This window comes from Miscanthus floridulus, chromosome 1, assembly GCF_019320115.1.
Source record: "Miscanthus floridulus cultivar M001 chromosome 1, ASM1932011v1, whole genome shotgun sequence".
Taxonomy (NCBI): Eukaryota; Viridiplantae; Streptophyta; class Magnoliopsida; order Poales; family Poaceae; genus Miscanthus; species Miscanthus floridulus.
Window position 1 is genome coordinate 50,636,682 of NC_089580.1, and position 71,874 is coordinate 50,708,555.

The following is a 71,874-nucleotide window of genomic DNA, read 5'->3' on the forward strand; positions in this document are numbered from 1 at the left end:
TTTCAGGGAGGTCTTGAATGCTATTGGTGAGCTTAGGGGAGAGATGATAAGGCCACCATCAACTAAGACAACACTTAAAATCAGAACAAGTCCAAGGTGGTATCCTTATTTTAAGGTAATTAAATGAATCTAAGGTTTAACTCTACCTAACTGCAGTCCTGACCAAACTTTAATCACCAGTCTTGCTATAATGTATGATTGTATTGGTGCAATAGATGGTACTCATGTTCATGCTAGAGTACTAGCAAAGATATCTACAGCATTCAGGGATAGAAAGCACTATCCTACTCAAAATGTGCTTGCTGCAGTGGACTTTGATATGAGGTTCACCTATGTGCTAGCTGGATGGGAGGGATCTGCACATGATGCCCTCATTTTAGCCGATGCTCTAGAGAGGGATGATGGGTTAAGGGTTTCACCAGGTACTTGTAACACAATTTTTTAGGCAAACAACAAATGGGATTTCAAATAAACACTATAACTGATTCTTGGCTGTCTAATTAATTATTTAGGTAAATTCTACCTATTGGACACTGGCTATGTATGTCGCCCTGGATTTCTGCCCCCTTACCGAGCCACTAGATACCACTTAAAAGAATATGGTGGACAAAATTATCCTACCAATAAGAAAGAGTTGTTCAACTTGAGGCATTCAAGCCTAAGGGTCATAGTTGAGAGGGCATTTGGGGCTTTGAAGAATCGATTCTGTATTCTAGACAACAAGCCCTACCACCCATTCAAGACACAAGTCAAATTAGTTCTTGCATGTTGCATTCTTCATAGTTGGATAATTGACCATGGTCAAGATGAGGTTTTTTCTGATGAAGCAATATGGGAACCTAATTCTAGTAGTACTGGACCTGGTCATGGTAATGAGACTAATAATGTAGCTTGGGTTAATAGGAGGGATGAAATTGCAAATCAAATGTGGAACAATAGGGCCACCTCTCATGTTTAGAGCTTGCTGTTTTTTGTGTGCAATGATAGACTGTTGTTTTGTTAGCTGAGCCTATGCACTTGTGCAATGATGATGTAATAATTTGTTGTATGAACAACTTGACTGAGGCTATGGACATGTACAATGATGATTTCTGTTTGTATTCGTTATAACTTCACTGAGGCTAAGTACATTTGCAATGATAATTTAATACTCTAATCTGTTTAACCTAACTGAGGCTATGGCATGTGCAATGATAATTCAATCCTTTATTCCTCTATGTTCTTGCTGTTGATTTTGGTTCAGGTTTTTTGTTAGTGCAATGATGACAAACATGCATGAATTAAATTCTATTTTTCTGATCATATGGCATTGGGTATGTGCTGTGATAACCATGCATGCATTGCATTCTGTAACCTAACTTGATCATACACTGAGGTAATGTATGACTGACATAATTAGGGGATAGCTGAGAAGGTTGCTAGGATTGATCTGGAGGGTGATGAGGTTGTCTAGGTCGGTGGAGATGGTCAGCAGGTGCAGGCTGGTGCTGAGCAGTGCCCTAGGGGTGCTATGCGCTGGACTAGTGCAATGTCTTTCTTTGTCTTGCGTCATATGTGCCAGCTGATTGAAAGTGGTGTTAGAACAGATAAGGGCTTAAAGGAGGTGCACCTGAACCAAGTTGCCAAGTATTTGCAGGAGTTTACTGGCAATGAGGTGACTGATACTCAAGTGTATAACCACCTGAGAAAGTGAAGGCAGAGATAGAAGAGGGTGTCCAAGCTGAGGGAACTCAGTGGTGCGGGATGCCTCGATCTTTCTTACCTTCTTATTATGTTAAATAGCTCTTTCTTTCTTCTTATCCTTTAGTTATATTGCTAACTGATCATACACATTAAAAATAGGCACACCCTAAGGATATTGAGTTTTTTAACAAGCAAAGCACATAGAGAACTACAAGGAGATGATGACCATTTTTGGGAATGATTTGGCCACCGGCAAGTATGCTATGGGTTCCAATGAGGCTCTAGGTAGCCCATCAGACTTTGCAGATAGCTCGGTGAAGACTGAACCACATGATGATGAGAAGGCAACCAAGTCCATGGATGCTGCTGCCAAGGTCTTTGGTGAAGCATGCAAGGATGCAAAGGATGTCACTAGTGGTTCTGGTCCTTCCAACAAGAGGAAAAGGTCTGTCCTCACTAAGGAGGACCATGTGGTTATGGCCGGCATGACTGAGGCAGTGAGGGATGTTGCTTCTATTATCCGTGAGACTAAGGTTGAGGTGCTGAACCCTAATCTGTATGGTGCAGTGATGTACATGTTGGGGTTCACTGAGGAGGCTCTGATCTGTGCTTTCTCCCATCTGGTTGACAACAAGGCTAAGGGTGATGCTTTTGTCAACATGACTGACTCTCACTGTGTCCTTTGGCTCAGGACATGGCTTGCCAAGCATTACTACATGTAGATGTATCTACATGCTTGCTGACTGATCTGTCTTTTGTGGAGTGAAGCTACCAACCTGTTGCTTCCTCCTCCTTTTGTGCAGTGATCTCTTTTGTGCAGGACAGAGCTGACTGGAGCTTGCAACACTATGCTCCATTTCTTTTGGTTTGAGACAGCATGCTGGTCTCTTTAGCTAGTTACCTCATGGCTGGGTGGTATGTTTAGGTTATAGGTCTGAGAGTGGCAAGTACCGTGGTTGTGGGTTAGGTGCCAGTAGCACATGCATTAGCTCTGTGATGATGTATTTGATCAGTCAGTTACATTGCCTATGATGTCATGGACACTTGATCATGGTTGCAGTTATGGCCATGGATTTATTTCATGATAATTCATCCATTGCTTTCTGTTGATTTCTATCTTCACTTGGTTGTGATATCCTGTTATTCATACTTGCTATATTTGAGCACAACTCTTTTGCCTATTATGAAGTTCTTTTGCATTCATACATGATCTGAGCACAACTCTATTGCCTTTATGATGACCTGATTCATTTGTGCATGATCTGAGCACTACTCCATTGCCTATTATAAGGTCCTCTTTGATTCTTGCATGATCGGAGCACAACTCCATTTATTTCTTCTTTTCTTGCTAATTGTTTCTATTTCAATATACTCACAATGTATTGCTGAATTTTACATCACCTAGGATTGACATTATGATTTGGTATGTTGTGTACCGTGGACACCAAACTAGAGTATTCTCCTCCTGGAGAGATTGCCATGCAAGTGTCAATGGCTTCAAGACAGCCTATTACAGAGGATACAAGACTGAAGAAGAGGCTTTGGCTGTCTATCACAACCAAAAGGGTGCTCAAGGCCCTGTTGATCAAGTCCCTATTAACTGCAAGGACATAAAAAAATTGGACAAAACAATCTTCTCGACCAAAGATACCATTATCATGGTTCAGTTCATTAGTATTATCTTAGTTTTATTGTACAAGTTAATCTAATCATTAGTTGTAATATTCAACCCGTAAGGCTTTTGTATGAGGAGATATGGTATGAATGGTTGGGTTGGACTGTGGCTATGGTAACCTCACCGAATTCAATCTTGAGGTATTCAAATTCTAGTAAATACAGCCAACCAAACAACTACATGTTTGTTTCTGCTTGTCGGTTCCTAGCTTGTACATGTAACTAAACATGTGCTCTGCTCGTCCTGTCTGTATTTATCCGATTAACCAAACAATAACCACCTGCATAGATCTGTCCCAGCCCAGCCTGGATACTAGATGCTAGCCAGGCTACCCACAAAGTGAACCAAACGCGCCCTAAGCCGGTGCGCCGTATAAAATCCTAACCAATCGCCACCCCCAACGCAAATCCCACCACCCTTTCCCCCTTCCACCCCTCATCGCGATCTCTCCGGCCCGCCATCGCCATGGAGATGTTCTACTACCTCGTGTTCGGCGCGCTCGCCGCCATGGTGGCGGCGCTGGAGCTCGGCAAGTCCGGCAAGGACCGAGTCGCCACCTCCCCTGCCTTCAACTCCTTCAAGAACAACTACATCCTCGTCTACTCCCTCATGATGTGTACGCCTCCCTCCTGACTCCTTGTTCCTCCCTCGAATCCCCGTCGCGTCGCGGCACTGCGTCCTCCAGATCTGGACTGGGGGGCGCAATGCCAGTGGTGCTTGGTGGTCTCTCTGACGTTCTTGCGCTCCGGCGGATGGATGGTGCAGCTGGGGACTGGCTGCAGGGGCCCTACGTGTACTACCTCTACAGCCAGTACGGCTTCGACAAGGGCGACATCGGCCGCCTCTTCATCGCCGGCTTCGGTTCCTCCATGCTCTTCGGCACCATCGTCGGATCCCTCGCGGATAAGCAGTGCGTGCGCCCCCCACCCCCCCCCCCCCCCCCCCCCCCCCCCCCCCCCGCGCGCCTTGGCTGAATCCAGTCGATTTCGTTCTGTTTTGGTGGGTATGGCGACGAGGCTGATGGATTTTGGGTGGTCAGGGGGCGGAAGAGGGCGTGCGTCACCTACTGCATCACCTACATCCTCAGCTGCTTCACCAAGCACTCCCCCCAGTACAAAATTCTTATGATTGGCCGCGTCCTTGGAGGCATTGCCACTTCGCTGCTCTTCTCAGCGTTTGAGTCGTGGCTCGTCGCAGAGCACAACAAGGTAGCTGCCCAGATCCCTCTCTCCACAGTGATGCTGATACCTCGGAGATGACATGCTTTAACTCTAATCATAATCAGCTCTTCTAAACAGCTACTATTAATTACATTTTGGACTTGTTTTGCTTTTTGTTTTGTCTACATTTGTTGCCAGTTGTCGGTATATAGGTTGACTGAAGATAACAAAAGATAAAATACTTGGGAGGTTTGACTTCTTGAGTGTCAGTACGCTATGTATAAAATGACTTTTCAGGTATAGAAAATTGAACTTACCTGAATTAAAGTACAATTATGGTAATAATTTTTTTGGAGGATGGTTGCATTGCAGAACACAGTGCATCAGGATCACTAAGTTGCAGTCTTCTTGTCACTTGCCAGCAGTCCATTTATTTTCTCTTTTGTTTGATTTGAAGCCCTTGTCAGCAGATCTGGACTATCTGGTGTTCCCATGCTTGATCAGAACAAGCCAGCAATTAAAACTATGGCCCAGTCCAATTAAAATTTTCAGGATGATAGACGCCCCTGCTGATAATTAATACCTTTCTGTATCATGAGAAGTCCATTGCCTGCATATCAATGCGATGCACTGTTCTTTTTGTCTATATCAATGTTGCTCTTTTTCGGCCTGTTCGTTTGGTCGTAAACGATCGTAAATTTCCAGCTAGAACAGTATTTTTCTCTCACACCAAACCAGCCAGCAGTAATAATCCACGATCGTTTGCGATCGTTTCAGCCCCAGCCGAACAGGGTGTTTATTTTTCTAATGATAAGTCATTGATGGCATTGTTTTCTCAATTTTTACAGTGCATTCCCTTTTGTTCTTGCTGACAATGGGCAAATTTGCACTGTTATTGTACAGAAAGGATTTGACCCACAATGGTTGTCGATAACATTCTCCAAGGCTATATTTCTTGGCAATGGTCTAGTGGCCATTGTTGCTGGGCTATTTGCAAATTTTCTTGCTGATAACATGGGTTTTGGTCCTGTGGCTCCATTTGATGCCGCCGCTTGCTTCCTAGCAATAGGAATGGCAATTATCTTATCATCATGGGGTGAGAACTACGGAGATTCATCTGACAGCAAGGACTTGATAACCCAGTTCAAGGGTGCAGCTAAAGCCATTGCTTCAGGTAGATTTTACCTGTCTTAGCTTAGGAAATGGCTTGATAAATTTAGTGAGTTTTAAAATTGATATGGAAAGGAACTCTCTTGAAATTTCAGACGAAAAGATTGCATTGCTTGGAGCCATACAGTCATTGTTTGAGGGATCAATGTATACTTTCGTTTTCCTGTGGACTCCTGCTCTGAGCCCAAAGGATGAGGAAATTCCTCACGGCTTCATATTTGCTACTTTCATGCTTTCCTCGATGCTGGGTAGCTCAATTGCTTCTCGTTTGTTAGCTCGGAAGCTGAAGGTTGAAGGTTATATGCAAATCGTGTTTTCAGTATCAGCCTTTACTCTTTGCCTCCCCGTTGTCACTAATGTAAGTCTGTTGATCACATCGTGCAGTCTCTCTCTCTCACCCCCCCCCCCCCCCCCCCCCCCCCCCCCTCTCCCTCTCTGACGCTAACATTGCCTGTTTATGTTTTACAGTTCCTAGTACCTCCCTCTGGGGAGAAAGGCGGTAGCATTTCATTAGGAGGCTGCTTACAGCTTCTTGGTTTCTGTACCTTTGAGTCATGTGTTGGTATATTTTGGCCATCAATCATGAAGATGAGATCTCAATATATTCCCGAGGAAGCGAGAAGCACAATCATGAATTTCTTCCGTATACCACTCAACCTGTTTGTTTGCATGGTATTATACAATGTAAGCAACAAAAAAAAAAACTTGAGAGAAACTCCTATTTCCAGATTCATGTTTTTTTAATAAAAAATTACTAACAATGAAGGAACTCAAGGAATCCATAAACCTGTTCAGCTGAAACATGTGGATAAATAGAAGTTCCTCTAAAATTTAGTCTATATATTAGGATGTCTTGTCTCAATTGTTATTATTATTTTTTTACAAATGTTGTCGTGCAGGTGGATGCATTCCCAATAACTGTCATGTTTGGCATGTGCTCCATTTTCCTTTTCATGGCAGCAATCTTGCAGAGGCGCTTAATGGTTGTTTCTGATCTTCACAGATCGACAAGTATGTTCACATTGCTCTATGCTAATATCGTAAAGCCCATATTTTTCACCTTCGAATCAGATCTAGATCTTCTTGGTTTCTAACTATGACAATTTTCCTGCAGAAGCAGTGGAGATGGCTGCAGAAGATGAGCCTCTGAACCCTTAGAAAACACCTGGACCATAGAAGTCAATAGGAAGTCAAAATGGCCCCAATCTTTGATTTATTCCCATGGGGTTGCTGAATAATATCGATATCCAAAGGTTGTAACAGCTGCAACTGAATGCAGTTTAGTGTGTCATAGGATTGGTGCTAGTGCAGTTTCCAGTTTTGTCATGATATAGAGAACATGATGTAGCAAGTCCTGACTGTTGTGCCACACAGGGCAGAGTAGAGCTCGGCATAGCCTCCCCACGTTTTCCCCATCTTTTCGGGCCTGTTCGCTTGGAGGAATTCTGGAGGAATTTGGATGGTTTGGAGGAATGTGTGAGAGAAAAATACTGTTCTGGATGAAAAAAGAAGCGGATCAAGCCGGGTTTAAGGGCACGTGAAGGATTGATATTTGTATTCAAATGCCAGAAGTATCATATGGAAGCCTGCATCGTCCATTTTGGATGCAAACGCTGAGTAAAGTGAAAAAAAAGACTGATTGGCGACTGACTCCTGTTGTCTAACGGATCATCTCAATCTTTTCTAACTGATCATCTCATCAACAATCTAGAAGTAAAACGTCTTCCCTCTGTGGTTTTGTTGTAGTGCTCTTGTGCTGTTTTATGCTTCTATTATGTAGTGACACCTCACAATGGAATGGAGGTGTCGGTTGATAACGGGACACCTCACAATGGAATTGAGGTGTCGGTTGATAACGGTATTTTGCATTTAGAGAAATATTTGAAGCTGCTGTCATTAGGCCACCAATCTGTAATTATTATGAAGGGCTTTGTTGCGATAAAAAATTGCTGGTCCTACTGCCCAATCTGTAGTTTCTGTCGTTGCGAATTTTTTTTGCCTTTACAATCTGTAATTTCTATAAACGCATCATTGCGAACTTAAACCTTTCCAATCTGTAATTTCTATGAATTATGAAGGCTTGGTTGGGAATTTTTTAATTTCACCATGGTATGAAATGAGGATAATGGTGCAGACGTTCAACCTGCCTCAATTCGAACAAGTCACAACAGAAAACCAGATGTCATCTCGTCGGTGTTTTGGATCACTGGTTAGTAAATTTGTATCTGCACGTCTAGCCTAGATGGTGTGCTCGGAGGACACAAGGATTTATACTGGTTCGGACGAAATGACTCTACGTCCAGTTTGCTGCTGCTCGTGTTACCGGCACTAATTTGTAGTAGGGGTTACAAACGAACGAGAGAGGGAGAATGTCTCAAGTCTCTGGTGAAAGGATCGAACGGAGTTGAGTCTTGTTAAGCTCGTTCAACCGTGTGCTCCTCTCATGGGGCGTCATGCTTTCCCTTATATAGGTGAAGGGGAAGACGCAGGTTACAGGGAAAGAGAAAGAGAGGAAAGGGGAAAAGCGAGGGAGAAGAAGGCCTCCAGGGCCGTCGCGTCCTTCTTTTTCTTCATGCGGGTCCCACCGACGCTGTAGATGGTGACGGGGATGGCTCCACGTCAGGTTCATGTTCACCACTGATGCCACGACCCGACGTCATCAGCCGGTCATGGCGTCCCATCCCGTCCCGACGGATGGCGTGGTGAACCGACGTACATGTCAGTGGCCGTACGGGGATTAGGTAGCACAGCGACCACACACCCGTCGCTGTTGGCGATGCGAACCCCCGAGCGTGGTCTGACGTGGCCATGGGTCACTTCGAGACGTGCCCGCTTCCCTCCCGATATCAGAAGTTTGACCCCAGGGTCATACCCTTAGACCCGTAGTGGTTGGAAGTGGTATAGGTCCCCGTCGGGCGAGATGGAGTCCACGCCCTTAGGGTCGGGTGGGACGGAGCTCGTGCCCTTAGGGTCGGACGAGACGGTTCCCGTACCCTCAGGGTCGGGCAACACGGGGCCTATGCCTGAGGGGTCAGGCGAGACGGAGCCCGTGCCCTCAGGGTTGGGCGAGACGGAGCCCATGCCCTTAGGGTCAGGCGAGACTGCTCCAGTACCCTCAGGGTCGGGCGACACGGGGCCCGTGCCCGAGGGGTCTGGCAAGGCTAAAACCGTCCCTTCGGGGTCAGTTGAGACTAAAATACGTCCTCGATTATCTAGGTGAGTTTGTCGTTCGCGGTCCTCAGATCCCTTCGTTGGGTTTCCCTAATACTGATACCCGACAATAGCCCCCGAGCCTACGGAGTAGTAGGAAACTCCTTCGTAGGATTTTTTCAGATGGAGGGACTTCGAGGGCTTCGATCTTCTACTGCCCGTGAGACGCCATGGTGGGTTGCGATTTCCTTCTATCGCGATCAGACTCCTTGGGAACATGTAGCTACGGAATTCGGGGGGCCAAAAAAGATTTCTCTTGATTTCGATCCCTCCTTAGGATCCGATCGATCCGCCATCGTCATGCGACCGCGTATTCAGTCTCCTTACGAGTCCAACTTCCCTCAAGGCCCCACGTATAGTAGGGGTCTGGTCATTTTTTGATTGTTCTCCCTCAAGCATTTTTTGATAAAAACGGAGGGGCTGAGCCGTACGATGTTTTCCTCGATGGACGAATCATGATGCTCGGTGAGATGTTAACGGGCTAGTCCGAGTGGGGCCTCGGCTTCCCGTTCGCGGGGGTCTAGCATGTGTCAGCTGGTGACCGACTCTAGATTCTTGACGACCAATCCATATAGTTCTTGGGTCCGTTTGACCAGTCCCAAGAGCTCGCTGCCTTTCTTCGAGGAATCAACCAAGACTCGAAGGTGGGCCAGGATGCCTACGACCCTCATGCGCCTAGGTACTGGCTGCTAGCAGGCCCATCCCTTTCCACCACTCACTCTAAAGGTGTCCCGGAGCGGTTGTGAACCCATCGATGGGCCAACCTTCGAACTCCTAGGCCTGAATGGGCCCTGTGAGCGTTTTCAGCTCCGTATCTCTCCTTACCTATGGTGGTTCTTGGCCCATCGAATGGGGCGAACCATCATCCGGCGTGTCCTTCGAGGGAGTGGCCAGAGGTGGCTTGCACACATTGCTTGGAGAGGTGATGTGACGAGGCACGGCGGGCGCGTTCGAGGGAGCGGCCAGAGGTGGCGTGCGCATGTTTCTTAGAGAGGCGATGTGACGCGGTGCACTGAGCGTGTAGATCTAGGCAGACGGTTCGCCTCTCGCTCCACCTTCCATTATAAATAGCGGCCTTTCCCTTCACCTTTTGACACGCCTAATCGTAGCCTCGCCTTCTCCGCTTCTCCACCGCCGGTGTTTGGATCTATTGCCTTCTCTCTTCCTCCACCAGCGTAGCTCTCATTCTTCTGCCCTTGCCTCCCATGGAGATGTGGTAACGCTCCAACATCACCCACGCATGCATGGAGGGCCTCATCAAGCGCGGTCTTCTCTATGGGAGGACCGATGCGGCGGAGTAGATCGTGACCGGTCATGAGGATGCACTGGGGCCGCCTGATGGTTATGTCGTGTCCTTCGTGCCCTTCCACTATCGTGGACTCGTGATTCCTCCCCATCCGTTCTTCCGGGGATTGCTGCACCGCTACCAGATTGAACTACAACATTTGAACCCCAACGAGATCTAGTACATCATGGCCTTCATCACGCTGTGTGAGGGATACCTAGGGATCGAACCCCACTTCAAACTATGGAGGTACTTCTTCTCTGTCTCCCTGCTTAAGAAGAGGGATAGAGCTAGGGACCTGCCAGTGTCGATGGGTTGCATGGGCATCCACCTCCGGGGGCAGCAGTCCGCCGCGCATATGCCCTGTCAGCTATCGAGGTCCAACAAGGTGTGGCATACGAAGTGGTTCTACATGCATAATACCGTCGTCGCCCCCTTGCCGGACTTCACTGGATGCCTCATCGAAGAGGTGCCGCTGGTGTGGTTGTGGGGACCTCCTGAGAAGGAAAAGAAGAGGATGCGCGATATCCTTGACACCATCATGTTCCTAAAGAACCACAGCCTCCATGGGGCCTGTGTCATCAGGGCATATCACACGAGGAGGGTGGCGTCGCTGATGGCATGCGCCCTCCCACTGTACGAGATGATGCCTGGCACGTAGCTTAATGGGATGATGCTCACCCAAGGGCCACTCCATGAGAGTGAGGTTGTGTAGCGCATTAGGGAGGCGACAAAGGAGTCCAATGCCATGTTCCTGATCCTAGGACATCCCGTGATGCGGCCGGATGTGAGCTTTGTTGAGTTGCTGGCGGGGTTGGGCTTTCAGGCCTCCACCGCATCGTTGCTAGAGCATGCAACTGTGAGGGCAGTGAACCGCGCCGCAGATGAAAAGAGGAAGAAGGAGAATGACAGCAAGAAGGTGAGACGGTGGCAAAGCAGCGGGCGAGGCTGAACTGAGGAAAGTGGCGGTAGGGTTCAGAGGAGGAGGAAGAAGAAGAAGAAGAAGAAGGCGATAGTTTCGGGTCGCCCATCCAATGGGATGAGCTGGGCGGCGGGGACGGTTTTGGGTCGTCCGTCCAATGGGATGAGCTAGGTGGTAGGGATGAGGATCCATCTCTGCCGCAGGCGGGGCCTTTCTCGTGGCATGCCCTAGGGTAGGAGGGGAAGGATGCACCCCCGGAGCTGGCAGAATCAAGCCACCCTGCTTCGTTTGGGCCTCCCACGGTGCCCCCAGAGTCGGTGGGAACCAGCCGCTCCGCTCGATCCGAACCCTCCGAATAGAGGGAGGGCTCAAAGTGGCAACGCGCCGATGAGGAGCAGCCAGGGTCGGGTAGGCTAGCCCCAAAGCGTCATCGTCCGATGGCGTCGAGGTGAGTCAAGAGTTTTTTGTCCTTTTGTTCTACCGAATTTTTGCCGTAAACTGACTATCATGTCCTTTGTAGCGTCAGAGGATGTGGGACTCTCCTGAGGCTTACGCCAAAGAAGAGCCTCGCCCTCTAGCAGACGCGCCAGGAGCCGGTTGGTGCCTCTTTGGAGGTGAGCAAGAGTGGTGCTGGGGCGTCCACAGGAGAGCAGACGGAGGAGGGCATGTCCGAGGCACTCGTGGCGGGCGTGGCGTAGCCGGATGTGGCCACGACGTCACAAGTAAAACCGACATAGCCAGAGTCATCATCCGTGCGGGTGGCCGCCTCCCCGGTGAGGTAGACCGAAGAGGGCACACTCGAGGCATCCTTAGCTGATGTGGTGATGGGGAAGGCTTTTGCATCCATGTCACCCACCCCCTCTACCACTGGAGGGTTCGCTCCAGAGGAGTTGTTGCCACAAGAGGGGTCGGCGTCGCTTGGGATCGGCGCGGAGCCATCCTTGTCTCCGGTCTAGGTGGGCGGCGACTAGCGCACATGGGGAGGATCCTAGATCTGGTGGGTAGAATGATGGGACCCAGGGGCGACATTTTTTGCCCTCGATGATGCCACGGAGGAGAGGGAATTGGGGAGCATCCACATGGAGGTTGGGACCGTGGCTTGCTCGTTGCACGACATCGTCACCCCGGTTGGCTAGGTATGACATGACCGTGTTTTCAACCCTCATTTTCTCTTTTCGCGCCTCTAAGTCATGTCCTCTCCGCAGTCCCTTATGGTCCACAGCCGAGAGAAGTCCCAATTCCTTCATCACAAGGACGTTTGGGACCGCCTTGCCGAAGAGACGCAGCGGAGTTAGGGGCTAACCACATAGCTCACTGCCACTCGTTAGGAGGTGGCTGAGTTTGCCCCCGCTCCCCGGGAGCTAGCCGACCTCTGAGTCCGAGAGAAGGAGGCTCACGATGATGCACATGAGGCCAGGGAGAAGCTCATGGACCTGATCGAGAGGGCACGCATGGACGCCGTGGAGGCCGAGTGGCTATGGAAGGAGCGGGATGATTTGCTCTGGGCCATAGAGGGGATCCGCATGGAGTGTGATTTGGCTCGCCAGGAGCGCGCCAACGCCTAGTAGTGGATCAACCTCCTCGAGGGTGAGCTTGAGGGGGAGAGGGACCTGAAGGGTGCGGCCGAGGGTGTGTCCACCAGGCTCGCCACGAAGGCCGATTAGCACCACGGAGGTGACCCAGCAGCGCGATGAGGTGCGTAGGCTTCGAGCAGACGTGGATGGTAAGCCTTTGGTTTCTCTTATTGTCTTTCTCCCTGGAATCCATGGTAGGCCTTTTGACACGATCGGTATGTGACTTGGACAGGTCTCGACGATAAGCTTAGGGTGGAGGTGATGAAGAGCCGCGGCCTAGAGAAGGAGCTCGACGAGGTGAAGGCCTCCCTCCTATAGGAGAGCGACGAGCATGATACCCTGTGCGTCACTGTCCAAATGATCTTTGATGACCTCGAACTAGCCCCGGAGCAGGAGATGAGCTCGTTCACAGTTCGTGCCATCCGGATTACGAATTAAGCACGTGAAATCGCATGGGACATGCTTCACTTCGGCGTTCACTGATCATTTGCGATTGTCCGTTCTCATTACGAGAACATCGATTTGGCGATGATGAGCCAGGGCTTTGTGCCCGGTTACTCCGGGGCAAAGCTAGAGGATATCGAGAAGGAGGTGGCCCCTCTGGCATAAGACTTATTTGCCAAAATAGAGGATGAGATCATCCCCCTGAAGAATTAGTTAGTTAGATAGGCCAGGTGGCGAACTTGTAATAAGTGGATATGTTCTTGACTTTTATTATGGCTGAACAGACTTTTGGTTCTTCTCCCTTTTTTATGGAAAAAAGGTTCATGCGTTCCGATCCTTTCCGTTGTTAAGGCTGTAAAGCTCGAGGTGCGGATGAAAAACTCTAATCATGCTGATGAGCAAAAACGCCGTAGCCGCTGGGGCATAGGTTTCTTGCAGTCCGACCAGTTTTACTCGGTGTTTGTTTCCGCAACCCTTGCTTCTAGATCTTAACGTAAGAGAGGGTTGGGTGCAGAGAATGTTTTTAGGTAGACATACTCTTATTAGCCTCTGAGTGAGGCTCGACCCCTTGCCGTTGCTGGGGTCAGGTATCACTAAAGATCGAGGACACGATAGCAAAATCGATAAGAGAAAGTGTTTTTCATTTCAAAAACGTCATTCTTAATTTTCATAAGTACGCACATAGATTAGGGGTAAAAGCGACGTAGCTGCTTGATGTTCTAGGCGTTGACAAAGACTTTGCCGTCGATGGTCTTGAGCTTGTAGGTGCTGGGCCGAAGCACCTCCACGACGACATACGGTCCCTCCCACGACAAAGAGAGCTTGTAGTGGTTCTTGTTGCTCTAGATGAGGCGGAGCACTAGGTCCCCGACGTTAAGGCCCGACCCCGCACCCAACGGCTGTGATGCCGGCGCAATGGCTGCTGGTACTTGGCCGAGCAGAGGAGGGCAATGTCACGCGCTTCAATGAGCTGATCCATGGCGTCCTCGAGGGATGCCTCGACTCCCTGCTCGTTGTATGGCCTAACCCTTGGCACTCCATTATCGAGGTCGGTCGGGAGGACAACCTCGGAACCGTAGTCCATGAAGAAGGGTATGTAGCTGGTGGCCTGGCTAGGGGTCATCCTCAGGCTCTAGTGCATCGTGGGAAGCTCAGCAACCCATCGCCCCCCAAACTTGTTCAACCGGTTGAAGATCCTAGGCTTGAGGCCTTATTGGACCATGCCGTTCGTGTGGGGGTGCGCCACGGTAGCCCAATCAACGTAGATGTGGTATTCATCGCAAAATTGGAGGAACTTTTTCTTGGTGAACTGTGTGCTGTTGTCCATGATGATGGAGTTCAGGACTCCAAAGTGGTGGATGATGTCAAGGAAGAACAACATGGCTTGGTTGAACTTGATCACAGAGATCGGCCAAGCCTCTATCCACTTTGTAAACTTGTCTACGGCGACAAGAAAGTACGTATAGCCCTCAGGCGCTCTCTTGAGAGGTCCGGCCATATCGAGCCCCTAGACCACGAACGACCACGTGATGGGGATCATTTAGAGTGGTTAGGCCGACAGGTGGGTCTGTCGAGCGTAGTATTGACACCCTTCGCAGGCGTGCACAATCTATTTAGCATCAGCTAGTAGAAGCCCTGTCAGAACGCATTTCTGACCAGGGTCCTAGGTGTGGCATGGTGCCCGTAGACCCCACCATGGATATCTCTTAGCAACTACTTCCCTTGTTCGATGGGGATGCAGTGCTACAAGATCCTGGTGTGGCTTCGCTTGTAGTGCTCCCTCTCAATAACAACGAAGGACTTGGCACGACGCGTGAGCCGCCAAGCCTCTGTTTTGTCCATCGGTAGCACCTCATAGAGGAGGTAGTCGAGGTAAGGCGTCCTCTAGTCAGCTAGAGGGTCGGGCTCTGCTGCTGGATCTTCGTCAAGCTCTATGACTTTAGGGTCGGAAGGAGCCGATGGTTGGATAGCCCCTAAGCCCAGGGCAGGCGGCCCGTCACCTGTCTGTTCTGGCTCCTCGTAGTGGACTGAGGGCTTGTACTGATCACTGGCGAAGATGCCCGTTGGAACTGGCTCTCAACCGGATGCAATTTTCGCTAGCATGTTGGTCGCCTCGTTGAGATGTCTTGGGATGTGGTTGAGTTTGAGGCCATCAAAGTTGTCCTCTAGCTGGCGGACTTCTTGGCAATATGCAACCATCTTGGTGCGGCGGTAGCTTGACTTCTTCATGACTTGGTCGATGACCAGCTGGGAGTCGCCCCGGACGTTAAGCCATCGGATGCCCAACTCATCGACGATGCGTTGGCCGTTGATGAGTGCCTCATACTCGTCCACATTGTTGGAGGCAGGGAAAATGGATGCAAACCATGTACCTCATGCGTACCCCAAGGGGTGAAACAAAGACTAGCTCCACTCCATTGGCTTTCTTCATCAGTGATCCGTCGAAGTACACTGTCTAGTACTCTTGATCGACGGTTGCTGGTGGCATTTGGATCTCGATCAATTCTGCAACAAAATTGGCTAGCACTTGAGACTTGATGGTCACCCGAGGGGCATACAAAATGCCCTGACCCATCAGCTCAAGTGCCCACTTCATGATTCTTCCTATGTCATCCCAGTTTTGGACGACCTCACCGAGAGAGAAGGACCTTACGACCGTCACCGGGTGCGACTCGAAGTAGTGACACAACTTCCTCTTGGCGATCAGGATGGCACACAAAAGCTTCTGGATTTGGGGGTAGTGAGTCTTGAAATTAGACAAGACTTTGCTAATGAAGTATACGGGACGCTGCACCTTGAGGGTGTGTCCCTCTTCTTCCTGTTCTACCACCAGGGCGGCGCTAACCACTTGCATGGTGTCCGCAATATAGAGCAGAAGTGGTTCCCCGTTGGTCGGGGGGACTAGGATCAGGGCCTTCGTCAGGAGCTTCTTAACCTTGTCAAGTGCCTCCTAGGCCTCGGGCGTCCACTCAAAATGGTCAGTTTTCTTCAGAAGCCGATAGAGGGGGAGACCTCATTCGCCGAGGCGCGAGATAAAGCGGCTGAGCACGGCGAGGCACCCTGTAAGTCGCTGTACCCCTTTATTATCTGGACTAGGCCCATCCTCGTGATGGCCGAGATCTTCTCTAGGTTGGCTTCAATGTCGCGTTCGGAGACGATAAAACCCAGCAGCATGCCCCTCGAGACCCCAAAAACACATTTTTCGGGGTTGAGTTTGATGCCGTTTGCACGAAGGTCTACTCTAGGTCGGCTATGAGCTGGTCAACCTATTTAGACTTGACCATGTTGTCATCCACGTAGGCCTCAATGGTTTGCCCGATGAGGTCTTCGAAACACTTGAGCATAGAACGTTGATATGTAGCCCCCACGTTTTTCAGACCGAATGACATTGTGACGTAGCAGAATGACCCGAACGTGGTGATGAAAGACATCGCACGCTGTCGGACTCTTTCATCATGATTTAATTGTACTCGGAGTACTCATCAAGGAAGCAAAGGGTTTCACATCCTGAGGTCGAGTCGACTATTTGGTCTATGCGCGTCAAAGTAAATGGATCCTTTGGACATGCATTGTTGAGACCCGTGTAATCAACACACATTCTCCATTTTTTACTCTTTTTTCTTACAAGAATGGGATTGGCTAATTACTCGGAGTGGTACACTTCCTTGATAAATCTAGCGCCAAAAGCTTCACAATCTCCTCACCGATGGTCCTGCGCTTCTCCTCGTCGAAGCGACGTAGGCGCTGCTTCACTGGCTTGGAGCCTAGCCTAGTCTTCAAGGCGTGCTCAACGACTTTCCTCGAAATGCCTGGCATGTCTGAGGGTCTCCACGCAAAGATGTCTCTGTTGGCGCGGAGAAAGTCGATGAGCGCGCTTTCATATATTGAGAAAAGTGGGGTGCCGATGCGCACCACTTTGCCCTCGGGGCAGTTGGATCTATGTGGACCTCCTTGGTGTCCTCCACGGGCTCGAAAGACCCGACCGACCGCTTGGGGTTGGGAGCTTCTTCAACGATCTCCTCCCGGATGGTCGTGAGCTCTCTGGAGGCGACAATCGCCGCGGCGTGTTCGCAGCACTCGACCTCGCACTCGGAGGCGCGCTAGAAGGAGGTGCCGATGGTGATGACCCCGCGCGGACCCGACATCTTCAACTTTAGATAGATGTAGTTGGAACGGCTATGAACTTCGCGTAGCATGGACGTCCCAGGATGGCGTGGTAGGTCCCGTGGAACCCGACCACCTCGAAGGTGTTTGGACACCAGAAAACCCGCCTCAAGCGGCTTCTCGTGTGGGAAAAAGTGCGGGTGTGCCAGTGTACTAAGGTACACAAAATAAAAAGATGGGAACATGTATTTTATTAATCATCACGAGTTAACAAATACAAGATCCTAATGATGCATGCGCTACATGGCCTGCTAGCGGTGATCTGACATGGGCGATCATGGTCTTCATGGGCTGACATGGGCGATCGTGGTCTTCATGGGCCCTGGGGCCTCAAAAGGCTCCCAGTTAATTACCCCCGTGAGCTAGCTCACGGAGTACCTCCGATTCTGCTGCTGTGGTCGTCGTCTTCGATCTTCGCTTCACTTCTCCATGCATGATGTTGGTGTAGATGTGGGTGGCGTCGGCGTGTCCATGGCCTCGTCGGTCCATGAGCCGGTACATGGCTAGAACATCAGCCATGCCCACCTGCGTCCTACGCCTCGTCGGTGTCGAACGGCACATGGTGTTGTAGTGTTAGTAGCACTTGCATGGTTGGTGTAGCTCGAACTGCTTCGGATATCCTTGGCAACGTCGTCGTGGTATGTTGTGGAACTTGATTATCTGGAGTTGTTGATGAAGACTTGTACGTCGCCTTGCTCGTGTTCTCGGCACACGTAGATGGTATGTGCATGCATGGCCTGTACGCGCACGTATATGCATGTACATCTATGCTTCGCATGCCTCTTGTAGTAGTAGTTGCATCCTGGTGTAGTACTTGTATCTTCAGGTTCTTGTCCTGGCGGCCGCGTTCGGATCTCAGCCTCCAGCTCCACGCCGCGGGCATGTCTGTCCCCAACAAGCCGAAGCCCGCCGGCGATGCTCCGCCTCCTCATGACGCGATGGTTCTCGCAGTCCGGCTCCGATTGGATCATCCGGCTGCCGCGTCATCCACTTCTCGGCCAGCCGTGACGTCGGCCGATGTGCATGAAGAGCAAAGTGACTAAATGCTGAGGTAGAGGAGAGAGAAGATAAAAGAGAGAAGAAGCGGGCTGTAAACTTACAGTCTGTTTGGATACAAGAAAAAAAAAGTCTGTGAGATTGGGCATGCGGCCTTCTAGATGAAGACGCCTGATCGCCGCGCCGATGGGCTCCCTCGCGGCCGGACGTCGGCATTGGCGGATTGCGAATACGCGCTTGCGGTAGGAGGGCCCAGCGGTGCTAGTTGCTTTGTGGATGGAAAGTGCGATTGGCCTCTCCCAGGGTCCTGAGGCTCCTTTATATAGGTAGGCAATTAGGGTAGCAGCTGGCCTGTTGGGCCACACGCACGCGCCGCCGGGGTTCATTAGCAGAGCGAGATATCCGGCGCTGCCAGCTTACGTACTTATCTCCACGTGATAATTATCATTCGTGATCAAGTTTCTAGAAGGTCAGTTGAGGTGTTTGCTGGCTGCGTGGACGTGTACGTGGCGATTGAATTCCATCCAAACACCGGGATCAACTAGCATTTCTCCTATGCAGCCCATGACATGCGGCCCAGCAAGATGGAGTGCTATTGAATAATCTGAAGGAACAAGATATATACGCACATATATCTGACTCAACGATTTGCAGCCGATAGGGAGCATCACGGTGAATAAGCTCCGCGCCAGAACGTAGGGAATGCATGATTCGGGCATGGCCCTTCGAGCAGCTTCTTGAAGTGTTCGGGTACCCTCGGCGGGCTTCCGACCCCCTTTGCGGTCGGCAGCGGCCATGAGCGAGACCTCACGTCGCTGCTTGTTCTTCTTCTTGTTGGGGCAGTTGGAGGCACCTTCGTCGGTGTCCTCGTCCCACTTCGCTTTGCCCTTGGGACGATAAAAAATCGCTCCGACCGCCTCCTCGTCCAAGGTGTGGCTGGTGGCGATGTCGAGGAGCTCCTTGGTGGTTTGGGGACCCTTACGTCCCAGCTCATGTACTAGGGACTCGCAGGTGGTCCCGGACAGGAAGGCTCCTATAACGTCGGCGTCGGCGACGTCGGGCAGCTCGTTGCACTGCCGGGAGAAGCACCGGATGTACTCACGTAGAGTTTCTTCGAACTTCTATCGGCAGTTTTTGAGATCCCATGGGTTTTCAGGACGCGTGTAGGTGCCCTAGTAATTTCCCATGAAAATCTCCTTTAGGTCCGCCCAACTTTGAATCTGGTTGGACGGAAGGTGCTCCAGCCATGTTCGCGCCGAATCGGCCAGGAACAATGGGAGGTTGCGGATAATAAAACTATCACTATCCACTCCATCGGCTTGGCAAGTAAGCCGGTAATCCTCGAGTCATAGTCCGGGGTTAGTTTCCCTGGAGTATTTCTGGATGTTGGTCGGCGGTCGGTATCGTGGTGGGAAGGCGGCGTTGAGGATGTGTCAGCCGAAGGCCTGAGGTCCCGACAGGTCAGGGCTCGGGCTCCGGTCCTCGCCGCTGTCATAGCATCCGTCGCAACGAGGGTGATAGCCGCAGCCGGCTTCCTCTCTCTCGTCGCTTCATCCACGTCTACGGGCATCCAAGGTGTTTTGTGCGTCATGGTGGAGATCGAGACGCTCATGCACCAAGGCCGTAGCGCGTGCCCCGCCACCATGCGGCGCCTGGTGGACAGACACGTCCTTGACATGTTGTCCCAAGGGCGCACGCTGACTGGCGTCGAGCTCACGTCGCTGAGACAGCGAGCTCTCCGTCTGCTACACCGCCGCGTGCTCGAGCAGCGTATGATCTCGCAATGGGCCCGACGATCCTCGGGTGTCATAGGCTCTTCGAGCCCTCGGAGCAAGGCCGCCGCGATAATGATGTTCTGGCTTGTTCAGGCGAAGTGTGGGAGGGCTCCATCGTCTTTGATGATCCTCTGGTTCATGTCGCGGGCCATGGCGCGCTCATGCCCACTGTCTTCGTGGCGCTAGATATCTTTCTCAAGCTCCGTGCGCTCCTGCTCTAGCTGGAGTCGTGCATCCTCGAGTTCCTGGTGCCACGCCCTTAGCTGTTTCCGCCTGCATGTGAGGAAGGGCCCGTATCTTTCTTGACCTCATCGTCGAGGTCGTTTGGTGGAGTAGCCCCTCCCTCATGGACGCTTTCGACACGTCCCTTGGGGGTACCTGCCATAAACCATTCTCGCGAGGGGTGATGGCTTCCCTTGCTGGAGTCGGAGTCGGAGAGTGACTCTGAATCTCCCACGAGAAGGTCGTGGAAAAATTCTGCGACGTAGTTTGTCATACCCACGAATTCGTCATCCGTGGGGGACGGGCGCAGGCGCTGTGCCATGAGGTGACTAATGGTCCTCGCGGCATTGCGCAGACCGAACGGGAACGCTGTTGGAGCGCGCTAGATGAGGTATTCCAGGGAGAGTGGTTCCCTTACGGCAAGCTACGTCATGACGTTGGCGAACAAGAAGGTGAGGCAGCACAGGTCCTCTCGGGATGATCGGGGTCCCAGAAAGGCGTCGAGTTGGCGCTCTAGCCTCCCATAATCGAAGCCGGGGAGCTGGTTGCTTCCGGGGGCACGGTCCTCCGCCGCGTGCTGCTGCAGCTCCTCAAGCGCCTCGACGATCGCGTCGAGGCCAACGGAGTGGAGAGGCTGGATGTTGGCGGGGGCATGCGCCAACTCTCTCTCCGTTGTGACGATGAAATATAGGTTTCCGAAGCGCACGTGCTCGCCCGGGACCCAGCTGACGCCATGACTAGCCATCCGAGGCCTAATGTGGACGTCGAGATGCACAAAAAGCCTCTATCTAGCGCTAACTGTCGGTGTTTTGGATCACCAGCTAGTAAATTTGTATCTGCGCGTCCTGGCCCGGATGGTGTGCTCAGAGGACACAAAGATTTATACTGGTTCGGATTGAATGTCCCTACGTTCAGTCTGCTGCTGCTCGTGTTACCGGCACTAGTTTGTAGTAGGGGTTACAAACGCGCGAGAGAGGGAGAAGGTCCTAAGTCTCTGGTGAAAGGATCGAAAGGAGTTGTCTTGTTGAGTTCGTTCAACCGTGTGCTCCTCCTCTCATGGGACGTCCTGCTTTTCCTTTTATATGTGAAGGGAAAGGCACATGTTATAGGGAGAGACAGAGAGGAAAGGGGAAAAGCGAGGGAGAAGAAGGCCTTTAGGGCCGTCGCGTCCTTCTTTTTCTTCATGCGGGTCCCACTGACGCCGTAGATGGTGACGGGGATGGCTCCACGTCGGGCTCTTGTTCACCACTGGTGCCATGCCCTGATGTCATCAGCCGATCGTGGCATCCCATCCCGTCCCCGCGGATGGCCTGGTGAACCGACGTGCCTGTCATCGGCCGTACTGGGATTAGGTGTTACAGCGACAACGCACCCGTCACTGTTGGCGATGCGAACCCCCGGGTGTGGCCTGACGTGGCCACGGGTCACGTCGAGACGTGTCCGCTTCCCTCTCGGTATCAAAAGTTTGACCCCGGGGTCGTACCCTTAGACCTGTAGTGGTTGGAAGCGGTATGGGTCCCCGTCAGGCGAGATGACTCCCGTACCCTCGGGGTCGGGCGAGACGGAGCCCGTGCCCTCAGGGTCGGGCGAGACGGAGCCCGTGCCCTCAGGGTCGGGCGACATGGGGCCCGTGCTCGAGGGGTCGAGCGAGACGGAGCCCATGCCCTCAGAGTCGGTCACGACGACTCCCGTACCCTCGAGGTCGGGCGACACGGGCCCATGCCCGATGGGTCTGGAGAGACGGAAACCGTCCCTTCGTGGTCGGTTGATACTGAAATACATCCTCGATTATCTAGGTGAGTTTGTCATCCGTGATCCTCAGATCCCTTCGTCAGGTATCCTTAATACTGATCCCCGACACATCTCTCATCTTAGAGATATTTGATTGCTAATCTCACGTCACCACAACACAGAAAGAGAAAACGGATCAACATAAATAAAGATATAAATAAAGCACAAAGCAGACCTAAACATCTCCAGACAAGATCATACTAGTTGCTCAACAACGCCACCAATGCACGTATTAATAATACATTATAAGCACGATGTTGCATTGCAATGCAGCTCAAAATTTCCCATTCAGCTGGTTTACGTGACTAACAAAGCACGGATTATCATTCAGAAAAGGTATCCTGAATAGCACTAGACCATTTCATTGTTCGCTCATGCGAACAATTGCTACCACAAATGCACGATCATATGACATTGACGTATCTCTTGGCTAGCTGCTTGCCCCTCATGGCCGCTGCGGCGAGGATCCCGCCGAGGGCGCCTGTGACGGCGGCGGATCGCGGCCCGTTAGTGGCGCGGAAGAGCGCGCCCGTGCCGAGCCCAGCAGCGACGCTGTTGATCTAGTCGTCGCGGTCACGGGCCGCGACCATGGCGCTCTCGATCCCGGTACATGAGGCCGATGACGCCAAGCGTGTTCCCGACACGGCGGCCGGAGCTGCCGCAGGCGTTGAGCACGCGGTTGCCGCAGATCTTGGCGATCTCCCCGGGCTCGGTGCCCCTGGCAGCGTCGCGGAGGCCCAGCGCGGCGCCGCCGACGGCGCCCGAGAGGTACCCGACGCCCTTGTAGAAAGTGAGATTCTCACCCCACGAGCGCCGCTGCGCCAGGGCCTCCTCCTAGAAGAGGAACTCCGGCGAGGTGGGGAGGTCGTAGAGCGTCCGGTAGCTGTAGGGCATGTTGAGGTCCTGGTACGGGTTGTAGAGCCGGCGTCCGGCGTCCGGCGTCAGAGGCGTCGGTGCGGTCGTTTGATCCCGAAGGGAACATCCGAGGGTCGGCCATGGCGGGCGGCGGTGGTGGAGCTGCTAGGGTTTGTAGTGGTGTCGGCGGCGGGAGGCAGGGGCCGGGGAAGTGGGGAAGGGAAGGCAATGGAGCGTTTTGGTAGCCGCCTTTTGCGAAGAGACCCCTCGATGTCTTATTGGCAGAGTCTGGACACTCCAGACGCCCCAGCCGAGTTTTTTCCCCGTTCTATGCAGATGTTTTGAATGATTACTGGATTTTCTTTCTTGTGATCAAAGCTAGGATGTGTTGTATATGAACATAGACGTCAGATAACATATATACCGCTGATCCTAAGCAAAATGAAGGTAAAGGAACCAAAGTTTTTAAACATCTTGCTTTTTACGCACAACAGGGATTTACGCCAATGTAAATAAAAGTTTCATCTGAATTTAGGCACAACAGACATAAGTATTTCTAATGACATGCCTTAGAACCGTGTTTCGTGAGCATTCTTGATCGTCTTGATCGGATATTTAGAAATCTTTTTCATTATCATATACATCTAGCCATTCCTCAACTTTTGTTTATATAATAATACGTTAATAACTACTCCATTCGGATATGCTGCCTCGCAATTAGCAACTCGGAGCAAATGAAAATCAGCAGAACCGGGCGATAGTGGTGGGACAATTGCAGTTAGCACTTAGCACGCCGCCGCCGCCACGCGACCGTAAGAGCGCAAGCCAACGACTCCTGTTTACTCGCCGCACAAGTGTGGTTTGTTGAAGAAAATCACGGGAAGATATCGATATGGCATCTTCATCCACCCTGCATGATGGCCAGAGGCAGTTCCCTTGCTGAACCGGTCAAGTCAGATTCTGTTTTTATTTTATTTTATTTTATTTTTATTATTTTATTTTATTTTTTGCAACGGAATTCAGTCTTGTTCACGAAGATTTTGGATCCTCGTGTCCTCGTGGGTCGTGAGTCGTGACTTCGTGAGAAGCTACACCGGCTAATTCGTTACAGCGGCTTTCGAAGAATCTTTGGGGGAGTTGGTGCTTTTAACCAACACCAACAGGTATGGGTAACCTCAAGCCGGCCGGGTTGCCTTCATCGCCGGTCAAGGTGAACACCAACCAAACCGGATCGTGCACCGGTACACGCGCATCTGTACATCACCACCCACGAGCCCATCGTGTCGTGTCAACTGCCCCCGGCTCCCCAGTCGCTGCGCCCGCGCTCCAGGAAAAGGACCCCGTCAAAATCACCCAAAAATCACGCGCGCACATGCCGCTATGCTCCGCGTCCGCGTGATCCTGATCCCCCCTCGAGACCGAGGACCTTCTGATTCGCATCGAACTGCCTGGCACGGGCCACGGGCTGACGGCCATGCCCGCGCGGCCGCGCATCGCTGCATCCGCCGCGCATGTTGACTTGGGCGGGCGGCCGGGCGCTGCCTTTCCGGCCCCATTCTTTGCTGAAGTGGGCGGGCAAGCAGCGCCGTGAAAGAGAAGAGACCGAGCGCACAGTGCAGACAGGTTAGGGGTCAATCAGGTGTGTCGTTAGCTAAGCTAGCCTCTCCTCGGCGCCTCAGCCAGGCCCGGGCATGGCGTGCGGCGGCAGGGGCGGCACGGGGTGGTCCTCGCTGCCGGCGGACCTGCTGCTCACAGTATTCGTGCTCCTCCCCTCCGACGTCGACCGCATCCGCTTCCGCGCCGTCTGCGCGGGCTGGGGCGCCGCCGCGGCCGCGTGGCGCCCGCGCCCCTGGCTCGTCGGATCCCGCACCGACCGCTCCGGCCGGTGCGCCGGCGCCATGTCGTCGTTCTGGCTCTCCCCCAGCGGCGGCCTCCTGCCCTTCGCCGCCAACGTGCCACCGGGGCTGGAGTACCTCTCCTCGTCCTCCCACGGCTACCTCGCGCTCTCGGACCCGAGGATTAGCCCCAAGGCCATCCTCCTCCTCAACCCCTTCACCGGCAGGCGCGTCCACCTCCCGCCCATCGGCTTCTTCAGCAACTGGCTCGACTTGACCACCGTCGTGCTGTCGGGCGACCCCGCCACGGCCGCCGAGTGGGCCGCGGTGGCCGTCGGGTTCCCGACCACCTGCCTCGCCTACTACAGCTCCGCCACCGGGGCGTGGGCGCGGCTCGACTTCCGCGTGCCCGGCTACGCCGGCGTCGAGCACTACGAGGGGCGGTTCTACGTGGCCTTCAAGTCCCTGATCTGCATCTGCGAGGTCGGCGGGGACGCCCCCGCGGTCATCCCGCTCGAGCACGTTGTCGACGCCCCGGACGACGACGACGACGACAAGCTCCCTGGCGGTGGGAGGCGCGCCGTCGACACGCACCTGGTGGAGTGCGGCGGCCAGCTGCTCCTCGTCTCGGTGCACGACAACGTCGTGTACAACTCGGACGACGACGTCGTCGACATGGCGGGCCTCGCCGTGGACGACGGGGGCAACAAGGGCGGGGACGCGCGTGCGGTGGAGGTGCACAGGGTGGAGTGGCTCGGGGATGGCGCGGTGCGGCTGGTGCGCGTGGTGGACATCGGCTGGAACAGTCTGTTCCTGGGGCGGAATCGCGCATTCGCGCTCTCCGGGGCGGACTTCCCCTGCTGCCGCGCCAACTGCATCTACCTCGTCGACCGGCAGGGCCACCCGGACGGGGTCGTCAGGGTGCTGGGCATGGACAGCCAGTGGGCGCGCCACGAGGAGACCATCTGCCCCGACGACGGATCCTCTTCGGCCGGGTGGGCTCGCCGTGGCTGGTTCTTCCCCAACTACTAGCCATGGTGGTCATCTTGTCTCTATGCTTTCTATAGTTAGTACTCCTACTTAGCAGTACAATTTTTGTTGGGGAATGGGGATTGATTACACAGTCACACAAACTAGTGAACTCCTGGTGCCTCCGTTCGTTAATCCTGAAGTATGTCTACTAAAAAATCGAACGGAGGTACTTTCTGACTGCCATGAGCCGATGATACGACTTGCTGGGGGGAGCCGGGGAGGGGAGGATGGGCAGCCAAGTTTTATCTCGCAAGGAGATGTTCAAGACGATATATCGACGTTAGGATCTGGCTAGAAATGGTCGCCTGTTCAGGCATGTGAAAGTTTGCACTTCCCATAATTTTTCTTTTCAACTCTTTATCTTGTATTTATGCAAAAGTCCCATCTTTGCTCTGATATAACTCACAGAATTGAATGCAACTGTTTCTCACCATCTAGCAGCAACACCGAGGGTGTGTTTAGTTGGGGAGGTGAAAATTTTTGGGTGTCGCATTGGATGTGTCGGAAGAATGTCAGGAGGGGTTTTTGAATATTAATAAAAAAACAAATTACAGAACCCATCAGGAAACTACAATACGAATCTAATAATACTAAGTAATCGGTCATTAGCACATGTGGGTTACTGTAGCACTTAAGGCTTTTTATGGACTAATTAGGCTTAAAAGATTCGTCTCGTGATTTTGCCAAGAACTGTGTAATTAGTTTTTTTTTCGTTTACATTTAGTACTCCATGTATGTGTCTAAACATACTCTTTTACTGTAGGAGGCAAAATTTTTTGGAAACTAAATACGCCCTGAAATGTGCAAATAGAGAAGCTGGTCTTGATAACAAAAAAATTGATTCAGAACAAAATCAATTCATGGGCCTATGTGTGGCCGCTGTTCTTTGCTTTTTCCTACAACTCTGTAGCTCCTAAGCGTTTGCTGGTACTTTTTGGTCTCCTCCACCGGCTGGTGTGAGTGTTTGGGACGGCTTTAAACTGTGCTGTAATTGACTCTGGGTCTTTTGGCTATAAAGTTGGAAGGCCGGGGCGTTTTTGCCCTCGAACTAAAAAAAAAATCGATTCAACCGACTAGTGACAATGGTGTACTTGATAACACTACTGGCCTTGTTTGCCAATAGAAACTGGCCAGGAAAAAACCGACTACTACCAATGTGGTAAAATAAATTTCCTTGTTGAGTTAGAGCCGGTTTTGATACAAATAGCTAGTTACTAATTGGGGCTAAAGATTAACCCAAATTAGCTGATATCGGCTAGCTAGTTGGCTAACAACTAGCTGAAAGTTTGGCTCAAAAAGTAGCCCACCTAGTAGCTCTTCTATTTAGATGCACTAGGGCTAATTTTAGCTATTGTTTAGTTAGCTAGCAATTAGCTCTCCTATTTAGTTAGCTGGCAATTCAGAGAGTCGATAAGGGCAACTCCAGCATCAAATCCGCAAATCGATCTTGGCGTGCCTGAGAGTTCAATGCATGTTTCAGTTTGATGGGACCCGTCCCTCATTATGGCAAGGATTCCTTAATACGGGATGGGGCCTGTAATGTAGGCTTCAGCAAACATTAAGCTATGCATATTTTCAGAAAACTCAAAACATCTTATAATTTTGAAACAAATAAATTGTTACTTTTTAGTTCTCAAGAGAGAGAGAATTAGAAATTTTGTTTCTTGGACACCGTCAACTTCATTAGAGACAAAGTGTGTTGTGAGATCGAGGAGGGTCAGATACTCAGATACGAACCACATAGCTCTGGCAAAGTCAAAATCAAAGAATAAGTGTTTATCTATTTCAGTTTTATGGCATGCCTTGTGTTTAATGTCTGTGTCGGTGGAGAAGGGAGAAGGTCCATCTCCAGTTGACAGCGCTTGTCGAAGCAAGGCGCATGATTTGTGGGAGAAGGCGACGAGCTCTTCAGATAGAAATGAGACAGTATTCTCCAATTGCAGAACGAATGCAACTCCCTTTTGGATTCGTAAAATGGATATGACATTCAGTGGGTTTGATGAAGCGTGGGACTTTTGGGTGACATATGGTGGTCTGATGGGTTTTGATGTTCGAAAGTGTCACACGAATACGAGTGATCTTGATGGATTAGTTTGTGCAAATCAAGGTTCTGGAGCTGAGAATAAAAGTTCAGTATTGTCAAGCGTAATTGAGCTCAAACAAGAACAGGCTGCATAGTTCACATGGGCATTACTTTGGACAGAGAAAAAGGGACACGAGATGCAAGAACAGGGATTATTCAAGATATGCATGGGAGGGATATAGTGGAAAATCCTAAGTTAGACGCTGCACTTCGGTAAAAAAACCTTTGCAAAATATTCCTTCCTCTGGCTTCAAGAGCTGCTGATTCTGAAGACTGTTGCTTGCTTGTGGAAGATGCAGTTCATAATTTGAGTAAGCAAGTGGAAGAAAACAAAATCAGAGGAACTCCTCATATTGATGTTGATCAGTCTAGTGCTCTTTTGTGAATGTACAATTAGACGATGCATGTTTTTGTATATGAAAATAGGAACAGAGAACCTTGATACATGCAAAAGGATCTTAGTTTACCATTTTCTCTTTAGCATGTACTCCCTCTTTTGTAAATGTAATTAGAGGACATTAACCTCTCAGTCTAGAGTAATATATATGATATTATTGTAGGCTCCCATGTGTTAACTGCATTATTGTAATAATTATGCCTTCTTTCTTTTTGGTTTCTGCTTTTTGACTCAAGAAGAACTGGCTCACAGTAGAGGGTGAATACACAATGAGTAGTGACTGCTTATCTTACATGGATGGCTTAGGTGCAATGACTGCTTATCTTGCAGTAGTAGCAGTGACTGCACAGGCTGTGTCCAATAAACTGTGGCACTCACTTTGGACTTGCCATATCTCACGACTACTGCTGTACTGCAACCCAGCCATTTAGACCTTGTTCATTTCGCTGAAAAGCTATGGCTGAAAGTATTATTCGCTGATTTATTGTGAAAGAAAAACACTGTTTCTTCGTTAAAAAAGTACGACTCATAAGACGCGAACATGACCTTAGAGCCTATTTCGAACAAAGAAATAGAAAACACAGGAACGAGAGAAAACACAAGTATAGAAAAGGAACGTAGCTGCAAAACGGAGCAATGAAAAAATATAGGAATTTTTCAAGATAGGTGTTTGGATTGTAGGAATGAAAAGAGAATAGTAAACTTTGAAACTTGATTGCAATATTGACTTTTTTATACCAATCGCATCCTTAAAAATACATACTGGTTTAGGATATAACATATAAACTAGAGAGAGAAAGCCATATTAGTGGCCCTGTTTGGCTTACCTCATATTCGATTTGTTCGGCTTCATTTTTCAGCCGGAACAGTATTTTTCTTTTACAATAATTCAGTCATAATAGTGTTTTTCAGCCAGACCAGTGAACGGGGCCAGCCTACTAAGCGTACGAAACTTTTCTTTCCATGGATGCGAGCTGCAGGCTGAAGCAGGAAATGTCAATGTTGCCTCACTGTGAAGGCTAGATTAGCAATATATAAGCATGTTTAGAGAAAGCGAGCAAAGCTGAGCGAGTGGCCACAGGAAAGCTTTCCATGGACTCCGAGCTCATTTTTTTTTTGTTTCCTGCAAAAGTATATGCTTCTCCCCCGTTCCTATGAAAAGTTCTTTGCCGATTCCTCCATACCAAATGCACAGTGACATCAGCAAAACAGAGGTTGGCATTCCTTTAAACTTCATTCCAAACATTAGGAATTGAAAATGAATCGCCGAAGGAATCGAATAGGAATTGCACATGAATCACCGAAGGAACTGAATAGGAATTACAAATGAACCACCGAAGGAATCGAAAAAGCGAGGGTTCATTTGTGCACGAGCAGTCGAGCACGACAGTACATTGTCTCGAATAAAAGAGCATTAATTTTAAACGAACGAAATGATTTCAAAGACGAAACTAGAGTAGCATTTTTAATAACTAATAATTGAAAAACGGCAAAGCATTACGAAGGCCATGCATCGAGCACCTGTGCCTGCGCGGCGGCGGCGTCGTATCCAACACCGGGCGAGGGCAAAACCAAGATAGTATGTGCCAGTGTCCGGCGAGGGGCAGCTTCCGGACGAACTTATCGCGCCGCCTGGGATCCGCTTTGAGATCAATGACGACCATCCCTTGCACGCTCCTCGTATAGTTGACAGCAAAGAAGTAGACACAGCCCGCCCTGACGGCGGGGAAGCCGCTCGCCCGGAGCGCGAACGCGTGGCCCTGCGGCGCCACGAACACGGCGTAGTCCCCGGTGCTCGCCACCGCCTCCGACGCCACTGGCATGCCACCGCCGTCCGCGTCGAACACGATCTTGAACACCTTGGCCAAGTACCGGTTCCTGCGCCTCAAGAAGTAGTGGCTGCCGAGGCAGTACCCTGGGCAGTACCACGGCGACCTATACTCCTCGCGCCGCGCCACCTGCACGACCAGGAGGTCGCCGCCGCACTCCACCAGGCACTGTTGCCAGTCCCATTCCCAACCCGGTGGTAAATAAATCTGTACCGAGCTCACCACGAGCCTCCGGGCCTCGACGTCGCAGAGGGCGAGCCTGCTAGGTTTTGCGAGGAGCACGTAGGGTCGCCCCCCGAAGAACTCGAGCCCCTGGTAGAGCCGCATCGGCTGGCCCTGATGGCCCTGTCCGTTATCATCCAGATCAACCCGCGCCCACTCGGCGTCGCCGGGGCGGCAGAAGGCGAGCACTTCTCCCGGGTTGTGGGTACAGACGTCGTCCCATCTGAAAAAGGCGAACGCCGTCCAGCTGCCGGGCGCGGAGAGAGGGTCGTCGGAGAGGAAGACGTCGAACAGCTGGTAGCCGGCGTCGAAGGCGGGCAGCGGGATCTCGACGCGGGAGATGGGGTCCCTAAGGAGGAGGCGCTCGCCTTCGTTCACGGCGAGCCAGCCACGCGACGTGCCCCTTACGCAGCGGCAGGCGGGAGGCCATACTCCAGTGACGGCGGCGGAGTCCACGCGGACGAACCTGACGCGGGTGTGGCGGCGGCGATCCACGGGCCGCACAAAGGCGTGAACAGGCCCATCGGCAGCGTTCAAGATGAACATTGGGCGGTGCACATGGGCGCCGGCGCCCGCAGCGGCCCGCCAGCCGGGGCACACGCGACGGAAATTGGCGGCGTCGACATCGGTGGGGAGGCGGACGAATATGTCATGCAGCAGCCCTCTCCCGAGGGACGCCCAATCCCTCTCCGTCATGGACGCAAAATGGGTGCGGCACTCGGACTCTCGGAGAATAGCATCGGTCCTCTATACAGCCTGCCGCTGCGACTGCGGCAGAATAGCATATCCAACTGACTTTGTGAAGCCAACCGCCTCCAACTGACTTTGTGAAGCCAACCGCCTCCAACTGACTCGGCAATCCGATCTACCATATCCCGGGGTTCTCGGTAACTAAACTTTACGAACGAACCATGTTCGCTAGGCATCCGCAGTGGGCGCTTCCTACGCGAGTGCGCTGCCGCCTGGACTCCTCTCCCGCGTAAGAGCATCTCCGAGATTTACTAAATATTCCTTCTAAAAACTTTATGTTTTTCATCTCCTAAAAAATATTGGGAGAAAAAAAAGAGAATCATCTCCAATAGTTCTTAATATTTCACTTAAAAAAAATAAAATTTTGGTCCCTTCTGAGTTTTTTTTTCAGTCCTTTTTTTCGCGTGGAATTCTTCATGCTCGCGCATAGGTAACGCCGCCGCCTCCTCCTTTCCTTCGTGTTGCCCTAGCCCAGCAGTCGACAACCAAGCAAGCAGGCAACAGCGGCCGGCCACCAGGCAAGCAAAAAGAGCATGCATACAGTACCATGCAAGCAAGGAGGCGGGTAGCAACCAGGCAAGCAGGCAAACCAGCAGCCTGCACGCAAGCAAGCAGGCGCTCGTCGTCGCCTCGGTGGCACTTCGGCTTCGTCCGGGTCCGCGACGGCCCCATCGTCATCAACTCTACGCCGGGAAACAAGACCGAGACGGATCAACTCGCTCATCGCCTAAGGGCTCCAGGGTGACGCTTGCGGCCGACCAAAGTTCGAGGCCTAAACCGACTTGTAACCTTACCCCCAAACTATATAAGGCGGGTATGGACCCCCTCGAATTCATCTCATATTCAATACAATCCGACAAAGACACATGACGTAGGGTATTACATCGATCAGACGGCCTGAACCTGTCTAAATTATTGTCTCTGCGCCTTGTGGCACCATCCGGTTCCTATTACGCGCACCTCCACCGATCATCTACTACCGTGGGTATAACCCTCGGTTGACTGCCGACCAGATTTCGTCTACAGTGGCGCGCCAGGTAGGGGGTGTGCGTGCTGATTCCATGTCCAACCAAATGGTCACTTTCCCGAGCTCCATGGCCATTCCGGAGCAGGGCCAGATCTTCACGGTTGGATCCATGACTTGGATCATCGGCCCCGACGGCAGCGGGGAAATCATGGAGGCGGTGCAGGATCACCCTGTGCCGATCGTGCCAACATCCACGATGACATCTCCGATCACGACGCATCGCCGCTGGGTTGGGAGATCTATCAACAATGACGATCTGATCGAAGCTATCGATCGGGTCACAGAGCGCTTAGCAGAATGTCAGCTCCTCGTGGATTCGGTCTTAGATCAATCTAGAGCGAGCGAACCTCCTGCACGTCACCATGCCACTAATGACGAGCGCCCCGCTCGTGCATGTCGTCCGAGGTGGCAAGATGAAGATTTGGTAATCACGGCAACTCCGGAACGGCGTACCGTTCAACGCTGACCACTCCCCGCCCCAACGGAGAGCATGCCGAGGCCCTATCCTTTTGGGCTAGTGGGTGCAAATCCGATCTATCAGGACGCCGTGCACCATCTTTTCGTCGACCACGCCAAGCGCAGCCACGTCAATGACCTCTATCAGATCGACTTCCTTGAGGCCGACCAGCCTATGCCAATGATAAACATGGTGCAAATCCGAACAGATCTTTCGGATGACACGCTCCATACAATCCTGGAGGAAAGCTCTGAGCCATACTCTGAGGGCTCTACCAGCACCTGCCCACCTTTCCCTCCAGGCTTTGGGAGAGAGCTCTTCATGGTTAGCCACGATAGCGTTGCTATCGATGGAGAGACCAATGTCTAGCACCGTGAACGTGAAACTGGGAACGCTGATCGCCAACGGTGTCCCAATGAAGAAGTAGAAGACGCCGTCCAAGCTGCCGGAGGTGACCCGCCGCCTCTCGCTCATTATCTCCAACATGAGTTCCACATGGTGAACAACCAGCAAGTGACGCAGACGCCGAGCGCCAATCTAGCTATGGCCACCCATGAGTTGGCTCGACTCCCACCAATGTCGGAGGTACTCAAGATTCAAGCGCTGCTTAAAGCAGCTCAGGTCCAAGTCAACGACATTCGGAACCCAGCTCTGTCTTATTCGACAGCAACTGCACGCAGTTGTAACCCTCGTAGTTTTCACCGTGATGGGGGGAGTCGTTACCATAGTGGCCAGATCATCCAAGGGGGGTCTAGGGGCAATGTTGCCATCAATCCTAAATCACAAGGACCACAAAATCAACATGGCCGGCCAGCTCATAACACCAACTAGGAGGTTAATCAACCCCTGAGTAGTGACACCCGTGACCGCATCAACGCTAATCTCAATGTCCACAATCGCATCGAGAATAATCATGCCCAGCAACATCAGGTAGAACTCCAACGCCGATAGGAGCACGACGACCAACACGGCGACCCCGTCGGCCTCCGACCACTCCCTGCTATCGAGCCAACGGGACCTCGCCCCTTCACAACAAGGTTGTGAGCTGTACAGTGGCCTGTAGGTTTCAAGATCTTTGGGGTCGATCCCTACGATGGCAAGGCTAATCCCGAGCAGTGGATGCAGTTCTACGAGATCACCGTACGTGCTGCCGAGGGAAACAATGACGTAATGGCAAATTATTTGCCTATCAAGCTCTCCCAATCTGCCAACAATTGGCTTATGGGCTTAAGGGAGGACTCCATCGAATCTTGGGATGATCTGAAGAAAGTCTTCATCGAGAATTACATGGCAACATGCCAGCAGCCTAGCACGAAATATGATCTGGAGAAACTCCATCAGACCTCTGGGGAACTTCTGCGAAGCTACATCAGACGCTTCTCTAAAACAAGGAACACCATCCCCAACATCGAGGACAGCGAGGCCATTTCTGCTTTCACCAAAGGACTCCATCACCATCAGGAGCTGCGCTCTAAACTTTACCGCAAGAGGTCTCAGACCATTGGTGAACTCCTCAAGGTTGCAAACTCATACGCAAATTCCAAAGAAGCTGATTGGCAGTTCAAGGACGATGTTGCTCATGCTTCCCGCTCACATCGCCACACACATCATGATGATGATCGCCACAAAGAACGGCATCATGAAGATCATGATATGCGTTACAATGATTGCGAATGCCAGCATAATGATCGGCCAGAGGGATCGAGGACTACACAGCCACGTCGTCGCTGACCGGAAAACTTCATCAATAACATAGAGCAGCCACGTGCTAAGCGCAATTTTAATGCTACCTATGAAAAGCTCCTTGACGATCCATGCCCAATTCACAAGAACAGCAAGCACACCATGCGACAATGCTATGGCATGGCCAAAGCTTTCTGCGATGAACAACAGAAACAACAGACGCGCAAGGATGATGAGTCTGATGATGGCAAGGAGGAGGAGCATCCTAAGGATGCATGACTTGCTTTCCAAGATGCCAACAAGGCTCTCGCCACAATCTTCGGAGGATGCACCACCTCCGAGAGCAAATGCCAGCAGAAGCTCATCACTCGGCAGGTCATGTCGATCACCAAGTATGACACGGTCGCCGATCCCAAATATCTGGACTGGTCGGAGCATCCTATCACATTCAGTAGGGCCGACCAGTGGGTAGATATCCCATACCCTAGGCGTTTCCCACTCATGTTGGATCCAACCATCCGCAACGTGCGGTTCAAGAAGGACCTCATCAATGGTGGGAGTGTCCTCAATATCCTCTTCGCCAGAGCCCTAATTGAGTTAGGCCACACAAAGGACAATCTCATTCCTATTGATTCTCCATTCTAGGGTATTGTACCTGGTCAAAGCGTCCCAACATTTGGGGCAGATCACCTTGCCAGTCCAGTTTGGCAGCGCCGACCACTTCTGTACTGAGTACGTGAATTTCTTTGTGGCAGACTTCGACACCGCCTACCGTGCCATCCTTGGCCGACCAACTCTCACCAAGTTCATGGCCGTGCCCCATTATGTCTACATGGTGTTGAAGATCTCGACGGAGCAAGGCATCCTCACCCTGCATGCCAATGTCTCCACCACCTACGAATGCGAAAGAGAAGGACTTGCCATCGCTGAAGCGATAGACCTCTTAGCCAGAATGGAGGCTTGCATCGCCGACTCTAAGAAGGTCCATACATATAAAAGCTGTGACCCGACCAGTGTCAGATATGCTCTGCAATCAAGACGGCGTCGACACCCCTAATTCATGGTGCATTGAACGCCTTAGGCATTTATATCCTTGAGACGTTCTACTAAAGATATGTACCTTTTTATGTATTTCAATAATAATTATATCTATGACGTTTTCTTCATTTGTTTTCCAAAATTTTTCTCAAGCTACTTATTTCTCCATACTAAACATCTTTAAGATGACATATACTATCACCCTTCGATTCGTCGACCAGCCATGTTTCTCCTGCGCGTTATCCAGAAGAAGTCCTGTTCTTGGTCTAGCACCTAAACATGCAAGGGCAATAGTGCTCTGCATCATGGGCAGCCGGCAGTGGCTCCTCGACGATACCTATATTCCTAAGCGCGCACAGGAGCTAAGCTCTTAACGCCATGGGGTGTGGAATAGCCAGGGCAGATAACAAGATAAAGGACTAACAATGCATTGTTAATATTAAATATTAACATTTCGTACATCTTAAACATAATGTTTCATACATAGCTGTTCGGCATAACACAAATAAATTTGTTACATGTCATCATGGTTGAGGATCAGCATCGCCAAACAGATCCAAGTCGTCTGCTAACTTGATTGTCGAATTAGACACCTCCTCCTCTAGCGTGGTGATTTGCTCGTCGCTTAGATTTTGAGCAAAGCCACCATCGATTCGTTCAAGCTTCAATGAGGGGTAGAACGACCGGACAACCACCAGTGCATGGCCCACGGTGGAACAAGCGATGCCACGAGCGTAATGCTTGAAGTTCTCCAGCACTGACCTACACCTCTCCACGATGACATCTGACTGTGATTGCCTGTCAGGCTCTAGCAACTGTGGGTCGATGAGGTCCAGCACGGGCTTTATCCTATCGGTCATGGCCTTCATCGTCTCTTTACTGCCTCTAGCCAGAGCACGAAGTCATGAAACTATGCCTGACTATTGGTTTGGATCACTATAGTCAAGGAGGGCAATCGTCTTAAAAAGCTTCTCATAGCAAGATGAGTATTAACATGAAGAATAACTCACGTTGTAGTTCGTCGGCGAGTCATTTTTCCACCATCCGAGCTTCATCTCTTTGTTTCTCCACTAGTGCTATGGTTTCCTGCGCTAGCAGAGCTTAGGTCTCCACCTCCACCTTAGCGTCACACGCCAAGCATGTTTCGGTTTCCGTCTCCACCTTGGCAGCACGCGCCAAACCCGCTTCAGCCTCTGCCTGTCTCAGAGCTTCAACAAGCTCTACACCAATAAAAGATTTCGGTTAGCATGGGCAAACTAAGGATATGAAAGCAATACACCGAAGGGCCTAAGGCCTTACTTTTTTCTCGACTTACGCCATCACCTAGTTGATTCTTCAGCTCCTAGTTCTCCGCTTCAAGTTGTGTCTTTTCTACTTGCAGCTTATCCTGGTCGACGTGTGCTCCAGCCAGCAATTTTCTCTAGAGTCTTCATAGACTCGCATAACCTCTGGTTTTCAGCAACCGACGGAGCCGCCCATTCTAGCTGGTGTCTACGGCTCTTGGAGATCTTCATTACCTCATGTGGTGACCAGCAGTTAATAGGCATAATCTGTAATCTCAATTGGTTGCGTAGACTGACTTACTTCAATTTGGCCAGACATCGACGCTAGTCCAACCCTGAGCTTCTTCACCTACTCGCTCGCCTCCTCGTCCTCCACCACCTCCATCATATCTCCATGGCATATGAAGGTCCGCAAAAGCTGAGGAGGAGGATCCCAGGTATTTGGCGCTTCACGCCTAATTTCTTCAATCACCTCGGGGGACTTCCTCGCCTGCCTTAGTGCTCGGCCAACTCATGGTCGAACGGAGGGGATAAGTTCCATCCCTAGCGTTTGAGCCTATGGAGTGGCCCTTGGCTCTTGGTGACTGCTCGGCTCGGTAGTAATATCTTCGTTCATTCACTCTGGGTGCTCGGAGACTTTGTCTTGGGGACCAGCCTAATCTAGAGGTGCCTCTCATGTTTCTTCTGGCTGTCCTGCCTTAGAACCCTGAGCAGCGGCTGTCATGGCACTTGGCTCGACCACCCACTGAGCAGCACTAACGTCTACTAAGTGAAGCTCCTCGGCCGAAGTTTCCTAGCAATATGATGTCTTATCATCAATACTTCCACACTGGTTTTGCTTGGACTAAGTCTAGAGCAGAAACACTTAGTCGTTGGACCGCCTACATGCAACTCTAAATGGTTGGGGACTTTTTGGAGATCCCCTGCCCTCCAGTTGCCGGTACAAATCTTGAGAACACTAGAGGTGGTCGGTTCGCCTCTAGTGCTTCTATCCTCGCCGCAGTGGCCCTCTCGGTCGAAGCCTCTCATCTAGGCTCGGGGACTTCAGCCCAAGCGGATCTCTAGCCGGTGGTGCCTCGGGCTAGCTGGTCGGAGGCTCTGGCGGCCGGTGTAAGAGCGGCCATCCGCGCAGCTCGCCGCTGCAGCATCTCGCCTGTGTCTTCATCATCATCCGACCAGTCCACGATGACTTGGTAGCTGGCCAGAGGCTCTCTCATTGAGATTCCACCCTTTGGTGCTGGCGAATTGGTTGGTTTCTTCATTTTCTTCGATGGCTCTTCTAGGGTTGGCCCTTTCCCACGCGGCGGCTACCGACGCCTAGGAGGTTTCTCCTCCACATCCTTGGATGAGGATGACAAACTGCTCTCTGATGGCAGAACGATAGGATCCTAGGTCAGAAGGGCATGTATGCCCTTTGGCCAAGTGCCATCCGGCACGTCGGAGACATACACAGCATGATCCTGCCCACAAGTTTTCAAGAATATATTTTAACATCATCAAGATTTGACATTATAAGGACTTCAAATGGTACACTCTTACCCATGGTGGTGGATTCATGATGTTGTATGCCCTCTGCTGCTCCACATTGTTCATTTGGGTGTTAGTTAAAAAAAGCTCCATGAGGCGAGCATAGGCGACGTCCGAACTTATCCTCTCGGGGGCTTCCCAAGCGGTATCTTGATCACCTGCGTATTCAGACGTAGGGTGGACTCTCTCCTTGCTCGGCTGAATTCGACGGCAGACAAAGTTGATGGCTACACCAACTCTGTTAAGATTGTTTCACATCTGACCCAGAATCTACAGAAGCTCAGTGACCTGGGTCATCTCACCGCTCGGTCTTGCCGACTGGTTTGCACTTGGCACTGCTAAGTGGTCTATGCCAACAGACAGGCTCAGTTCAGCATTTCTAATATAAAACCACTTAGCATTCCATCCTTTCAACGATGTGTTGAGAGACACTTATATGTATTATCTAACCACTCCATCCCTCAATTGCAGATAAACACCGCCGACCACTTTGGGGGACCCAGATCCAAAAAGGGTTTGAGGCAGAAGAAATAGCGAAAAAGATTGAAGTGCGGAGTGATTTCGATGAACGCTTCGCATAGATTAATGAAGAGGGAGATATGAAGGATACTATTGGGATGGAGATGACACAGGCCAATGCCATAGTAATCAAGAAGTTTTCGTAGGAAAGGATGCACAAGAATCCCAAATCCGTGAACAAAATAAGCGACGAATACAATGAGTTAGCTGGTATCGGGGATCCTGAACGGTTCACCTACAGCGGGGCACCGTCCGGTGGTTGCTTGATCGTGTAGGACGCCTTCGAACACCATTCCTTCCTGGATCTTCTAGGTGGTCGTAGATTTGACCCACTCTTGGTCATGGCGGACCTCGCCGGTACTCTCCGCCACCTCCCTCCCTATCCTTTTTGGGCTCAAGCGGCTGCGTTTCTTCCCACCCTTCGCCATGGATCGGATTTGATTTGATTTAGCTGCAATTTCAATTGCAGAGATGCTACGGTTGTGGCTATAGCAGTGTGCGAGAAGGCAAAGCACCGAGTACTCTGCGGTTGCGAGGAAGAAGGTGTGCTAATGCGGAATGAGGAGAGTGCGCCGCCATGGGTGGATTGAAATAGTTTGACCCCAACCCTTTATCTTCAGGGTTTTTGGGAAACTGCGCTGACCCCGTTGCATTATTCGCCCCCCTCCACAATATTTGCGGCACCTCCTTCGCGCCCCTCCAACTTTTCTGTCAATTGTTATTGGGCCGGTATAATGGGTCCCTGGGCATATTGAATGTTTGAGCCTGCTTCGTCGGTTTACATCTCCAAATTTCTCCACGGTCTCCAAATTTCTCCATGGTCTCCATATTTCGCCACATTCTCCAATTTTCTCCATGGTCTCCAAATTTCTCCACGGTCTCCATATTTCACCACGCTCTCCAAATTTCTCCACGGTCTCCAAATTTCTCCACGGTCTCCATATTTCACCACATTCTCCAATTTTCTCCACGGTCTCCAATTTTCGCCTTGGTCTCTAATTTTTGCCATGGTTCTCCAATTTTCACCATGTTCTCCAATTTTCACCATGATCTCCAAATTTCACCATGTTTTCCAATGCTTGCCACGGTATAGTGCTAAGCACTCTCCATGTTCTCCAATTTCACCATGGTATAGTGCTAGGCACTCTCCAAAATTCGCCACGGTTAATTGCTAAGTACTCTCTCCATTTTTAAGTGCTCAGCACTCTCCAAATTTACTCCTATGTCCAGTGCTAAGCACGGAGATTTCGTCATTTATACAAATATGAATAAGCTCCAAATAAACATAAACTGCTCTGTAGGATATAAAATTCACCGATGTATTGCTCTTGATGAACTCCACTCTGTTTTTTCATCACCGCGTTCATATATTTTATTTTTAAATCATGTACTACCTATCCCATATAGTTGTATTGCAGGATCATCGTCTAGGTGATCGCACCATCTGGCCTTCGGATTTCTACGACGATCAACTGGTTGGATCACTAGGTTCATGACTTTGTCGCCAACCAGTTGGTCGGACCGTTCGGCATTCACTTCTACTCGGCACTCACTTCGCCGCTGACTAGTTGGTTGGGCTGCTCGGTACTTGATTCTTCGCCAACCAACTGGTCGGATTGTCTGTCGCTTCATAGTCAGTTACGCTGGAGGCTCGCCAGCTAAGCTAGGGACTTCGTCTGTCGATTCACTTGTTGGCTTACTATGTCTTGCCGATGTTGCATGTCATGGTTTTCCATGCCACGTCAGGGGCTTTGATAAGTATATCTATCGTAGCAATCTAGTGCTAAGCACTTTCTATTTTCTCCATGTTTTACTGGTCGATATTATCGAGTTTTACTCCACTTGCCCAGTGCTAAGCACGGGGACTTCGTCCTCTACACTTAATTCTTTGATCCTGCTACAAGATGCAGCTTTATCTTATAGCAGGCTCGAAGACTAAGTGTGTTCACTTCACCTAGCGCTGAGTGCAATTTTCATAGCTAAGCTAAGAATATATCATTTGATCTCAATATTAATAATGTTCTTTGATCTTGCGACAAGATGTTTCTCTATCTTACAGCAGGCTCGGAGACTAAGTGTGTACACTTCACCTTGCGGTGAGTGTACTAATTTTCTCCTTACTGGTTTTCAGCTAAGCTAGAGACTAGTTGTGTGCTCGGCTAAGCTAGGAGTTGGTTATTCTAACGAAGTGATCATTGATATTCTTTGATCCTGACACCAGGTGTCTTCACCTACTGTCAGGCTTAGGGACTATAATGTATACATTGCACCTAGCGACGCATGTATCGATACTAACATCCTCTTTGACTAAGTCAAGGATGATGATCATCTGACTTCGTCAACGAAGCCTAACTGTGTACACTTCACCAAAGGTGGAGAATTTTTTAAATTTCAAAACTTGAGCTCCTTACATCCTTCTAGCAAGCCTTACTTGGCTAAGTCTGAGATCAGGTCACCTGATAAATTGGTTGGCTTCAATTTCCACCGGTTGGATTACCAGTTAAACTGGTCGGCACTTCGTTCTGTTGATTGGATTACCAGTTAAACTGGTCAGATTGCTAGATTTGCTAGCTGACTTCAAGTTAAATTGCTCGGACTTGCTCAAGGCGGCGTTGCTCAGCGGATACAAGGCACTCGGGGACTAGCTGTGGGGGGTATAACCCTAGGTACCCATGGCAATGGACATGGACCACACTGCTAGGGGAGGTCTAGCCCATAAGATCAAGGCCTACGGTGCCTAGTTCTGGTCGGCGTGCACCGCAAGGCAATTAGAAGACATCTTGGCGATGAAGGAAGATCTTTTCAGATATAATAGATATCGTATTCCTTGTAAATACTTATCATATAACCGAATATATCCAGGCCTAAACTAACTTGTAACCCTACCCTTAGACTATATAAGGTGGGTAGGGACCCCCTCGAATTCATCTCATATTCAATATTGTCGGGTTCATAAACCTGAGGTCCCTAATGGGCCTGCTTCCTAGCAAAAGCTCGGCCTGGCAGATGGCATCACAAACGATGTACAACTCTTGGGCTGTCCTAGATACCTAACAATAGGCCGGAAGAGCGATCCAGTCTCTGACTGTAAGGCCTGGCCCAGGAGGGGATGACGCTCGCTTCCGACTCTGACCCGCTTCTCCGACCGGAATGCGTAGCCAAGGAGGGAACGACGCTCACTTCTAACTCTGACCCGCTTCTTTGACCAGAAGGCCTAGCCAAGGAGGGGACAATGCTCACTTCTGACTCCAACCCGCTTCTCTGGCTGGAAGGCCTGGCCAAGGATGGCACGACGCTCGCTTCTGACTCTGACCCGCTTCTCCAATCGGGAAAACACCAAACCTCTGCTTACGGCTCTTCTCTAACCGGTGTGGTCGGAGCCAACTAGGAATGACCGGCCAGGGATGCCTGCTTGGTGTGGACCCAAGAAATCAGGCGGAGCAGATAAGGTAAGGCGCTCAAGTCAACCGCAATACCGAGGACCATACCCTGCACACCTGCAGGACAGTACTGTCAGGCCATGCTAGAAGGGTACTTTATAGTCTTCCAGACATGTCAGAACACAAACAGTGTTGTAGGCACCGACATTTGTCCTACAGTATGGTAGGCGCCGACATCTTCCATACCAGAAGAATATGATGGAGCCTACCACATGCATCTAGGCATCAATAGTATTGTGAGCGTCGACAAACTATCTTGTACCCAACGGCGTGGGCAACTAGACTAGGGCACTCTCTCTCTCTCTCTTGAACTTGTAAGGCCGTCCCCTTCATCTATAAAAGGGGATGTGTCAGGTTCATAAACCTAGGGTCCCTCATAGACCAGCTTCCCAACAAAGGCTCAGCCCAGCAGACAATATTGTGAACGACGTGCAACTCCTGGGCTAGCCCGAATACCTAAACAATAGGCCAGAAGGGCGATCTAATCTCCGACCGGAAGGCCTGGCTAATGAGGAACGACGTTCGCTTCCAACTCCGGCCCGCCTCTCTGACTGAAAGTTCTCACTAAGGAGGAACAACACTCACTTCCAACTCTAGCCCACCTAAGGACGGCCTCTCCGACCAGAAGGCCTGGCCAAACACCACTTCCAACTCTGACCCATGTCTCCAACCGGGGATGCACTGAACCCCTGCTTATAGCTCTTCTCCGACTAGCACAATCAGAGTCGATTGGGACCAACCCACCGGGGATGCCCGCTTGGTGAGGACTAGGAAACGGATAGAGAAAGTAAGGTAGGGCACTCAAGTCAACCACAATACCGAGGACCCTACCATGTACACCTATAGGATAGTACCCTGCAACCTTCCTGGCATGTCAGAACCCAAGCAGTGTTGTGGGCACCGACATTTTCCCTATAGTGTTGTGGGCACCAACAACTCCCATACCAGACAAACACGGTAAGGCTCCCACCATATGCCTCTAGGCATCAACAGTGTTGTGGGCGCCGACATTTACCATACTAGGCGAACATGGTAAAACCCTCTGCACGCCTCTGGGCATCAACAGTATGGCAGGAACTAATGTCTACCATACCAAAAGAAGATGACACAACCTCCCATATGCATCTAACATTAACAGTGTTATGGGCGCCTACAATCATCTTGTACCCGACCGTGTGGGCAACAAGACTTAGCATACGTACACTCTCCCTCTATCACTTGTAAGGCCATCCCCTTCATCTATAAAAGGGGATGTGCTCTCTCCCAAAAAGAGAGATCGATCAGTTCACTCACACACCACAATGAGAACCACTAGGTTCAAACCTCAAGCACACGCTCGAACACTTAGCATATAGCGGAGCTCCTGTCACTCTCGGCCCTTCAAACCAGAGTTCGACTGGACCTCTTGTAACTCCCATCTTTCTCCCTTCTGTTTGTAACCCCACAGCAAACTTTGAGCACCTAGGCTCAGGAATAAAGTCACCGACCGACTCAAACTAGATGTAGGGCACGTTGCCTAAACCAGTATAAACCATGTGTCATTGAGTGCTAGGCCACATCTGATCACGACATGTAGCAAAACTACAAATATTTATGTGTTGGTCACTTTCTGCACCGACAGGATGTGCTCTCTCCCAACAAGGGAGATCATTCCAACTCTCTCTCTCTGCTTGCTTTAGACATTCTGAGCACTCAAATAGCTTCACGGCTCTAGAACTCTAAAGCTGCATAGAGCATACATTCCAATACTTAGCGCACGTAGGAGCACCCGTCACTCTTGGCCCTTCAGTCCCAAGTTCGACCGGACCTCTAACACCCCCCATCTTATTCCCACTCATTTGTAACCCCACAGCAAACTTTGAGCACCTAGGCTCAGGAATAAAGTCATCGACTGACTCAAACTGGACATAGGGCATGTTGCCTGAACCAGTATAAACCCTGTGTCATTGAGTGCTAGGCCACATCCAATCACAACGTATGGCAAAATGATAAATATTTACTTATTGGTCACTTTTTGCACTGACAGTTGGCGTTGTCCATGGGGACGATGTCATACGTTCATGCTTTTGGTCATCGGATGGCCCACCTTTCCGCCATCTTCACCATGACGGGCTCAAGCGATACAACTCGCTTCAGCTCGCTAGAGTTTCCCATGCTTCCACCTATTGGGATGTGGGTTCCTCCCATCTTCGAGCTGTCCCAGACCTTCCTCTTCAGAAGCCTAGACTTGATCACCAACCAGCTCAGCATGCTTTGCCTCCACAAGGAGGCACTTCTCCTGGCACCCATCAGAGGAGGAGTGCCCTTCGTCAGCTCCGGGTCACCCGACGACCTCAATGACGAGGCACATGCACTTTGCTCTGAGCCCACACTAGGCTCAAACCGCACTATGAGTAACGTACATATTGTTCTTTACTCGCTATTTAATATCTTCCGTCGATTCTCCAGAGGGACCCCGTTGTCCCCACCGTAACCACCATACAACTAGTTCCCTTACGGCCTCACGTCCCTCGTGGATGGGTACACACGGGGGCCCCAAAAGATGCTGATGCCGCCCCCTCTCACATCTGAATTCATGGGGATGGCAGGCTACGCTCATGCTTCTTTCCATGACCTCATGGATGACGAGGTTAAAAGCGATGGCTCTAGCATCGGTGACGTCGTGGCACCTAGCCACCCTCTGTCCTGGATTGCGCTGTGGCGAATGCTCTAGGACAACCGCTAGTGGTAGTAGAGTCCCTATAGACTCACACCCCTTGGGACCCTCATGCGGAAGCCCTCGCATGTGCGCAGGAGCATGGTGAGGAGCTATGACAAAGGCGGTAGAGCCAGCCGCCACCTACGCCAGTGCGCTCGGTGCAGCACGCTATGCCACGCACACGTAACCCGGTGAGTGGTGCCCGAGGTCACGCCTGCTAGGTCCAGCACAACATCATAGATGGGGGAACGACCCCCCACAATTTGCTTGGGCTGACTAGAACATCGCTGCTGTGGCGATGCTTCTGTGTGGCCTTCTAGAGCCTATCGACCCCTAGGAGCAGGCAATCCACTAGAACCTCCGGGCGCTGGTGGAAACTACCGCCGTTCAATAGGCGAAGAGCTCCACATCGCGACACCGACTCGCACCCTCTCTCCCCACTGGGGCACTAGGGCGCACCAGTCGAATCGCTCCATCCACTCACCACTATAGTCATCGGGCGTGGAACAGGAGGACGCAGCTACACCATGGCCTGACCCAGTGCTTGCTCTGCACCAATCACCTATGCATGAATGGCTCAGACCAAACCAAGATTCTAGCAGCATCATCAACAATCGGCGTCAACCTTGGCATGATGATGACGTCCATCATGGGGTGGTGAGAGCAGGTGGCATGGGCCCTGATCGGACCATCGAGGGGAGCGGGGAAACACACCCTGGGCATGGTTGCTGACCAGACGACCAAAGTCCTAGACTGTATGGCCCGGGGCCACAGGCCTTTGGCCATCGCATCTAGAGAGCGCTGTTCCCACAGCGCTTCCGACCACCTACCAACATCACCAAATATACCGGGGAAACAAATGCTGGTATATGGCTTGAAGACTTCTGGCTCACCTACTGAGCCGAAGGAGTGGATGATGACCATTTCATCATTCAATACTTCCCCATCTATGTGGGGGAGCATGTTGGAGCATGGCTCGAATTCCACCCACCTGACAGCATTTGCGACTAGGCGGATCTCAAGAGGATCTTTATGAGGAATTTCCAGGGGACGTATGTCCGCCCTAGGAATTCCTAGGACCTCAAGAGCTGCCAGCAGGAGCCCAATGAGTCCCTATGGGTTTACATCCATAGGTTCTCAAAATAATGCAACTCCCTTCCTGATGTCGTTGACGCGGACGTCATCAGCGCGTTCCTCTCTAGGACAACCTGTGAGTCCTTGATCCATAAGCTCGGCTGTTTGAAGCCCCGTACCACCCATGACCTGCTCGACGTCACCACAAACCATGCCTCTAGAGAGGATGCAGTTGGAGCGGTCTCTAGTGGAGGCTGGGACAAGGGCAAGGCCAATCGCGAGGACCAAGACGAGGGCTCCTCCACACAAAGGGGCAAAAAGAACAAGAAGGATCGGCGCCGACCGGCCAACTCTGCTTTGGTCGTCGTGGCCGACCGCATGGGCAAGCAACTCTAGCAGAGCCAGCCCAACCACTTTGACAAGCTCATGGAGAGTCCATGCACCAACCACGCCTACCCCGTCAAGCACCTCTACAAGGACTGTGAACTCCTCATGCGCTTTTTGGGATAGGTCGGTGGCCCAAAGATCCCAATCAACCAAGGAAAAACATAAACTCTCTCCACCATGGGAAGGTCCCTATATGGTGACCAAGGTGATCCAACTGGGCACCTACCGACTAAAGGACGACAATGGTAACATTCTCACCAACACTTGGAACATCGAACAGTTACGTCGTTTCTTCCCCTAAAACTCGGTCTTACCGCTTTCTTTCATTCAACGTTTGCTCCTACAAGCACCCTAGCCCGAGCACACTCGGCCTGGGTCACTCAGGGGCTCCACAAGGGTGCGATACCACCTCTCTCTTTTACTATCATATAGTAAATACTTTTTATCCAAACAAAAGGGCAGTCTGTTCCTTTAATTACCCTACATAACTTTATTTTAAACTCCCGACTGATCACACCCCGCCACGACCTATGGTTACGAGTAGCTGAGCCTCATGGGCCACGCCTGGGTTCTTAAGGTTGCAGTCTATGGGTCAAACGGGCAGGTGCAAAAAAGAAAGGATAAAAAACAAAGCTATGATAGGGTAAAAACAAAGAACGGATGGGACATGCTTCCCCTTTTAAGTGATTCCATCATGAAACGAAATTGAAGTATTCATGAATACAAAAAATTGTTCACACGGGAGCTCCCCCATGAACCTATCCTTTACATTTACTAACTATTTCTACTCTAAATTATATTGTGGCCGCCCGGCGGCATCAGCAAATGGCGTGGTCGATAAGGATAAGGGTTGCTCGCTTGCCAACGGGACGACATTTGGCTCAATCGGAGGCGGGACGATGCTCATTTTTGACCCGATCTCCACTCCATCCGTAGGCTAGATGACATCTTCCTGGCGCACACCTTCAGCCATGCTTGCACGATGAGCCTCCATCAACCACTGCATGGAGACTTGCTCGGCCACCATCTATGCGTATGGTACCAAGCTCTCCTCGAGCGCATGGATGGCATCCACCCTCCAGCCGTCTGTAACACCTCAGGTGTTAGCCTTGCATAACTTGACTTGCATAACATGAGCATGAGCATCAAGCATTCATAAATCATCATTTACAATTGAAACATTTGATTGAAACATATGAAACATTGCTTGTTATCTCGTGTTTCTTGGAACATATGCATATGATCTTGTACAAATGAATGCAAGTGGGTAATGCTAGTCACTAAAACACCTTAGCTACACTTAGGTTAACAAAAGGAACCTTGTTCATGAAGGCCACATTTCATAATCAAGCACTTAAGTGATATTTCATGTTGACCTGGATAGCTCTATGAGTGACCACTGCATAAAATGATTGGATGGCCTTGCAAGTTGCTCAAACATGCTTAGGATATCATCATGAACAACTTTGGTATTTAAGGCTAGGGCTAGTTTGGTCATTTAGCCATGGTTTGAGTATATATAATGATTTCAAAGTGACATGTTTGACTAAAGTTGAACTAGATGTTAGAGACCTTGCATGGAGGAGTTCACTAAAGCAAAGTTGTAGTATTTGACATAAGGAACAACTTTTATTTTTGGGTCATGGACTGATTTAGCTTCTAACATGCTTGAACAGGTCTCACAAAAATTAGAAAAATCAAGAATTCAACACTTGTAAAATTTTTCTAAGTCTAGGTTTACTGACCGACTGTCAGGCTGACATTGGTGATGATATAACTTGGTTTTGGTTGCGAATTAGAGTATGATCCTTTAAGAACAATGGAAGCTGGTACATGGGTCTACAAAATCTATTCAGGATGTTTGCACGAAGGAGCCACGGATTAGCCGATAAATCGTTTTGAAAACTCGCTGTCAGGCTCGACTTGGGACTTAACTGACGAACTGCATCGTCTCGGTGGCCGACCGGCTTCAGGCTTCGCACGCCGCATGGCGCGGGAAATGGCCGCGCGTCGCCGCCGGTCTGTCCGCGCAGGCCACGCCGCGCCCGAGCGTGCCTTCATCACGCCAACGCCCGCCCGCACTCAGCCGCACTCCATTTTTGCGTTGCCTCGGCCTTTCTTCCTCGCAGCAGCAGCCGCCGAGCTCTCGGAGCCCCGCCATCGCCGTAGCCAACGCTAGCTCGCCCTCGCTGCTTCTCCACCCCTGCAACGCCTCCACTAGTGCCTCAGCGACCCACTGCTCCCTACCATGCTCGCTGGCCGTGCTTGGTAAGCCACCGCATCGCGTACGCCCTCACCGGAGCTCCGTCGCGAGCCCCGTCATCGTGGCCGGAGCGCCACAGTCCACCTCTCCATGCGTTAGCTAGTGCGTCGAGTGCGTCTTAGGTAGTATATGCTCGTCCAAGCTTGAGCTTACTTCGCCGTGGCCTCCTCCGACGTGTCGCCGTCGTTCTGCCCCGCCGTGCCGCCATTGTAGCTGCCGTAGTCGCTAGCTCCGACGAGAAGGCCACCCACGTAGCTCAATCAATGCGCCACGTCACCTAGGTCATGCCGTGATGATGTCACCGCCGGCAAGTTCGCCGTCGGCGAGCTCTGGCCGCGCCAGCGCTGTGCAGCGCCGCTGCCCTGTTTCGTGTCACTGACGCATGGGGTCCCCTGACCAGCGGGTCCCACCGGTCAGCGACAGCAGTGTTGTAGGCTAGTTCAAATATTCCAGTTTTTGATTTGTTTTGTGAATTTTGTATCTTCAGTTTGGTAGCTCCTAAAATTGTGAAATAAATATGGTTGTGTTCCTTAGGAAGTGTAGTATTTAGGAAAAATATGTTCTTGGCTTCAACAGTAGAAATTTCTGAAGATTTAAATAAGGATTTGAGATGTGCTTTTGAATACATTCAAATTTGTTTATTTTATATCTAGAGTTCCTTTGCTCCAAAAATTATGAAATTTTTGTGGTAAGATAGTCTTAGCATATGTGAACTCTGGTAAAAATTTGAGGACCAGTGCATGTGTAGATCTATAGTTATAGATTTTTCTTTATAAATAGTTGATCCTTGCATAAATTTTTATAAATTAATTATGAGTCCAAAATTCATGAAATTTATTGGAGGTAATACTAGTACCATATGGATGTTAAGAAAAATAAGAAATCTGTTGCTTGACACTTTTCAATAGGATTTTCCATTTATGCTATTTCAAGCCTTGCTTCCTTATCATTTTTGTATAGGATGTTCTACTTTGTAAAATGACATGAAATTTTTATGGTAGTCCTTTGATAGCATTAGTAAGGCACTGTAAATTTTTGAGAATTTATGAAGTACATCTGATATATGTTTATTATTTAACCTAGATATCTAAATAAAATAATAAAGGCATTTAAATAAATAGTTTGGACTTCACCATTATATTATCTTAAATGTATTTGGTATGTTTAAACTATTGGTAGATTCTATGTTGTTAAATTTTGAATGATTACATGAAGTAGAAGTATTATTACTTTATATTGCATGTTAAATAGTTTCCGGAATGATTCTAGAATGTGATGAGTTGCATGTTGAAACTGATGTGTACTGTAAAAATGGTTAATAACAAAGTTGTAGAGGATTTGATAAGCTTTCCAGAAAGTCCAGGATCACTGATTTTGGATTTGTAGAACTCCAGTTATGAGCGAAGCAAGTAGCTACTATTTGTGGCATTGTGGCATAGTCGATGCATTGTAGAAGTAGTTAAGTAATAATCGAGAAGAGATATGCACCTACTCAAACAACGTGATGCACTTGTTAACATATATGCATTCGTAATACTCATACCATACTCATGCATCTAGGATCGGAGGAAGAGATCACGTTGCTGGAATTCGAAGAAGCAGAGGAAGGGAACCCGCAGGAGGATCCGCAAGCCGCAGCTCCCGAAGGCATGGAGCAGAACCCTGAGGAGCTTCCGGAGTGTCCTGACCATTGCTCTACTTCCTTTCTGCGAGGCAAGCTCCGGAGCATTATAAGTCTCCCAGTAATTTACAAATGTTTACTTATGTATTTATGATTGATGCATTAGGTTATAAGAGTTGAATGAAACCACTTGATGCATGTACATTCCTTGTCCAGATATTAACCCTTTAACCGGTATAGGTCCAGGATCGAATATATGCTTAGCCATGCTTAGACCGGTAGAAGTCGGGTGATGTCCTGTCACCTGCGAGAGATAGGGGGATACCGGAGCACGGTTGGCTATATCTGCTATCGTGGAACAGAACCATGTGGTAAAAGTAAATCGAGACCGGACGGGAAGTCGATAGAGAAGCAACAAGACATGGAGGTCTTGGGTGTGGATTTATCCCTGTCTGTGTCGATTAAGGACCGTACCGTTGTTGGCGCTTCTGACAAGATTGAACGCATGCCTCTCACTTAGCTGGCCGGATAACTCGTTCCGACCGCGAAGCCGAGTAATTCAACTCAGGCCGGGAACCGTTCTGTTGTGCGCTCCTTCTGGGGAACGATTAGACTGAGCCCAAGGGTAGGCTTGGCCTGAGCATCCTAGCATCTGGTGTTCCAGATTGTGCGGCGCAGTACGGACCCGCGAAATGTGTACCAAAGTTGTACCAAAGGTGACCTAAGACTATCGTGGCTGGTAGATCTGGGTTTGTGTTAGGAATAAATTCCCAGCTGGTTGAAATCGATTCGAATCGCCGTCTCTCTCGGATAGTGAGAAACTTGGCTAGTCCCAACATCGTAGTAACTATATTATGAAACATGATGGTTCAGATGAATATGGAATTATAATACCTGCTATGGTTACTATTGTATGCTTCTAAATGATATACCACATGTTTAGCATAGGATAGTTGCTAATCTAGAAATGGATAGTCATAATTAACTTGATAAAGGAATCATAATGGTACAACGGGTAAATTGCTTTTACATAAAATGTTGTTAAGTTACGTCCACTTATACAGCCTTGCATAATCCTTGGAGTCATTTTATTTCTAGTTCATAACGGGTAAGTCTAGCTGAGTACCTTCTCGTACTCAGGGTTTATTTTCCCATTGTTGTAGATGGCACTGTGTATCATGGTTATTGCAAGAGTTGCTTCTATCCCGCTGTGGATGAGGAGTAAGCCTTGGGCAGGCTTCTGTAGTAATTCCTATCTTTGCTTTTGTGGATCGTGATCTAGCTTGGCACTGTATCAAACTATGTTGGAAACTTTATCTTCGAACTTATTTGCTTCCGCTTTATTTATCAAACTCGGTTTGTAATAACTTTTATTCGTACTCTGATGATGAAAAGTATCTGTGAACTTTATGTAACATGTGGCATGTATGTTGAATCCTGTATGATCTTGGTTGTTGTAAATCATTTATCGAGACCCGTCGTGGTACTCGACGGACTACCGGGTTTATATGGGTTCAAGTATGACAGTGCGACCGCTTGCGGATTACCATTGTACTTGTATTCTTATAAATTGGTCGGTTCTGCGATAGCTGGTATCAGAGCGATTCAACGTTAATTGTCACAAGTGTATTTAAAACAAAAGTTTTTTTTGTGTTCCAAAAACCCTTCTCTAGCAACTAATAGTTATTTAATAGGTATTTGAAATCTAAAGTGTGCCAATGATCACTTTCCTTATGCCCAAATTAAGGACTATTAGGTGGCTATTTAAGTACTAATATGGGGATTTTTACTTCGTCGTCCATACGGCGTGCTATAGTATGGATGCCATTCACTTGAGTGGTAATGTATGGATCAAATGCCTCTACGCCAAGGTAAGATGAGTGTATGACCGCAAGATGTGAGCGTGCGGTCGGGAAGAGTTAGCTTTGGTACGGCTATGTATGCATGCTTGCATGTGTATATGGTACGTATTTAATTGTGGGTTTAAATTATTGTTGGGTAGATTGATACGGAAGTATATGTATGGGGATACATATATGAAAGTATTTACAATTACATTCTGCATATTTCATTATGGGTTTAGGGCTGAAATGAAATTTTATGCAGGTACACTAACAACGAAACATGTAGCTCGACTAGTTACGATATATATGAAAGAACGTATGTATGCCACCGTGTCTACCGTTAGAAACAAATTTTTCCTAAGTTTGTGAGGACGTACGGAACGAGCATGCATCATGTTGAATTACCATACACATAACTACATTGTTCCTCCCCTTATAAAATTCTTACTCGATTATGTAACTCTTATCCATTATGGCTTTGTCTCACCAAAGGGTACATGTTAATGGTGCAGATGGCACGCACCAAGCAGACTGCTCGCAAGTCCACCGGAGGCAGAACTCCTAGCCGTCAGCTTGCTCCACGTACCCGTCAATGTCACACGTTCCTTGGAGAGTTTGGGATGCCTACACTCTTGTGGAGAGTGCTCAGCTATGTAGGTTATCCTGATGGAATGGAACCCCGCTACTTCTGGGCGAATGAGCGGTTGGGAGAAGGTCTCTTAGTTACTGTGGAGGCCGTTGTTCGTCCCCGAGGTGACGATTCTGAGTGGACAGGTTGGTGTTATGAGTCGACTGGCAGGACTGCTGAAGAAGCAACTGGTAGGGCAGCCTTTGGGATCCTGAGGGATATCATGGATCGTTTTCCTTAGGAGCTGGTAGCCGCTTTGGTTGGAGTCTTTCCAAGAGGTAATCCCTCCACTGACTCATGGCAGCAGACAAGAGGAAGATCTTTGGAGATTGGTGCCGTGGAAGGGCAGAACAGCGATAACCCTACCATGAGCGCCATGTTCGCAATGATGAGAGTGTTAGATGGAGTAGAAGGTAGCCTCAGACGTGTGTCTGGTGCTCTTGGTCATGCCCGCGAGGACCGACGTCAGCTTCAGAGGGAGCACGACGCTGAGATTGAGAGGCTCACTGAAGAGATGACTCGGTTAACTCACCAGCGAAATGCAGCTTGGTCCAGGGAAGATGTCCTGAGGGCTCGATAGTTTGAGCTGGGACAGCAGCTGGCCAATGCAGAAGAATACAACGATAATCTACATGAAGAGGTTCATCTACTACACAATCAGCTCCACCCTTATGTACCACCTGGAGCCACAGAAATGGATCTAGAAGGGTACAAGGAAGAAGAAGTGGAGCCTGAAGAAGAAGTAGAACCTAAGGAAGGAGATGGTTCTGCGTCTGACCTCGATAGTGATCATGATGAGGATTAGATCGCTTAGCATGTAGTGGGAAGCCTAATGTATCACCTTTATTCATGTAATGGACCTGTAGTTCCAAGTTGGCATTAGTAACCAGACTATCATGTAATGTTAATCGCACGTTTGGATGAACGTCAATGCAATTCTTGTACTTTGTCGGTAATCATGCTTTAAAATTGCATGCGTTATGAGCACGATAAGTGGTCAAATTGGCGATGTCATGTTGCGAGAATGAATTGTTATGCCTCTGTTTTTATTGTGCTTTTGAGAAATTTCTCCAGTAATTTCAGTTAGGCATGAGTAACTAATCCATCTGCAATCTCTTGGCATCAACCAATAATCGCTTATTGTTGCAACTTCGCAGATGACGCGCACCCGTGCTGGAGCTGGTGGCAGCCAGGATGGCAACCAGGATGACTTGCCGCCCCCACTGCCACCGTCTGCTCAGGAATTCTTTACCCAGTTCCTAGGGAGCCAGAGGATAATGGAAGAAGCTTTACGCCTTATCGCGCAAAACACTGCTCGTGGCCACCCACAGCAACCGGGGGCCGAGCCAAATCAGCACAGTTCATTTAAGGAGTTTCTGGACACGAAGCCTCCGATCTTCAAGGTGGCTGAGGAACCACTGCAGGCCGATGAGTGGCTAAATACCATCGAGCAGAAATTTTGTCTGCTAAGGGTCACAGAGCACCTGAAAGCAGAATATGCTTCTCATCAATTGCAAGGACCAGCAGGAATCTGGTGGACACACTTCCTGTCGTCTCTGCCTGCTAATGCGAGAGTGACCTGGGATCAGTTCAAGCTGGCTTTTAGGGGACACCATATTCCCCCGGGCCTGATGTGCATAAAAGCAGCCGAATTTATGAGGCTCACTCAGAGAGCAAAGTCACTTACAGAATATATGCACGCATTCAACAACTTGTCAAGGTATGCTCCAAGTTTCGTGGATACTGAAGAGAAAAAAAAATTGAGAGTTTCAAGCGAGGTCTGGGTACCAAATTAATGAAGACTATGGCAAATTCTAGATGTGCCACGTACAATGAGTTTATTAGTGATGCCTTGACCCAAGAAAACCACAACAACATGCATGCAGTTGCTAAAGGTCGCAAGAGAGCATATGAGGCCGGTGCATTCGGATCTTTCCAGTCAAAAGCGCCTATCACAGCTAGGCCCCAATTCCATCCACCTGCACCCAAGTTCAGGCCTCCACCACCGAAAGCTCAGAATAACAGGCCACAGAAACCGTTTCGTAAGGCGTTCACTATTGCCTTACCAAAAGGAAATGGTAATCAGGACAGCTCCGCCGGATTCAGAAGTAATCAACCTTGTTTCAACTGCAACCAATTGGGTCACTGGTCCAAGGAGTGCCCCCACCCCAAGAGGAATAGCAACCCAAATAAGAACAATCAGAGGCAGGTGAATGCCAGGGCACGTCAGGGACAAGTGCATTATACCGCTGTGGAGGAAGTGCCCACCGGGGAAGTTGTCACGGCTGGTATGTTTCTCGTCAACAAGCATCCCGCTGTTGTTTTATTTGACTTCGGAGCTTCTCATTCATTTATGAGTCAAGCATTTGCATCTAGACATGATCAAAAAATTATAGAAGTAAGTAAAGGGGGTTTTAACATAAGTTCAGCAGGGGGAACTGTTGCTACCAAAAAGATAGTCAAAAATGTACTCATCTTGATACAAGGGAGGGAGTACACAACAGATTTGATAATATTGCCGGGGTTGTCAATAAGTGTAATCTTAGGCATGAATTGGATGAAGTATCATGGTGCTCTTATTGACACTAGCACCCGCACTATTATGTTGAGAGAACCCACAGGAGGGAATGCTTTTCTAGTTCCACTCTCCCGCGATTTTGAACCCCAACATTTAGCCTGTGCTATCCAAGCCACCACCATATGTGATATTCCAGTGGTTTGTGAGTTTCTGGATGTATTTCCAGAGGAATTACCAGGTCTACCACCAGATAGGGACGTGGAATTTAAGATTGAATTAGTGCCAGGTACCGCACCCATATCCAGAAGGCCCTATAGAATGCCACCCAATGAGTTAGCAGAACTTAAGGTTCAATTGCAAGACCTATTGGACAAAGGTCTTATCCAACCTAGCTCATCTCCGTGGGGATGCCTAGCATTGTTTGTGAAAAAGAAGGATAAGTCACTGAGAATGTGTGTGGATTACAGACCACTTAATGCTGTGACCATCAAGAACAAATATCCATTGCCCCGCATTGACATCTTGTTCGATCAGCTAGCGAAGGCAAAGGTATTCTCCAAAATTGACTTGAGATCAGGGTACCATTAGATAAAGATCAGACCAGAGGATATACCTAAAACTGCTTTCTCTACTAGGTATGGCTTATACGAGTATTTGGTTATGTCTTTCGGACTAACAAATGCCCCAGCCTATTTCATGTACCTAATGAACTCGGTATTCATGCCCGAACTTGATAAGTTCATGGTCGTGTTTATCGATGACATATTGATTTATTCAGAAAATGAGTCAGATCATGAAGAGCATCTGAGGATTGTCCTATCCAGATTGAGGGAGCATAAGCTATATGCCAAGTTTAGCAAATGTGAATTTTGGATGAGCAAAGTACCTTTCTTAGGTCACATTTTATCAAGAGATGGAATCTCAGTAGACCTATCAAAAGTACAAGAGGTCATGGATTGGAAAGCCCCAACTTCGGTCCATGAAGTTCGGAGTTTCCTGGGGTTAGCAGGATACTATCGTCGGTTTATTCCAGATTTCTCAAAAATAGCTAAGCCTATGACCAGACTACTTCAGAAAGATGAGAAATACAAATGGACACAAGAATGTGAAACAGCTTTTCACACCCTCAGAACTTTGTTGACTACAGCACCTGTGCTAGCACAACCAGACATTGAAAAGCCTTTTGATGTATTTTGTGATGCATCGGGAATGGGTTTGGGATGTGTGCTTATGCAAGAAGGGAGAGTAATTGCATATGCCTCTCGGCAATTGAGGAAACACGAAGTCAACTACCCTACACATGATTTGGAACTGGCAGCCGTTGTCCATGCATTAAAGATATGGAGACATTACTTGTTGGGCAATGTATGTCATATCTATACTGATCATAAAAGCCTCAAGTATATCTTTACCCAGCCAGAGCTGAACATGAGACAACGTAGATGGTTGGAATTGATTAAGGACTATAATTTGGAAGTGCATTACCATCCGGGTAAAGCTAATGTGGTAGCCGATGCACTTAGTCGGAAGTCCCATTGCAACACTATGGAAGCACTATTGGAAGATGGATTCAACTTGCTACATCCTGCTGTACTACACAATATCACAATCAGTTGTTCGCTTGAGGGCAAAATCATAGAACTACAGCAGACAGATGTAGGAATAAGTCACATCAAGAGAAAAATGCAAGAGCAAGAAACCAAACATTTTAGATTGGACGAAAGAGGTGTATTATGGTTTGAGGACCGACTAGTGGTACCAAAAGACCGTGAGCTAAGGAAACAAATTTTAGAAGAAGCTCACTCGTCCAAATTGTCTATCCACCCAGGTAGTAGTAAGATGTATCAAGATCTAAGAACCCGTTTTTGGTGGACTAAGATGAAGAAAGAGATCGCAGCCTATGTTGCTAGGTGTGATAACTGTAGTAGAGTGAAAGCCGTCCATATGAAAACTGCTGGATTACTTCAGCCACTGCCTATTCCAGGATGGAAATGGGAGGAAATCAGCATGGACTTTATCATAGGCATTCCAACAATGCCACAAGGTCATGATTCAATCTGGGTTATTGTTGATCGTCTCACCAAGTTAGCACACTTTATACCCATGAACACGCGGTATATAGTTGGGAAATACGCTGAGATATATGTATCCTAGATCATGAGATTGCATGGAGTGCCCAGGACCATAATCTCAGATAGAGGACCACAGTTCATAGCTCGTTTCTGGGAACACTTACACCAAGCTTTGAGAACCAAGCTAATCAGAAGTTCAGCTTATCATCCACAAACTTCAGGACAAACAGAGCGAGTGAACCAAATCCTAGAAGATTTACTTAGAGCTTGTGTCATATCTTCAAAAGATTCATGGGAGAAATGGTTACCTTTAGCTGAATTCTCCTATAACAACAGTTATCAAGCGAGTATCAAAATGGCTCCATTTGAAGCCTTGTATGGCAGAAACTGCAGAACTCCATTGAATTGGATTGAGCCCGGTGAAAGGAGATACTTTGGTATTGATTTTGTCAATGAAGCCGAAGAGCAAGTATGTATCATCCAACAGCACATGAAGGCAGCTCAATCAAGACAGAAGAGTTATGCCGACAGAAGAAGAAGACCACTAACTTTTGAAGTGGGTGACTATGTATACTTGAGAGTATCACCCATGAAAGGTGTGAAAAGATTTGGGATGAAAAAGAAGCTTTCACCAAGATATGTAGGGCCATACAAAATTTTGGAACGAAAAGGAAATGTTGCGTATAAGCTACAACTACCACCAGAGATGAGTACAATCTTTGATGTGTTCCATGTTTCTCAGCTAAAGAAATGTCTTCGAGTACCGGAAGAAGCGATTGCACCCACCCACGTGCAGCTTCAATCAGATTTGACCTATGAAGAAAAGCTAATTCGAGTATTAGAAGAGATGGAGAGAGTGACGAGGAGTAAGATCATTAAGTTCTATAAGGTGGTGTGGAACAATCATAGTGAACAAGATGCTACGTGGGAAAGAGAAGATTATCTACGAGAAGTTTATCCCGCCTTTTTCTAAGAATGGTAGGTCTTGCAAATCTCGGGATGAGATTTTTATAAGGGGGAGGGGCTGTAACACCTCGGGTGTTAGCCTTGCATAACTTGACTTGCATAACATGAGCATGAGCATCAAGCATTCATAAATCATCATTTACAATTGAAACATTTTATCGAAACATATGAAACATTGCTTGTTATCTCGTGTTTCTTGGAACATATGCATATGATCTTGTACAAATGAATGCAAGTGGGTAATGCTAGTCACTAAAACACCTTAGCTACACTTAGGTTAACAAAAGGAACCTTGTTCATGAAGGCCACATTTCATAATCAAGCACTTAAGTGATATTTCATGTGTTGACCTGGATAGCTCTATGAGTGACCACTGCATAAAATGATTGGATGGCCTTGCAAGTTGCTCAAACATGCTTAGGATATCATCATGAACAACTTTGGTATTTAAGGCTAGGGCTAGTTTGGTCATTTAGCCATGGTTTGAGTATATATAATGATTTCAAAGTGACATGTTTGACTAAAGTTGAACTAGATGTTAGAGACCTTGCATGGAGGAGTTCACTAAAGCAAAGTTGTAGTATTTGACATAAGGAACAACTTTTATTTTTGGGTCATGGACTGATTTAGCTTCTAACATGCTTGAACAGGTCCCACAAAAATCAGAAAAATCAAGAATTCAACACTTGTAAAAATTTTCTAAGTCTAGGTTTACTGACCGACTGTCAGGCTGACATTGGTGATGATATAACTTGGTTTTGGTTGCGAATTAGAGTATGATCCTTTAAGAACAATGGAAGCTAGTACATGGGTCTACAAAATCTATTCAGGATGTTTGCACGAAGGAGCCACGGATTAGCTGAAAAATCATTTTGAAAACTCGCTGTCAGGCTCGACTTGGGACTTAACTGACGAACTGCATCATCTCGGTGGCCAACTGGCTTCAGGCTTCGCACGCCGCGTGGCGCGGGAAACGGCCGTGCGTCACCGCCGGTCTATTCGCGCAGGCCACGCCGCGCCCGAGCGCGCCTTCATCACGCCAACGCCCACCCACACTCAGCCGCACTCCGTTTTTGCGTTGCCTCGGCCTTTCTTCCTCGCAGCAGCAGCCGCCGAGCTCTCGGAGCCCCGCCGTCGCCGTAGCCAACGCCAGCTCGCCCTCGCTGCTTCTCCACCCCTGCAATGCCTCCACTAGTGCCTCAGCGACCCACTGCTCCCTCCCGTGCTCGCTGGCCGTGCTTGGTAAGCCACCGCATCGCGTACGCCCTCACCGAAGCTCTGCCGCGAGCTCCGTCATCGTGGCCGGAGCGCCACAGTCCACCTCTCCATGCGTTAGCTAGTGCGTCGAGTGCGTCTTAGGTAGTATATGCTCGTCCGAGCTTGAGCTTACTTCGCCGTGGCCTCCTCCGACGTGTCACCGTCGTTCCGCCCCGCCGTGCCGCCATTGTAGCCGCCGTAGTCGCTAGCTCCGACGAGATGGCCACCCACGTAGCTCAATCAATGCGCCACGTCACCTAGGTCATGCCGTGATGATGTCACCGCCGGCAAGTTCGCCGTCGGTGAGCTCTGGCCACGCCAGCGCTGTGCAGCGCCGCTGCCCTGTTTCGTGTCACTGACGCGTGGGGTCCCCTGACCAGCGGGTCCCACTGGTCAGCGACAGCAGTGTTGTAGGCTAGTTCAAATATTCCAGTTTTTGATTTGTTTTGTGAATTTTGTATCTTCAGTTTGGTAGCTCCTAAAATTGTGAAATAAATATGGTTGTGTTCCTTAGGAAGTGTAGTATTTAGGAAAAATATGTTCTTGGCTTCAACAGTAGAAATTTCTGAAGATTTAAATAAGGATTTGAGATGTGCTTTTGAATACATTCAAATTTGTTTATTTTATATCTAGAGTTCCTGTGCTCCAAAAATTATGAAATTTTTGTGGTAAGATAGTCTTAGCATATGTGAACTCTAGTAAAAATTTGAGGACTAGTGCATGTGTAGATCTATAGTTATAGATTTTTCTTTTATAAATAGTTGATCCTTGCATAAATTTTTATAAATTAATTATGAGTCCAAAATTCATGAAATTTATTGGAGGTAATACTAGTACCATATGTATGTTAAGAAAAATAAGAAATCTGTTGCTTGACACTTTTCAATAGGATTTTCCATTTATGCTATTTCAAGCCTTGCTTCCTTATCATTTTTGTATAGGATGTTCTACTTTGTAAAATGACATGAAATTTTTATGGTAGTCCTTTGATAGCATTAGTAAGTCACTGTAAATTTTTGAGAATTTATGAAGTACATCTGATATATGTTTATTATTTAACCTAGATATCTAAATAAAATAATAAAGGCATTTAAATAAATAGTTTGGACTTCACCATTATATTATCTTAAATGTATTTGGTATGTTTAAACTGTTGGTAGATTCTATGTTGTCAAATTTCGAATGATTACATGAAGTAGAAGTATTATTACTTTATATTGCATGTTAAATAGTTTCCGGACTGATTCTAGAATGTGATGAGTTGCATGTTGAAACTGATGTGCACTGTAAAAATGGTTAATAACAAAGTTGTAGAGGATTTGATAAGCTTTCCAGAAAGTCCAGGATCACTGATTTTGGATTTGTAGAACTCCAGTTATGAGCGAAGCAAGTAGCTACTATTTGTGGCATAGTCGATGCATTGTAGAAGTAGTTAAGTAATAATCGAGAAGAGATATGCACCTACTCAAACAACGTGATGCACTTGTTAATATATATGCATTCGTAATACTCATACCATACTCATGCATCTAGGATCGGAGGAAGAGATCACGTTGCTGGAATTCGAAGAAGCAGAGGAAGGGAACCCGCAGGAGGATCCGCAAGCCGCAGCTCCCGAAGGCGTGGAGCAGAACCCTAAGGAGCTTCCAGAGTGTCCTGACCATCGCCCTACTTCCTTTCTGCGAGGCAAGCCCCGGAGCATTATAAGTCTCCTAGTAATTTACAAATGTTTACTTACGTATTTATGATTGATGGATTAGGTTATAAGAGTTGAATGAAACCACTTGATGCATGTACATTCCTTGTCCAGATATTAACCCTTTAACCGGTATAGGTCCAGGATCGAATATATGCTTAGCCATGCTTAGACCGGTAGAAGTCGGGTGATGTCCTGTCACCTGCGAGAGATAGGGGGATACCGGAGCACGGTTGGCTATATCTGCTATCGTGGAACAGAACCATGTGGTAAAAGTAAATCAAGACCGAACGGGAAGTTGATAGAGAAGCAACAAGACATGGAGGTCTTGGGTGTGGATTTATCCCCATCTGTGTCGATTAAGGACCGTACCATTGTTGGTGCTTCTGACAAGATTGAACGCATGCCTCTCACTTAGCTGGCCGGATAACTCGTTCCGACCGCGAAGCCGAGTAATTCAACTCAGGCCGGGAACCGTTCTGTTGTGCGCTCCTTCCGGGGAACGATCAGACTGAGCCTAAAGGCAGGCTTGGCCTGAGCATCCTGGCATCTGGTGTTCCAGATTGTGCGGCGCAGTATGGACCCGCGAAATGTGTACCGGAGTTGTACCAAAGGTGACCTAAGACTATCGTGGCTAGTAGATCTGGGTTTGTTTTAGGAATAAATTTCCAGCTAGTTGAAATCGATTCGAATCGCCGTCTCTCCCGGATAGTGAGAAACTTGGCTAGTCCCAACATCGTAGTAACTATATTATGAAACATGATGGTTCAGATGAATATGGAATTACAATACCTGCTATGGTTACTATTGTATGCTTCTAAATGATATACCACATGTTTGGCACAGGATAGTTGCTAATCTAGAAATGGATAGTCATAATTAACTTGATAAAGGAATCATAATGGTACAACGGGTAAATTGCTTTTACGCAAAATGTTGTCAAGTTACGTCCACTTATACAGCCTTGCATAATCCTTGGAGTCATTTTATTTCTGGTTCATGATGGGTAAGTCTAGCTGAGTACCTTCTCGTACCCAGGGTTTATTTTCCCATTGTTGCAGATGGCACTGTGTATCATGGTTATTGCAAGAGTTGCTTCTATCCCGCTGTGGATGAGGAGTAAGCCTTGGGCAGGCTTCTGTAGTAATTCCTATCTTTGCTTTTGTGGACCGTGATCTGGCTTGGCACTGTATCAAACTATGTTGGAAACTTTATCTTCGAACTTATTTGCTTCCACTTTATTTATCAAACTCGGTTTGTAATAACTTTTATTCGTACTCTGATGATGAAAAGTATCTATGAACTTTATGTAACATGTGGCATGTATTTTGAATCCTGTACGATCTTGGTTGTTGTAAATCGTTTATCGAGACCCGTCATGGTACTTGATGGACTACCGGGTTTATATGGGTTCAAGTATGACAGTGCGACCGCTTGCGGATTGCCATTGTACTTGTATTCTTATAAATTGGTTGGTTCTGCGACACCGTCAATGTACCCTTTGTAGATGGCGGCAAAGTCTAGGTTCGGGTGGTGCGTCGCCACTGAGGTTAGCACCCCCGATGTCCCATAGAACATCCCATCAGACAAGAGCGCTCAAACCTCATTTGGGACCTCCGCCAGCTGGACGGCGGGCGTGCTGGTGCTCGACGCTGACCCGAACACCTCAGAAATGACCACCTGGGCGATGTTATGGATCTGGTTGAGCTCCCCCTTGAGGGCATGTCTCTCTTTGAGGGACTTGGCTAGCGCCTACGTGCTCCAACCGATCATCGACTTGGCTGTCTCCAGCTCTCGCTCTAGAGAACCAACTTTTCCGCCTAGTTCTAAAAAAGGACGACAAGCTCAGAAGCAAGGGAAAGGAAAAACCAAGACATCAACCAAAGGCGGAATAGATACATACCAAGGTGGGTGCCTTCAAGGATGGAGAGCCCTTCCTCTTACTAGGTGACCTTCTCGAGTAGTCAGGCATTCAACTCCTCCACCCCAATCACCTACCCTAGAGCACGAGCACTTCTCGATTAGGCTCCGACCGGGCCTTCTGCTCTATCTCTAGAGCCTTCAAGGACTTCTAGAGCGCCACCTCAGTCTCCACTAGGTGGACCTTCGCTGTGTCGAGTCCCCACTCGGTAGCAGTCGCCCATTTTGCCATGAGCAGTTCTACCACCCGCGCTCCCGTCACCTCAGCCTCTCAGTCTTGGGACTTGTGGTGGGTGGATTCCAGCTAGCGCTCAAGCTCATTGACCCACCATGACATCACAGCTTCCCGCTCCATCTGACCGTGTTCCTCCTGAAGGAAACATGACTTGTGGATCGACATTGCCTCTAACTCCTATAAAGCGAGAAGCAAGCATGTGCCAGGATGCATCCTAACTGATGGGATGCACCCTGCCCAATGAAACATCACCTGGTTAAAGTAGGACATGGCCTAGGTTGGGCCCACCACTACCACAACCTAGGCGTAGGAAACAAGGCGCACGCACATGCAAACGACCCTCCGCCTTCCTAGGCAGGGTTTGCACCAATAGGATCTCCGTCGAGGAGAGACCAACAGGCTACCTGAGTCGATCGGACGGCTTAGGCAACTGCCGAGAGACAGGTAAGGGGCAATGGGATGCCCCATGTGGGCTACGCTGACTCTATCATGAATGACGAACACGAATCCCATTCGGACATATCCAATAAGAACTCCTCAAACCCGTCACTCAAGTCATCAAGGTAACTTTACCAAACCATCTTACTTTATTTTCTGATGCATGATCATTCATTCATCCTTTCTCATACATGCATTCACACATTCATTCATACAACCATTCATTCATCACATACATCCAAAGCATCACATATGCAATTAATGCATCACAACGCTTCGTGTTGCGTCATGAAGCGGTAGTTGCCTCATTTAACATGAGCAATGACCGATCAGGGTTTGAAGGCTGGCCTGCGAAGGGCTCGAGGCTACCTTGCATCAAATAGAGCTAGGGGAGAAAACGCAGATGAGCCCTAGTGGCCCTCGCCTAGTATGCTCAGAAGTAGACAGGGTCATCTCGACCTTCTGGTTCGATCCTAACCTCGAGCCATGCCCATAGAATCTCCATCAAGGGGAGGCCAGCGGGCCACCTAAGTTGGTCTCCGAAATAACCTAAGCATCTGCTGGGAGGTGGGTTAAGGAGCAGTGGAATGCCACATGAGGGCTATGTCAACCCCGTTATGAATGATAGACCCGGATTCTGCTTGAACACGCCCGTTAGTGAGCTCACCGAGCGTGTCACTCGAGCCATCAAGGCAAGCGATGTTAGCTTAGCCCCTCTAATTGCAGAAACCACAGATGGGGTAACACGCGGAACTAGATGAAGCCCTACTGAACACAACGGGGCTTAGGGGCTTAGGTCACCCGATGCCAACTCGGGAAATCAACCGACCGTGCAGGTCACGGGCAGGACAAACACGGGCAAACACCCCAAGCGGTAGAAACACAGGAGTCTGTGGCCCTAGGAAAGAGTACCAAGATACTCAGCCTCCAACTGACTCACTAGTCGGACACAGGCTTGGGGGCTACACCCATCGGGTGCGCTCGCGTGCACCCGCTGGCAAGTCCAAAAATCCCCTAGATGATTCTACCCAAATTTCCCGAGGGCTCCGGGGCTACACCCACCGGGTGCGCTCGCGCGCACCCGCTGACAAAACAAAAAACCCTAGATGATTCTACTCGAATCGCCCAGGGGCTCGGAGGCTCCTGTCGGGTTCATAAACCCGGGGTCCCTAATGGACCTGCTTCCTAGCAAAAGCTTGGCTCGGCAGACGGCATTACAAACGACGCACAACTCCTGGGCCGGCCCAGATACCTAACGACAAGACGGAAGAGCGATCCAGTCTCCAACTGGAAGGCCTAGCCAAGGAGGGGATGACACTCGCTTCTGACTCTGACCCGCTTCTTCGACCGGAAGGCCTGGCCAAGAAGGGAACAATGCTTGCTTTTGAGTCTGACCCGCTTCTCTGACCAGAAGGCCTGGCCAAGGAGGGGACGACACTCACTTTCGACTCCGACCTGCTTCTCTGACCGGAAGGCCTGGCCAAGGAGGGAACGATGCTCACTTCTCACTCTGACCCGCTTCTCTGACCAAGAATACACCAAACCTTTGCTTATGGCTCTTCTCCGACTGGCGCAGTCAGAGCCAACTAGGAACGACCGGCCAGGGACGCCCACTCGGTGAGGACCCAAGAAATCAGGCGGAGCAGATAAGGTAAGGTGCTTAAGTCAACCGCAATACCAAGGACCATACCATGCACACCTATAGGACCATACTATCAGGCCAAGCCAGAAGGGTACTTTGCAGCCTTCCAAACATGTTAGAACACAAATAGTATTGTAGGCGCCGACATTTGTCCTACAGTATGGTAGATGCCGACATCTGCCATACCAAAAGAACACGATGGAGCCTGCCACATGTATCAGGGCATCAACAGTATTGTGGGCATCGACAAACTATCTTATACCCGATGGTGTGGGCAATGAGACTAGGGCACACACACTCTCTCTCTCTATCTTGAACTTGTAAGGCTGTCCCCTTCATCTATAAAAGGGGATGCGCTCTCTCCCAACAAGGGAGATCATTCCGACTCTCTCTCTCTCTCTCTGCTAGCTTTAGACATTCTGAGCACTCGAATAGCTTCACGGCTCTAGAACTCTAAAGCTAAATAGAGCATATGTTCCAATACTTAGCGCACGTTGGAGCTCTCGTCACTCTCGGCCCTTCAGTCTAGAGTCCGACCGGACATCTAACACCCCCATCTTATTCCCACTCGTTTGTAACCCCACAACAAACTTCGAGCAACTGGGCTCAGGAATAAAGTCACCGACCGACTCAAACTTGATGTAGGGCATGTTGCCTAAACTAGTATAGACCCTGTGTCATTGAGTGCTAGGCCACATCCGATCACAACGTACGGCAAAATGACAAATATTTACTTGTTGGTCACTTTTCGCATCGACAAATACAATCCAAGAAAGACACATAACATAGGGTATTACGTTGATTGGATGGCCCGAACCTGTCTAAATCGCTGTCTCTGCGCCTTGTGTCACCATTCGGTTCCTATTACGCACAACTCCACCGATCATCTACTACCGTGGGTATACCCCTCGGTAGACTGCCGATCAGATTTCATCGACAGTATCGGTTTGTAAGATTGGACCTCATCAGATCTAATCTCTATTTCAAATTATAAGATATTTTGACTTTTCTAGATAGATATTACCACTGCTCTAAAATTAATTTTAGAAAACAACTAATTATTAACAAAGATGGTCACATAATGTATCTGTCTCCCAAAACACCTTATGATTTTAGGAGATGGTCACTTTATTTACGCTTAAAGAAGTACATCAGCTGAGGATCCGACAAATATGCGTGGCCTATCACAACCCACTTTGAGTCCACACTATATAAACAAGCAAAACCCTAACTCCCTCACTTCTCTCCCTCCCACTCACAACTCTAACAGCCGCCCCTTGATCTCTCTCTCACCTGCGCAGATGCGCCCTCCCTCCCTCCGTCCCTTCCTCCCTCCCTCCCTCTCTCTCCAGTGGTGGCGGCTAGTCCTCTAGGCCAAATGCGGCAGAGGTGGTGCAGATACGGCGAGGGCGGGTTCAGTTCGGACATCGAATCCAGTGTTGGGGCGACACATATGCTCTTGGATCCTATGCATGGTGCACCCCTCTCTCTGCCTCATTCACCTACATATTTGATGATACTCTCTCCCTCCTCTTAATCTTGCTCTCACTCTCTCACTCAGGTGTGGTAGCGGCATGGGCAAGGAGGCGGCTGGGAGGTAGGGACGGACGACGATGGGCGGTGAGGAAGGCGAAGGACGGTGTGACGACAGGGAAGGAGAGGGTGACATGGCTGCTGAATCGATGACGCGATAGTGGACTATGGATTGATGACGCTGTGGTGACACCCTAGCAGCGGCGTGCGGTTCGACATGGTGGCGACGCTTTAGGGGCCCAAATTGAGGCTTGGGCCCGGTTGGATGCCTAGGCTTGTTTTTTTTGTTTTTATTTGGATTAACAGCAACCACCACTTTAAATCCTTGATTTACAGTTACTTTAAAGTAAAGGCAGCCAGTGGGTCGTCTCCAAAAACATATTTTTCGTGCCTCTGAAAAACTTTATTGTGCTAGTGTACTATATCTATTTAGAAAATATAAAACATCTTATAATTTAGAACAAAGGGAGTACAAATTATATATTTTATATAAGATTTGTAAATAGTGTAAACATTTAAACTTATAATATTGATTTTGATTATTTTATTTGTTTTTTTATATAAGTGTAATTCTTGATATTATTTGTAATGCCCCTTAAGTGTAATCACTTTCTCTGTTTCAAACTACAAGTTATTCCGGCTTTTCTAGATACATAGTTATCTAGATATAGTTTATATCAACTTATATAGTAAAAGCTATACATTTAGAAAAAGTCAGAACCACTTATAATTTGGAATGTAGAGAGTAATGTTTTATCATAACTATTGGGAGTGTATCTAGGGATGAAAATGGCGTGGATAATTCTCCGATACAAATCTGAATTTTGAGAATACATTGAAGAATTTTTAATATCCTTGCAGATATAGATAATCCAAATCTAATTGTATGCGGACGTGGGGTAGAATTCAAAATTGGCAAAATCAGTGACATATGGATTATCTGCAAATTCTGTGCGGGTTATCCGATATTTAAAATAGGATATCCAATATTTTTTCTCTCTAAAATCAGAGTAACTCAGGATTAAAAAAACTTGTTAGTTGAGAACTTTTATTTTATGATGTCATTGTTTTATATTCTAAATTATAAATTGGGAATTTATTGGCTAATAACATATCATTTGTGAGTGTGGATACCTTGTTAAGTATTAATGCCTATGTGATAGCCACAACATGGAATGCAATGCAAGATTATTGTCTACTGCTTGCTATTGGCTCTTTAGTAAATTAATTCTTTGTAAGCATATAATTCTCTATGTATGTATATATTACTTGACTATTTAAATTCATCTCCAATTTGATCCCACTCCATCTCCATACCATTTTCGACATCCGGAAAAATTTGCATTCGCGTCCGCATCCATGTATTATCGGCTCCAAATCTGATCTGACCCGATCTGTTTTCACCATCCCTAGGTGTATCATAAGTTAAAAACTCCCATTAGTATAGAAATGCCTAATTAGTTAAGCCCTGGGGTTGTTCATGAGTGTTTAGGGCCTGTAGTTTTTAGGGATCTATTTGTAATTATAAACCCCACTGAAAATGAAAATGAAAACATCCGCTCTCACCTCCTCTATAAAAGACAATGGAGCCAGAAGGTGGAGAGGACCTTTGGCCCATCATTCATTGGTTATTGCCCTCTCTTACTTTCTCTAGTCCCACATCTCATTGTTTGGTCCGAGATCAACAATAATTGAATTTAAAATATTATTTCTATTAGTTATTGTATAGTGTTTTTAGATTGTATTATCAAGATATTATGAAACTTTATATAGGGTCGAATGAAATTTTCACGTACAATCGGGATACTATAAAATTTATAGATAATAGGATTGGTATCATTTCAATTTGGCAGTATCTACTAGCATAATAAGATTAGATTTTATGATACAGATTGAAGATTTTGGCAATCTATATGCCGGAGTTTGTTTGCCTCAAGTCCTTCTTCCTCCCTCAAAAGAAATAGTAAAAATCAAGTCCTTCTTCCTCCCTCAAAAGAAATAGTAAAAATCAAGTCCTTCTTCCTCCCTCAAAAGAAATAGTAAAAATCAATTAAAATTCTAAACCATCTCCACCTGTTGAAAAAGAGAAAAATATTGCACCAAATTACCATCGCTATCTATCACATTTAACTGCTAGAAATAATCAAGATGGCGCATGCTCCTATAGTCTCGGTCAGTTACAACTCCAAATATGAAGGCGGTGGATGATTAAGGTTGTTAGGATTTAGGATTTGGATCTTAGTGGATAGGTATAGAATTGAAAACTACGTGTGCCAGCCATTCGACGTCCGCTCCTTCTCTCTAAGTCCCTGATTTTCTTTCACCATCGCCTTGTACCGCCGATGCCAGTCTCCTTCCTGGCGCAGGGTTAGAGCGGACGCCATCGACTCCATCCACTCCAATGATGACAGCGAACTGGAGGCACCGTGTTCGGCGCCGGTGCCCACACCCATGACCATGAGATCGACGCCGAAAACACGACTGTGAGATTGACGCCAAAAATGCTGAGGGTCTAAGTTCTCTAGCTTCTCCACTGCTAGGGACGCGTCCTTGGCTGAACAGTTGCACACCAAGAGCGCCTCCAACTCCGAGAATCCCGTGCACTAGCCAAAGGTGAAGCTGACGAAGCCAAGTGTGAGTCTAGCGAGGGCAAGTGTTGGTGCGGGACCCACAGGATACCCTGTAAGGAAGGGAGAAGATCTAGTCTAATTAGGATTCTTCCCCTGTAATCTTAGTAGCAGTATTATTCTATAATCCTACTAGGAACTCTCATTGTAAACCGACTAGGACTCTGGCCTCCTGACTATATAAAGGAGGACAGGGCTCCTTGGATCAGGGAGTTCAGAGAACAATTATACAACACAACACTGGACAATCAATCCAACGTAAAGGCTAACGCCGAACTGGACGTAGGGCTATTACTCGATCAACGATCGAGGGCCCAAACCAGGATAAATTGACTATCTCTTGCGTTTACCATCGAGTTCTGCATACGCTGAAGCTCGAACATACTGCCTCGGGGACCCCCGTGGCAGGCTATCAGTGGTCAAACATCGACAGCTGGCATGCCAGGTAGGGGCCTTCGGCGACTTTGCACCCAAGAGCTCGATGGACCTCGACAACATGATCTTCTCAAAGGGATCAACCTTCATCTTTGGTTCATGGATCTACGAGGCAGGCAATGATGGCAAGCTCCAAAACTATCTCCTCGAAGATTCAGATCATCATAAGGACTTTTTCATTTCGGCGACAACGACAGATCAGCTTGCTGGAAGATTCGCATAGCTCATGATATCCAATCCGACTCAGATTTTGCGACTTCACGCATCCGATTCAAACTCAGGTTCCACTTCTGAGACGAAGTCTTATCCGAGTTCTTTTGGAAAACCGAGTTCTTTTCTGACAAAGCTGTGGAACACGACGTCAACCTATCAAGAACACTACTTGGAGTACACTCAGAATACTTTGAAGAAGTCGGGTCCTCTTCCGTTCAGACTCCACAACATGGAAACGTCTTATCAGACATGGACCGAAGGATCCACCAATCCGGTGCTTAGAATGCCACTAAAAGGAGCCTAGGAAGGTCTCGTTTTAATTATAACATCTCAAGACTGCATCATCCACTGGCCAGGTTCCATTCCTGTGGATAGCGGCACCCAACTAGCCGACAACGTGACAACAATAGCTCTACCCTACCAAGAAGGAGACTTGATCTATGACCTTGAAGCCTCTACTAAAGTTATCAACAACTCTGGTAGTACAGAAACCATAGACGATGATAGAACAACTCACGCTAGAGAAGTATTCATGATTCGCCATCCTCGATCACCATTGGTCCCCCCAGAAGCACCCAACGTTAGGTCTTCAGATGAATCCGAATCCAACATATCACCATTTATCCAGGGGCACGATGGTGAGACTGAGAGTCAGAGGCAAGCCAGAGAGAGAAAGAACAAATTGAAACAAGAACGTCAACGCCATGCTAAGCAGCAAAAGGACACTTGGATCAAATATGAGTCAGACCTAGCCAAGTACAATAGAAGAAAATTAGAGCGAGAGGTCGAAGAAGGACGAGCAGCGAATACACACTACGATAAGATCCGAGAAGTACTAGAAGAACTCAGGGCGACTTCATATCCCAATGGAAAACAAGAACAACTCCGGGACTTCCTCCGATCAATAGTCCTTAGGACGCACGACGGAAGGGCAACATCTCATGAATAGGAAGATCAAAATCAAAGGAAGTCCGCTTTCGAAAGACTTGGACCAAGTGGAAGTCACAACAGAGAAAGTCAAAGAAATCATAGTCAAAACGATCGAGTCGAACAACCAAGAAAGGCCAGAAGCAAAGCACCTACTCGGACAGCCATGCAAAACTACTCTCACCAAGACAACAGTTGGCAAGAAGGGGGCGCCGAATCAGAATACACAGAAGCCAGAATGCACGATAGATTCCCCTGTTTCACAAATAGACTTGCTTCAATACGACTACCTCATAAGTTCAAGCCATCCAACCACTCCAAGTATGATGGCAAGACCGAACCAAAGCAATGGCTCAGGATTTACTCGCAATCGATTGAATTGGCCAGAGGAGACAATGACATCAAGACCTTGTTCTTTCCCATGGCCTTAGAAACTATGCCACTGCAATGGTTTGACAAATTAAATCCAGGATCAATCAGAAATTGAGAGGACTTGCAAAGAGCTTTGTATGAAAATTTCATGGGTATCATTACACACCCAATCACCCACGCAGAGTTAAAAGGACTTAAGCAAAAAGGAGGTGAAAGTCTTAGAAATTACTATCGACGATTTGGCGAACTACGAGCTCAAGTACATGACATCACACAACGAGAAGTAATCGAAGCTTTCTCTCACGAAATCATGGCTAGGTGGCAATTTCAAGATTTCTGCAAAGAAAACCCAAGAAACAATGAAGAATTCAGATGAACAGTGGAAAAGATAATTACCACAGAGGAGAAGACACAAGAAAGATTCCCGGATAGAAACAACAGAGACAACCTGGACATACAA

At 48.7% G+C, this 71,874-nt stretch overlaps 3 protein-coding genes and 1 pseudogene across 4 annotated transcripts; 2 read left to right on the forward strand and 2 right to left on the reverse strand.

Annotated features, from left to right (window-relative positions):
- Nucleotides 1-3,742: 3,742 nt before the first annotated feature.
- On the forward strand, nt 3,743-7,596 carry LOC136483428 (uncharacterized). 2 transcript variants are annotated; one of them, XM_066480510.1, is made up of 8 exons: nt 3,743-3,974; nt 4,124-4,268; nt 4,398-4,566; nt 5,422-5,692; nt 5,784-6,046; nt 6,157-6,372; nt 6,588-6,699; nt 6,809-7,596. In XM_066480510.1, exons 1-8 carry the CDS (start codon nt 3,824-3,826, stop codon nt 6,844-6,846), a joined length of 1,365 nt encoding a protein of 454 aa, XP_066336607.1. In that variant the 5' UTR covers nt 3,743-3,823; the 3' UTR covers nt 6,847-7,596. The 2 variants fall into 2 exon arrangements, with proteins under 2 accessions (XP_066336607.1, XP_066336600.1); XM_066480503.1 differs by having other exon boundaries at nt 3,744-3,974; nt 6,803-7,596.
- Nucleotides 7,597-22,262: 14,666 nt separating this feature from the next.
- On the reverse strand, nt 22,263-23,170 carry LOC136483438 (mitochondrial import inner membrane translocase subunit TIM23-1-like; annotated as a pseudogene).
- A 1,176-nt stretch (nt 23,171-24,346) lies between these two features.
- LOC136483448 (uncharacterized) lies at nt 24,347-25,925 on the forward strand. Its single transcript, XM_066480530.1, has one exon. It carries the CDS (start codon nt 24,618-24,620, stop codon nt 25,791-25,793), a length of 1,176 nt encoding a protein of 391 aa, XP_066336627.1. The 5' UTR covers nt 24,347-24,617; the 3' UTR covers nt 25,794-25,925.
- A 3,820-nt stretch (nt 25,926-29,745) lies between these two features.
- On the reverse strand, nt 29,746-31,020 carry LOC136456534 (uncharacterized). Its single transcript, XM_066456442.1, has one exon. It carries the CDS (start codon nt 31,018-31,020, stop codon nt 29,746-29,748), a length of 1,275 nt encoding a protein of 424 aa, XP_066312539.1.
- Nucleotides 31,021-71,874: the final 40,854 nt, after the last annotated feature.

Excerpts from the sequence above, each read along its gene's own strand:
- LOC136483428 (XM_066480503.1), top strand. The coding sequence starts at position 3,824 with ATGGAGATGTTCTACTACCTCGTGTTCGGCGCGCTCGCCGCCATGGTG. Across the intron at positions 4,269-4,397 it reads GGATCCCTCGCGGATAAGCA|GGGGCGGAAGAGGGCGTGCG; the intron begins GTGCGTGCGCCC and ends TTGGGTGGTCAG. Across the intron at positions 5,693-5,783 it reads AGCTAAAGCCATTGCTTCAG|ACGAAAAGATTGCATTGCTT; the intron begins GTAGATTTTACC and ends TTGAAATTTCAG.
- LOC136483448 (XM_066480530.1), top strand. The coding sequence starts at position 24,618 with ATGGCGTGCGGCGGCAGGGGCGGCACGGGGTGGTCCTCGCTGCCGGCG.
- LOC136456534 (XM_066456442.1), bottom strand. The coding sequence starts at position 31,020 with ATGACGGAGAGGGATTGGGCGTCCCTCGGGAGAGGGCTGCTGCATGAC.